The sequence below is a fragment of the Melospiza melodia genome, chromosome W (assembly GCF_035770615.1).
Source record: "Melospiza melodia melodia isolate bMelMel2 chromosome W, bMelMel2.pri, whole genome shotgun sequence".
NCBI lineage: Eukaryota > Metazoa > Chordata > Aves > Passeriformes > Passerellidae > Melospiza > Melospiza melodia.
This window is the reverse complement of record NC_086225.1, coordinates 12,565,463-12,637,551: the sequence shown is the minus strand read 5'-3', so window position 1 is coordinate 12,637,551 and position 72,089 is coordinate 12,565,463.

Here is a 72,089-nt window from a genome sequence, read left to right as displayed (position 1 = left end):
TCTAGGGCATCTCTCCCAGGGAGCTCTGTTCCCCTTAATTTCCTTCCGGCCCCCTTACTGTGGCCTGACTGGGACCTCACCTCCTTATAGGAGTGAGTCTTTGCCCGGTGGTTTTCTTTAGCAATAGCAACTGCCATTATTTTAGCTTTTGTCTTTTCTTTCTCCTCATCCCTCCTTATATATACACTTTGGGCTTCTTTTAACAGGTCATTTAATCCTCTGTCTTGCCAGTCTTGCAACCTCTCTGTCTTTCTTCTTATGTCTGGCCAAGCATGTGTGACAAAGGTCACCTTTAACAGGAGTTGTCCAATTTCTGTATCAGTGTCCGTTCCTGAATACTGTCTCATATTTATTTTTAACTTCTCTAGCCAATCACTTGGAGTTTCCTCCTTCTTTTGATGTTCAGAAAAAGCCTTACGGGCATTTTGATTTTGAGGAGCGACCTCTCTAATTCCCTTAATAATTAATGCTCTATACTCTTCCATATTTTCCCTTCCCCTGGGGGTATTGTGGTCCCACATTGGGCGCTGTGATGGCATCTTCTCCTCCCCAGGGGATCCATTCACATGTTCCCTCTCCCATATCTGTATCCCTGCTGCCCAGATAATTTGCATCTCTTAGTGTGTAAACAAAAGTCTTAGTATAGACTGCATTTCGTCCCATATATACATGTTGGGCCCTAGGAACTGGTCTACTTGTTCTGCTAATCCAGTAGGGTCTTCTAGTAGGCCTTTTAATTCATTTTTAAAGGACCTTACATCAGAGGAATTAAGTGGGACAGTTACAAACCCAATTCTCCCTTGTACTAATATGCAGAAAGACTCTAAAACTCAAAGACAAAGGGAGTTACTAAGTAAGTATGTATTTTTTCGGCCAGGCGCATGTGGGATATTCTGCAAAGGCATGTGCATCTACCTGTTCTCAGCATTCTTTTTTATCCTCTAAAATGTGCCATTAGGTTTTGCAATACATTTATGCGTATTAATTTCCTGGCTTTACCTTGTCCTGCTTCGTATGCTAATTAACTTATCAGTCCCTTGCACCTGTGTACTTGTTTCTGGTGATTGTATTGGGGGTCGCATGGGATGAAGGAAATGGTCTTCATCAAAGTTGACCCTCTCACCCTGTGGTCTTGTGCATGCTTACTGATCCTTTGGTCACAGTCCAAACCATGAGGTTGGTCTAATCTGGTTTGGGGGTCCAAGGAGCCTTTTATCTTGGTGACCTTGTAACTTTGTCCTGTTTTGGTGACCATCATCCTTCCCTTATCACACATCCTTGCATTCTTTCATATTGCTCTTGCACGTCCACCCTGTCTTTCCTTTACAGGCAGTTAGCACAGAAAAATGCATCAAATACTAAGCAATATATCATCTAAATATCTATTTCTAATCAATACCATTCTAATTCCTAACCCCGTGTCTCAGTACCCCTCCCAATGGAACTTCCCGGTGGGGGTATAGTGATATTGCTTGGTCCTCTTTTGTCAACTCTTCCCCTGGTATTCTAGCTGGGTCCATTTGGGTGTGGAGGGGGTGCATTGGGTACTGGTGGATATGGAGGAGGGAGACAATCTAAGGGGTCCCAGTTATTGGTTTCTGTTATTTTAAAGGTGTTTACTTCTCCTTGAGAGGCTTTCCCCACCCAGCAGGAAGCATAGTCTTTCTCTTCTTGGCTGACTGCTTCTTAAGCATTCACATAAATATTCAAAGCTTGGAACAGCTCCCTCTCAAAGGAGCCATGCATAGGCCAGAATGAATGATCTGATCTTATCTCCTCTTTCGACCATTCTATCATACAATAATGCATAATTTTGATCTTACTTTTATTCTTTGTGTCAGAGCTATGCTCCCACTGTGCCAATTTTATCCCCAGGGGGCTATGGGGAGCTATATCCATCGGTGCTTTCTCTTTGCTTGCTTTATGCCCCATTCTTTATTCAGTTGTCCCAGCACCTCCCACACCACACCGGTGGCCTTTCTTCTTTCCAAGTGAATCTAACTACACATTCTTTACAGGTTTTCTCCCAATAGTCCTCAGATATCGTCCAAATCCTGGGAACTAAATAGCATTTTCCACACACTACTTTAATGTCGTGACTTAGCTTCTGCTTCCCTCCAGGCTTTTCCTAACCTTGGGCTACCTACTTCTTTGTGTCCTGCAAAAATTAAGGAATTTATTGCCTGAAATCTGATTCCCAATTCTGCCCTACGACACTCCCGACACCAGGCACTCCTGCGAGAGGCAGCACAGTTCCACCTCTTATGACAGGTTTTACACTCACACAAGATTCAAGGCTCACACCCAGGTCCACAACTAAAACACAAAAGTGCACTCATACAAACAACATAAAATTTTTATTATAAAACAATACAACAAGTGCTTCATAAAATAAACAAAAAGGGCCAGGGGACTTCTTCACCTTTTTAATGCCTTTGTTAAAAGTGATCAGCTCAGGATTGGGCGGCTCGACGGTCTGCAGCGTCTGCAGCGTCCGTCGTCTCTCCCAAGGCGACTCAGAGGAGGAGGTTATGCGCAGCTCTGTCCACTAGGGGCAGAGCTGGGGGAAATCCAGTCCTCGTGGGAGCCTTTAGGGCGTGACGTCCCCGTCAGATGTTACCCCTCCCACTCTGTCAACTTGCTCTCACCACCGGGGTCACCTCCCATGGTCAGGGCGAGAGGGTCCGAAGGTGTTCCGCATCTCTGCAGGCTCAGCACTTGGTTCCTCACGTCCAGACATCACTCCAGTCTCTCAACTCTTAGGTGGCTCGTTGTTTTTGGGGTTTCTCCATGAGTTTGAGATGGGGGTCCCACAAAGCATTCTGGTCTTGTGAGTCACTTTGCATAACCCCCCCCACCTTCTCAGGTGTCTTCCCTATTCTGAGAAAGGTAAAACTTAGCTTCGGGCAAGGTCCCCACCCAGGAGAAGGGCTATTACCTCGCCCCAGCCAGGGCCTTTACTAATACAAAAACAACCATTAACGACAACGACCCGTGATTACAATAACAAAGGCAGCAGCCCAGCAGTAGTGGTAACTTTTTAAAACAAAAAAAATATTAACCAAATTTTTGTTCATAACACTTCACCTTTCTCTGGCCGCCCTGGTTGCCCGGGGAACAGAACTGCGAATCCAGGCTCCTCACTCACCTTGGTACTAATAGTACATCTCCTTCATCCAGCAGTTATACTTGTCAGTCACAAAAAACGAGGGACATAGACATACACCTTGCACACATTTACAGAATAATAAGGTACTCTTGTTGTTGAGTTAGGTTCTAATATTCCTTTACAAATGCTTATTAGTTACGCAATGCCCTACTTCCCAAAAATTGTCTTAAACCCTTCTAAGATTCCCCAAACTTAAACCCTTTCTCTCACCACCCAAATACTTATAAAACCCCAGCCATGTAACAACACATAGACAAACTTAAAAAGGCCCCACTGCAAAGCTTTCACATTTTGCTTTGCTATCAAGTGGACCTAATCAGCTTCTTCAGTGTGTTTGGCTCAGCAATTTAACACTTCCATCAGCCTAACCATTCATGCCTCAAGGGTATATTGGGTGTGAAAAAACACCATTCACTTCTGTTAACATTTTAGAAGTTTAATAGTAATTAAAATAGTAATAAAAATTAGGACAATAAGAGACAACAAAAAGCAAAGAATTATGGATGTCTGGGGGCCTGGCACTCCACCAAAAGGCACACTTTGCTAACAAAGGATTGACCCTTAAAAGCAATAGCCTATTGCATATTCACATATCTCATACACGATTCAAACATTCCTTTCAAACTAAGGTGTTGCTGCTTAATTTTAGCTTCTCCCCGCATCTTGTAAATCAATCTTCTTGGTTCCTCGAAGTCTGAGCTTTCCTGATAAGAAGGCAATAATTCTTCTCTTAGGATCTTGATGTCTTTTGCTGTTATCTCTATCCAGATAGGATAATGAGAAGAATTTCTTGATTATCTTTTCCCTTCCTTGAGCTAGTTACAAAAAGTATCTTACATCACATAGCTTCTATTTTGATATTATGCTATAGCCTAAAAATATATTTACGACACTACTTAAAAGATATTAATACAGCATAACTTTCCAACATAACACATATAGTATTCATTTTAATATTTGCAAAGAGCCAATCATATAATGTTATGAACAAAAACTCGGTTAATATTTTTTTTATGAGAAAAAGTTTCAAAAAGGCAGCCAGACCACTGGCCCTGCCCAAGTTCTGTGTGTTTTGTTATTGTAATCACGGGTCGTTGTCGTTAATGGTTGTTTTTGTATTAGTAAAAGCCCTGGCTGGGGCGAGGTAATGGCCCTTCTCCTGGGTGGGGACCTTGCCCGAAGCTAAGTTTTACCTTTCTCAGAATAGGGAAGAAACCTGAGAAGGTGGGGGGGGTTATGCAAAGTGACTCGCAAGACCAGAATGCTTTGTGGGACCCCCATCTCCAAACTCATGGAGAAACCCCAAAAACAACGAGCCACCTAAGAGTTGAGAGACTGGAGTGATGTCTGGACGTGAGGAACCAAGTGCTGAGCCTGCAGAGATGCGGGAAACCTTCATCGTTCCTCACCCTGTCCTCGAGATCCCCCGAGCCAGGTCTGGGGGGGTCTGGAGACCCGGACCGAGGCAACATCTTATGGGATCAAGCCCTGAAGGCTCCCAAGAGGATCTGATCCCCAGCTCTGCCCCTGGTGGACAAAGCTGCGCATATCCTCCTCCTCTGAGTTGCCCTGGGAGACGACGGACGCTGCAGACCCGTCGAGCCGCCCAATCCTGAGCTGATCACTTTTTAATAAAGGCATTACACAGGAGAAGAAGTCTCCTGGCCCTGTTTATTTCATATAATATGCATTTTTCACATTGGGGCTTTAGATTTTCTGTATTTCTGCCTTTTTGCAGACTCTGTACCAACTCAACCCTCAATATAGCCAAGATTCCTACAGGCAGTCATATATGGGTTGAATGCAGTAGTACCTCAGAATTAGGATTCCTGCAGTCTAGATTACAGGCAATTCTAGTCTCCTTTGTTTCCTTAATTCCCATTTTAACCCCAAGGTAGCAAATCCTTCCCCATTCCGGGCTATCACTCAGTCTCCAACATTCGCATCGTCTCATCACCAGCTGGGCTCCTCACGGAGAGACAAAAACACGGTTAGAAGGACTCCACACTCGCTTAGCAGATCAGAGTCTCTTCTGTCTGTGTCTCACACACTCGCACACACACTCCCGTATTTTTCGCGATCCCTTTGTTTTGCGATATAATCACGTGTGTAGGTTCTTCGTGCACCGGTTTAGGAGTTGCTGCAGTTTCCTAGGGAGTTTTACTCCCCTTTCACTCTCTCGTAGCAGCAGGAAAAGCCTGGGCAGGCCACTAATTTTAGGTGGGGTGCCTCCTGCCCGGGACCCCCAGAGCCACAGAGACTTTAGGTATATCTCGGTGGAACCTCCAAATTGTGAAAAGCAGAGTTAACTTCTTTGAATTTTTAAAAGTTTAATAATAATAGGATAAAAGAAGGACAATATTCCCAGCACTGGGGTGCTTTTGGTGAACGGCCAAAGATCATCAAAAAAACTTAAGATGTTCTTTATATATGGCTACATCTCTGGGGTTACATGCATATTCATTCACTTATACATTTTTTAAACATTCCTGAGAGCTTTTGATGTTGCAGGGTGTGGTGGTTTGACCAGGAAGAAGTGGGAATTCTGGGATGCTGTGGTCAAACCAATGGGTGCTCAGATTTTTATATTGGGGGCAACCATGACACAGGGGTTCTTCGTGTTTAGGTTTCCCATCCTGACTTATCTGTATGACATCCTGAGATCAAGTCAATAAATTTTAATCTTTCCTGTGATTTAAACCCTGTTGTTTCACACTTTTCTGATAAGAGGAGTTAACAAGCTCTTCCCCAGTCTCCTCTGGTGCTCTGTCTTGCGTCACTGCTGTCTTATCAATTGGACAGGTCAGTCAGTGGATGGCCTTACACTGTTCTTCTTAGTTACACAAAAGCCTTTCCACATCTATGGTTTTGCTAAAGTCTATAGTACAAAATGTTCATCACACCACTTTTCCCATAAGCAATACATAGATATTATATTCATTATGCTGCTATTTCCATGAGCGATACAGTACATACATGTCCTGGTTTTGCATAGGACTCATTTACAGAAGTGATGCAAAGCTTCCAACCACTGGAAAGCTGTACATGCCTCTGTGAAAAACACATATTAAAGATGAAAGAAACCTGGGAACTTCCTCTTTTCCTTCCAGCCTGGAAACAGGTAACAAGGCCTGGCCCGGCCTCTGTCTCAGCTGGGCTGGGCCAAGCAGGCTCTGCCACGGGGCTGGGCCCCTTTTTGGGGAGTCCACCGGGCCCTGTCCCGGCTGGGCTGGACCCCAGCAGCTGCCAGGAAGGAAGGTGGGGAGGCTGCAGGGCCCTGGGCAAGGCAGGGCTGGGCCATGGCTGTTAACATCTTGCCACCAGGTCCCCTTCTCCCAGAGCGGCCTCTGCATGGGATCATGCAGCTGAGACCAGAGGCAGCCCTGCAGGCTGTGCAGAGAGTGGCCCTGCTGAGACAGTGTGGAAATTTTCCAGAGTAGAAATCCATTTCAGATTTAGGTAAAATTTACCTCTTTGAATTAAGTCTGTAGCTTGCAAACATAGCTGTTTGGTCTGACTGCCTGTTCTCGCAAAAAACCTATGCTCAAAGAAACTGCTTCAGCTGAAGAACAGAGATAAGAAGGGCCCCTTGAACTTTGAAACAGATGAAGAGACTGCAGGAGACAGGGCAGGGTGACCCAGGAGTTCTTTCTGTACTTTCTAATAAAAAACTAGCTGCAAGGGTAACTAACTGCAAGTGTAACTAGCTGCAGTGTAATGGGTTAAAACTTTAAGTTTGTTCATCAAAACTGACAAAGCTATTCCAGTAAGACTGTTGCACCTCTAGTTTGTTTAAGTAAATTTCCAGACTTTAAAGGATAAGGAAGGTGAACCCAAAAGGACAATAGGTTTCACAAACATTTGTTTATCTGTTTAGTAAACTGTTAATATGGGTGGGGGGGGTTTGCTATGATTGATAACATAGTATCAGCTTATCCACTCAGTAAACCTAGGATTCCAGGAACTCAGCAGATTGAGCCTAAAAATTACAGGAATCAGACAAAGGAAAATTACCAACCTTCATCTTCAGACCCCGGGAGGTGGACTATGACCACCTAAACACAAAAGAAGAATATGCAGAGTACTACACATCAACCCGGAAGAAGGACTGTATAAGAACTCCACGGAAAATCAGGAGAGTGTGGACAGTGGCGGAGCAGAGACTCCCCTGTCGCCCAGCGCTGATTTGCTTATTGCCTTGCCCCCTGTAATCAATAAATTCTCAATTGATTTTACTTGGCATATTGTCGGCTCAATTTATAACATGCAGCTGTAACGGCAAACTCAGTAAAATGAATATGTATGAACCTATTGTGAAATTCTATGCATACGGATTAGTAAGGGAGATAAAAAAGAATCGAGAGTTCTTAGGGGTGTGCAGGTCCTTTAGGGGGTCAACAACCCCCACATGCATCCAGCACTATAATAAACATACCAGCTTTACAATTTTTCCAAAGTTGTGGAGTTTTTTTCTTTCAACAAATCACTGCGGCTAGAATTGAACACAGCAAAAACCAAAGACCAGCCATGCAGCTGATCCTGACACAGCCCCTGCTGCAGCACTTGCCCCAAGATTCCAGCCAGGGTCACGTGCCCATTGGCAATCCCCGGGTGAGATGTTAACTCTTGCAGTGCTTCAATTCTCCCTTGAGTGAGAGAAAATAAGAAAATGCAGGCAATGTAGAGGAGCAACATGAAGACACCAAGGTCAGTGAAGAAGTCAAGTCCCAGATGGGAGGGATGAGGAGATGCCCTAATCTTGAGGCTGAAATCCTCTTGTGAAGCTATGGAGAAAGATGTAATTGATACATCAGACTCTGTTTCTCTGTAACACATGAAAGCATAGGGAGGTGAAGGATTCAAATTGATATCGAGCGAAGACCTCCATGCCAAAGTAAGCAGATGATAAAGTAGTTGTAGTCTACGAGAAGTCTGAACAGAGGGAGAGAGAGAAGAGTGAAGACCCTGTGCTCCCAGGGAGAGAAGAAGACCTCTGTTCCCAGACATGAAGATTATTTTAGAGATAGATAATGAGAACCTATTACAGCGACCTGATGAGGTCTTCAGGGTGAGAGAGAGACGGAATCTTGTTTGATGATCAGAAGGCTGGATTTATTGATATATAATACATTATTACTATACTAAAAAGAATAAGGAGAGAAGTTGCAGAGGCTGCTAAGCTAAGAATAGCATAGAAAAGAATGAATAACAAAGTTCTGTGTCCAGCAGAAAGCAAGGACAAACTCTTCTGTGAGTGGTCAGCAAATCCAAACACTCACAGAAAACCAATCACTGCTGCACCTGTTGCAATCCACACCAGCCGATAACAATTGTTTACATTCTTCTTCTGGGGCCTCTGCTTCCCAGAAGATGAACAAATCCCAAAGAAAGGATTTCTATGAAAAAATGTCTGCGACAAGAACCTTTGCCTTTGAACAGCTTATCTTTAAAACAGTACCCCATAAGTTGACATGGCCCATAAACACAACTGTGGGAAAAGCTTGTGGAAAATGGGAGGGATTTCATGATTGTAGATTTCCTTGGGTGGCTGCTATTCATGGGGAGACCCATGAGATAACTGTTTTCTTGTGGAGAAGTCTCCATAACATTAACAAGAGAGACTTCTCTCACTAAGTGAACTGAAAAAAGACTATTCTAGAGGTGGTAAACTGACTGAAATTTTAAGTTTTGTTTCTTTACATTGTCATTGGGAAAGAAAAGGTTGTGGGGGAGAAGTGTTATGAAGGTTTTGTTCTGAATCTTATTACTCTTTCTTTTAGTTGCTGTCAATAAACTTTTCTTTATATCCTTTTAAAGTTTTGAGCCTGCTTTGCCTTTCTTCTGGTCCTACCTCTCAGCTGAAAATGGGTGAGTGCGTCCTAGTGAGTACACTGCTGATTGGCCAGCACTGAACCCACCACAGTACTTAAGCAGATAGATTATATTACATTAACAAGCAGCTAAAAAGAGTTATAATTTGTACCATATCTAAATACTTATGATCAATAACAACATGCAAAAGCTAATACATAAATGCGAAAGCCAGTATTATCCAGTAATTTTTAAAAAAACTTTAGAAGTTCACGCTTGTGCAGACCCTTGACTATCTCAGGAGCCAAGCTGTCTGGGCTCTGCAAAGAACCTGTTGCTTGAAGTTAGTAGAGACATTAAGACCCATTTCAAAGACGATAACACCCATACATACCTTCATCTGTCACCCTGGTTTTTTTAAGTTCTTCTAAGCCTTCTGATGTTTACATTCTTGTAACGAACTTTCTCACACACTTTCCTGTAAATACTTATTGTTTTACATCCTTTTCTGGAGGAGGAGAAATTTGATGGACTGTTGGTTTGTCCAGTGTCATTGGAGAGGTGGCACTGTCATTGTCCCATCCACTGTCACTTTTGGAAATCTATACACGTTGGAGTCAGAATTAAACTTTCCCTCTTTTTGCCTTGGAGATTCCAGTGTCTGCACCGTTTTATTTTGTGTCCTAGAGCAACATTCACCCTTCAAATTATTTGTAAGGACATTAGCAAACATTTTTCCTCGTATTTTGTTTGGAAAAGCAGGTTCTGATACCTGCAGGGTGTAGTGTGTTTCTCATGGAGTTAGCCTCCTTCTGTATGAGGTCCGAGTTCTCTCTGTGCTTCCTTGTGGAAGGCAGTATAGTTTTGTGGGATTACGGTCCCCTTGTACTGTTGCGTGGAAGTGCTGAGTTCAAGTCTCAGCGATAAGTGCTTTGAATTTTTAAGAATATGTGCGTGTATGAGGATTGCCTGTGTGTGCGTTAATTTGAGTTTTGCCACCACATAAAATCACTGTGGGGATGCCCATGAAATAAAGTTCATTTGCTGAAAGTGTTGAAACATAACTTTTGAGTGTTTGTTGGGTTTTAGTGTGTGCCTTTGAGTATTGTTTTGGAGGGGTGTGTGTGTGTGTGTGTGTGTATGTGGCTGCCCAGGAAGAGCAGCTGCTGTTCCAGGCAGCCAGGAGAGTAGCCTTAGAAATGCAAATTAAGGCTGCTGAGGGGAAGGTGTGGCCCATGTATGCCATTCAATCCCAAACTATGCCTGCTTGCAAAGACAAAATTTGCATACCACAAGGCAAACCAAATATTGGTGATATTCCACTCTGCAACAGAATTGGTAGAATTTTGGCAGAAAATATTATAAAAATTTCCAAAGGAGTAGGTAGGGGGAGAATTTATCCCACTCCCCACTCCAATATGTGCTGTCATTGTGCAAGTTTGTTTTGATATAATTAACAACTTTAAATGTTCAAGTGTATCCGCATCTAATAAAAAGCTAAGTGTGCGAAGTGTGTATCCAGACGTGAGGCAAGGAGCCACTCAAGCCACAAAAGCAGGAAGAACTGCTGACTACTCACACAACTGTGAGATCTACAGCCAGACAGTCCTCTATTATGTGAATAAAACTAACTCCAGACAAAGAGGAACAAAAAGAAACCATATTGGAAAATATAGTAAACAGAAAATCTGTTAAAAGCTGTAACAAAATGCTAAATTCCAAAATGAAACACATTAAATTGTTTACTTTTTTATATTTCCAGAACAATATTACCAACAGTGTTGTTCCTGGATCAGTCAGCTATCCTAGCAGAACCTTTTGTGAGAAACGACTGCTCCCATAAAATTTAGAAGGTTTATTAAACCTTAACAAATACAACCAAGGACTGAATAAGAAACAAGGACAGCACGCTGATAGTTGGTGACCTGGCTGCCACAAGTTCGTCTACAAAATGGCTGCTCTGCCTTTTATGTTCCTGGGGGGTTGCATTAGGCAACTCAAACCCCTGTCAAAGTCTGTCAGTCAACTCTTTTTCACCGTCCATTGGTGGAGACTACTTTCTTGCAACTTGATTGGAGGTGAGGTGTTGTTGTGGCTCACCCCCCTAGAAACAAGCTTTCCCCATTCCCAACTGCCCCATGCAAGGGGCGCATGTACACACCTTTCCTCCACATCTCCGACAACCCAGGCTGTCCAGTGGCAACAATATGGGGGGGGAAGGGAGTATGGGGAGAACAGAGGACATCTAAACAACAAACCACAATAACATAACTATACATCAATAAAGCTTTTCTTAACATACTGTATTTGTTTTGGGTTAGGGTAAATTTGGGAGAAAATTTTTCAAGAGGTTTTTTTAGAAAGTAGATTTAAGTGGTGCTTTTTCAAATTGGTTTGGGAAAATAGTTTTTTGGATAAAAGTGAAAAAAAATGCTTATTTAATAGGTAAATTATTTATTACTATTAAAAATGAATAATATTAGATAATAAAATTTTTGTCTGCTTTGAAGAGATGATAAATTTAGAAAGTTCTTTGGTGGGTTGTAGTTTGGTTTATTTAGTCTTTTCTTAGTCTTTTTGGTGTTGGAAATGTTGGAGCTCAGGCCTGGCCTGGTGGGCTGTAGGTGTGAGTTGTTGATGTTTTTTTGGGTGTTCAGTTTAGAGTAGGTTCTAATAATGTTAAAGAAAAAAACCTATAGCTTAGGGAATTTTTTTGTTTTAGTTAGTTAAAAACTAACTAAAAGTAAAGGACAGCTCTGTTTTGTTGTTTGTTTGTCTGTTTGCAGACAACATAGTTTAGGAGCAGGAATGTGGAGGAGTGAGTGTAGTTTTTGAAAATAATTTGTGTGCTTTTTTGGCTTTTGCTTTTAGAATTAGTTTTAAAAGTGTAAAATTTATTTTTGGGCTAAATAGACGAATGGGTTTATGAGCATCCTAAAGTCACTTTTGGACATTTTACTCCTTATTCCTATATCATCAGCTTATTACTAAAACTAATATATATTTTAACTTTATAAACACATATATATGAATATATAGTATATAGCTATATATAGATAATGGTGGTAACATTCAGCAAATAGTGATATTTATATATACTTCTTAATTACATTGTTTTGAGGTACACATTGTGGTGTTCTATCTTTTTGCATTATTGACTGTGTGTAATTTGGTCTTTGAGTAAAGAAAATTTTATGAATGGGTTTAGTCTGTATTTGAGGCAGAATTGATTTAAATTGGTTTTGTAACAAATTTTTTATATGTATTATTGGGACTGTTTCTGTTTATTGTATGTAGGGGCTTAGATTGGGCAGGGTTTGCTTGGTTGGTGGAATTTTGAGTGTTGACTAACAAGGTGGCTTTGGCTAGATGTTGCTATCAATTTTTGAAAGATTTTTTTATTTACTGTTTGTAAGGTGATTTTTAGTTGTTTGTTGTACTTTTCTACTTTGTTTGTCGTTGGTGTATGGAAGGAGTTATGGTATATTTATTTAATGTTATGGTTTTTAGATTAGGTGTTGATAAGGTTGTTTTTGAAATGAGTTTTAGTGCCTGACTTAATTTTTTTAGGGGCACTATGTTTTTAAAGGATTTGCTTTTTAAGGCTTAGGATGGTGTTACAGGCTGTAGTGTGAGATATAGGGTAGATCTTTAGCTATTTTGTGGTGGATTTTATTATTGTGAGTATATAGTGTTTATTTTGGCATGTTTGGGGTAGTGTGATGCAGTTAATTTGCTAGGCTTCTTCACATTTATATTTGGACTTCTGTTTACTGTATTATAGGGGCTTTATTTGCTTGGCTGGTTTGATGGTAGTACATGTCTTATAGTTATGGATAACTTGGGAAATATTGTTTATGGTTAGGTCTATTTTTTGGTTTTGTGCCTACTTATAGGTGGCATCTTTGATGACTTGAGGCATCATGAGCTTATTTAGCTAGGAATAATTTTTTGTGTTGCTAATTTAAGTCTATTTTTGACACTTCTATCTTTGTAGCCTGATCTATTTGTTGATTGTTTTGGTGTTTTTTATTGGTTTTATTTTTGGGGACATGGGCATTTATATGGTGGACTTTTATAGGTAGTTTTTTTACTTTGGTAGTGATGTTTTTCTACTTATTAGTGTTACTTGTTTTGGGTTTTTTTTTGTTTATGAGATTAAAGTGGCTTTTTTGGGCTAATTTATAATTATCTTTTATATTTTAGGGCTATTTAGTTTTTTAATATGGGTGTGTTGTGTGATGCGGGTAATTTATTTGTTTTATGTGGTATTGGTGGCACGGTGGGTAGAGGGAACTTTTGCTTTGAATATTTATTTTAGCACTGGTAGTCGGAGTGCCATGAGGAGTTGTGTTTTAGCGTTGATTACTTTTGAGGTGGCTTGGATTATTTTATAGGCTGTTAATTTTTTTTTTTTTTTGTTGGAGTATGGTTGGCTTTAGACTTTCTGTAACTTGGGCTTTAGAATTTGAGTGGTTGGCTTTGAGTCTCATTGGGTACTTTTTGTTAAAGGTTTTAGGACAAATTATGGCTCTTGGTTGTAGAGTATGTTTTTTACATTTGGTTTTGTCTTGACTGGGTTAAGGGCTATCACATGAGCAATATTTTGCTTAATATGGATAAAGTCTTGTTGCTGTTCAGGGCCCCACTGGAAAGTGTTCTTTTTGCAGGTGATTAGGAAGAGAAGGCTTATAATCTGACTATACTTAGGAATATGCATTTTCTAAAAGCGTATGGTGCTTAGGAAAGCTTGTGGTGTTTTTTGGTTGGTTGGTGGAGACATTGCTGTGATCTTGTTGATGATATTAGTGGGAATTTGATGTTGTCCATTTTGCTATTTTACTTTTAGGAATTGGATTTTTTGAGTAGGTCTTTTAACTTTGCTTTTTTGATGGCAAAATTGATTTTTAGGAGAATCTGGATGATTTTCTTTTTTTTCTTAAACACTTGTTGCTGTGTTCTCTTACACATTGATGTCATTGATGTGTTGTAGATGTTTTAGAGCCTTACTTTTTTTTAGTGTAGTTTGGATTAGTTTATGGCCTTTTGTGGGCCAGCTTTGGGGTTTCTGGTCCGTCCATGGGCCAGGGCCCCCCAGGGCCTTTCTCTGGCTCTGCTCTGCTGCTGTTGCTCTTTTCGATCACAAAAAAAAAAAAAAAAAAATTAATTAAAGAGAGTTGAAGAGCTGGCAGCAGCTCTGAAGCATTGAAGGGCCAAAAAAGGACATTCCAGAAGTTGTTTCAAATTGTTCAAAATTGTTTGAAGTTGTTTGATGACTATCAATGGTTTTTTGATAACTATTGATGGACTTTTCTGCAGCAAGCCTGTTTCAGGACCAAAAAGGACTTTCAGATATGTCCAAGAGGAACATCTTCAGTCCATGGACTTTTTCCTGAAGCTCAGCTGCTTGGACTGGAACTTTCTTTGCGTTGTTTTTGCATTTTCTTATATTGTAAGATTGTTTTAGTGATTTGATAGAATTGTATGTTCTACAGGTGAAGAAATTCCCTGTTCATTCCACACCAGCACTTGAGTGAGGTTTTGATTGGCAACAGATAACCTGCCAAGTGTTTGTTCTTTCCTCTGCATGTGCCCAGCAGAGAAAATTACAAACACTTTTCTTTTTAATTAAACTAAATTTAAAAGCTGACATGTCACAGACATATTTTCATAAAAATCCTTTCTTTAGGATTTTTCCCCTTTCTGAGAAGCTGTGGCCTCAGCAACAAAATGTAAACAATGGTTATCTGCTGCTGTGAAATGCAACAGGTGCGTCCGTGATTGGTCTTGGGTGAATGTTTGGATTTACTGACCACTCATGGCAGAGCTGTTCTTGCTTTCTGCCTGGACACAGAACTTTGTTATTCATTCCTTTTCTATTCTTAGGTAGCCAGCTTCTGAGAATTTTTCTCTCTATTCCTATTAGCATAGTAATAATGTAATATATAGCATAAAATAACAAATCAAGCCTTCTGAACATGAGGTCAACACTCTCGTCTCCTCTTCACCCTGAAGGACCCTTGCAAGCCCTGTAACACTTCAATGTGAAGGCAAATTGAGGCTTCCATTTTGCTGCTAAAGGAATGGAGAAAAATGCATTGGCAATGTTAATAGTGGCGTACTACTTTGTTGCCTTGGGTTCCAGCTTGTATTGGAGCTCTAATATGTTTGGCACAGCAGCACTTATTGGTGGAATTACTTTATTTAAGGCACGATAATTTATAGTCAATCTCTATTTTTTTTTTAGATTTGTGTATAGGCTAAAATGGGCTGTTAAAGGGTGAGTGGGTTTTGCTGACTACTTTTTGGCTCTCTAGCTTATGAATTATTTTGTGGATGGGGATTATGCATTTTGAGTTGTTTTGTATTGTTGGTGGTATATTGTTGAAGTGGTAATTGGTATATGTTGTTTTTTTACTTTTAGGAGTCTTATTGTAGGTGGGTTTTTTTGATAGTTTAGATAAGGTTTTTAATTGCTTAACGCCTCCTGTTTCTATAGTCATTATTTTAAAGGTTTATTCAAGTTATTTTGGGTATTTGAATATTGGTTTTGGAAGAAGTTTATGTTTAAAATGTATGGAGCATTTGGGTTAGCTGCAGTAGGGTGTTTTTTCTATTTATTTTTAGTCAGGCTTACATTAGCTTCTACTAAAGTAAAATTCTGTGGTCCCTCTGTTATGCTAGCAATAGAAACAGATTTTGTCTCTATATGTCTTCACGGGATTAATGTGCACTGTGCACTAGTGTTAATTAAGGCTTCATATTTGTGTGGTTCTGATGTGCTAGGCTAACAAATTTATATAGTCTAAAAACCATGGTTTTCCCTAGCCTCTACCTGGCTAGAGGCAAGGCCCTTCTAAGCTTAGTTATCTTTTTTGGGGGTGTATATGTTTTGGAGGTTTCTTTAAGGGGATTGAACATGTTGTCATCATTATCATATTTGGCAATTTGGTTATGGGCTATTGGAGTTGCTTTTTTTTGGTGGAACTTCTTTTTTGAGTTTTGTTATCTTTTAATTTAAGCATTTGTTGTCTTAGAGTAGTAGTAGAATTTTTTATCTCATCTTTTAATGTATTTTTTATTACTATGCAGGAAGAACCGTAGTTTAGTTCATAGGGTGTACTTTTTTTTGTCTGGGGGATGTTTATGTTTGGTATTAGAAGTTTTGATTTGTATTGTTGAAATTTGGACAAGGTCTTTAATTTCTTCTTTGAGTTTTTTGTGATTTTCTTTTATCTTCTAATTTCTGCATGTGTTTTTAAAGCTGTGATTCTTGTATGTGTTGGGCAATGTACAGTATTTGTATATGTTTGGAGCTTCTTTGCTATAATAAGCACTGACTCTTCTTTGTCACTTAGCTTTATTATTGCTAAAGTAGAAGCATATTCGTGTGGCTTGAGTTCTATAAATTTTCTCTACATCACAGATGTATATGGTACTAAATTTGGATTTATAGTGTTTAGGTTATCTGAGAAGACAATCTCTGCTATTGCTATTTTTCTTAATCTTTGAATTATTTGTTCTATGGATTTTTATTGGGTTTGCTGTATAAAGAGATCATCTGCACACAGATATCTTTGTGCTACATTTTTAAGGATTCGTGCCCAGAGATTGTGAGAGTCAGTCTTTTTGATCATTCTTTGGTTGATAATTGTATTATGTGATAGGGATTTAAAATGCTTTGCATTAGTACTGTTCAGAATTGTAGCCTCTCTTGTAGCATCTCAAAAATAGACTAACTATAGATTTATTCAGTTGTTGAGTGCAATTTATTTTTAGGCTATGAAGGTCTTTTAAGGAAAAGGACTTAATAGTGACTTTTGGTTTTGTGTTAGTTTTTGGCTTTGAGGGTCTTTTTTTGGGATTATCATTATCGTCTATTAGCTGATTGGTTTTAAATGTGTGTTTTTCACCTCTAATGGTAGGAGCAATAGCTATTGGTTGAGGCTGATTGTTTGGTTTAGTTGTAGGCTTAGGTTAATGGTTTTAGCTACAACTTGAGTAGCTGGGGTGTTGGCTGTAGTCTGAGTGATTGGGGTAACTGCTGATTTATTTCCTTGCCTTTTTGCTTTTATCTGCTGCCTTATGGTATTTAGCAGTGTGCAATAAGCATAGGCTAGGGCTCTGCTTATTGTAATGATTTTTTTCTCTTTAGAGTTATTACAGTAGTTCTTTTTTAGATATTTTTCTACTTTGCTTGGGTTTTGAATTTGTTCATGTGAAAATTCTCAGGTTGGGAGATCAGAAAAATTTTTTAGGGTTTGACTCTATTATTCTCTATACTGCTCAGAATTTTCTGTGCTTGGGTCTACTTCTGGGTTAGGGGTCTTAGTAGTTTTTTTGGACATATTAGCCTTCACTCTAGACAAGTTACAGGCTATATAAAAGAAGCTTACTAGATGAAATATTAGGAATATGGTATTTTTGGCATTTAGGGGAAATTGAATATTCTTAAAAAGTGACTTAGATTTAAAGGAGAAGAAGGAAAGGAAAGGCTGAAAAACTTCATCTCTTGCTCTTCTAACAAATTAGGTGCAATTACTAATAAACCTCTAAAATATGCTATTGGAACTAAGACGTAGGATAGGATGAAGAAATTATAAACTATATTTATTTGAATAGACTTCAGTACCTCTGTAAACTATCAATTATTATTACTGAACCCAGCACAATAGCTATTCTAATTTATCCCCTTCTACTGTAAAAACTATGTGTTAGGGATAATATTTGAGCTATTTTTGGATAAGAAAATAATTTTTGTGATTAGAAAGGTATTAAAACCTTAAAAAAGCCTAGGGACTAGAAACACATGATGGCCTCTGCCCCAAGAGACATTAAGAATTCAAGCAACATGGCTATTGATTGCTTTATCTTAGTATAGAGTAGGCACAATTAAAATGCAGTTAATATAGGGGTTTTTTACTTTCTTGGGCCCTACGTTGGGTGCCAAAAGATGTATTTGTTTTGGGTTAGGGTAAATTTGGGAGAAAACTTTTGAAGAGGCTTTTTTAGAAAGTAGATTAAAGTGGTGCTTTTTAAAATTGGTTTGGGAAAATATTTTTTTGGAGAAAAGTGAAAAAAAAAGTTTATTTAATAAGTAAAGCATTTACTAGCATTTTAAAAAATGAATAATATTAAAAAATAAAATTTTGTCGGCTTTGAAGAGATGACAAATTCAGAAAGTCTCTTTGGTGGGTTGTAGTTTGGCTTACTTAGTCTTTTATCACTCTCTTGTGTTGGAAATGTTGCAGTTCAGGCCCGGCCTGATGGGCTATAGGTGTGAGTTGTTGGTGCTTTTCTAGGTGTTCTGTTTAGAGTAGGTTTAAATAGTCTTAAGGAAAAAAACCAAAAACCTGTAGTCTAGGGGACTTTTTTGCCTCAGCTAGCTAAAAACTAACTAAAAGTAAAAGAGAGATCTGCTTTGTTGTCTGTCTGTTCCCAGACAACACAGTTTAGAAGCAGGAACGTGGAGGAATGAGTGCAGTTTCTGAAAACAAACTGCACACTTCTTTTCTCCCTCCCTTTTGCTTTTAGAACTAGTCTTAAAGGTGTGAAACTTATTTTTGAGCTAAACAGACAAATGGGGATATGAGCATCATAAAGTCACCTCAGGACATATACACACAATATTCATCCTTTAATTGCGAGACCCAATCGTCCCATTACTTATCTATAACACTTGTAATAATATTAACAGCAAGGTATGGCTTCAGATGACAGAAGGGTAAGTGAGCAAGAAAGAAAGGAATGGTGCCCTTTTTGTCTACTAAAGGACCACTCTAACACACATCCCTAGAACAAAGGCTACATTAATAATTGACTTATGGACTTAAATCTAAATTGGCAAAATTGGGATATAACCATATGTAAATCAGACAAAAATCATTTTATCTTAAAAATGAAAATGTTTCAAAAGGATGGCTGGTTACTCTAACAAGGTTCTGTCAGGAAAATTAATCCACAAAAACCCAGAGATTTGTGTCCAAGAAGGAGACAGAGGAGTCCTGTTACTTTATTCGAATAAAGGGAGAGGTCATGGGCATTTTCCATGGGGTCTCAAACTTTTAGAGGACGCAGCCTCCTTTTTATCCTGATTTCCCGGCCGCATGTCCCTCTCTCTTTCCCCACTGGCTGAGGTACTTGAGAGGTACAGACTTTCCAAACCAACTAATAGACCCTCTTTATAATGTGCAACACCCCTTCCCTTTTTCTTTTTCCTTGTGACTGTTATTTTTCTTTAAATCTAGAGATTTAGCAGAGTCTTGAGTAACAGTCTGTGACAATTAGTGGAATTCCTATGGAATTTATGGTATCCCCCATTGCTTCTTTCGCCTCTCTCTATCTGGCCTTATCTACCATCAGACCCACCGTTTGTTTGTAAAGACACCTCTTTCTCATTCCTTTCAATCCCTCCTTTTCTTATTTTCTCAGTAATTTTCTTTACAAACCTTAGTTATCATTGACTAAACTTTCTGTTCTTCAGTCTTTTCTTGATTTTGCAATTCTTTGCATTAACATAATTTTCTGTCTTTTTGTAGCCTTTTGTGGATCTGTAGGCATGGCTACTACCTGTATCCCCTTGATCACATGTTCAATAAGTTGCACTAAGCAAGGGATCATACATGGTAAAAAGATGAGAGTTGCTACAGCACATAAGAGGAAAAAAAGCAGTTTTTTAACCCATAGTCCACCAGGTAACCACGAAAACATGTCCTATTCCCATCCTTTATGTCGCCCTGTTCTTCTAAGTTCTTCTAAGCCTTCTGATGTTTACATTCTTGTAAAGAACTTGCTGACATGCTTTTTTGTAAATACTTCTTGTTTTGCATTCTTTTCTGGAGGAGGAGAAATTTGATGGACTGTTGGTTTGTCCAGTGTCATTGGAGAGGTAGCACTGTCACCCTCCAATCCACTGTCACTTTTGAAAATGTATAAATGTTGGAGTCAGAAATTAAACCTTTTTTTACCTTGGAGAGTCCAGTGTCTGCGTCTTTTTATTTCATGTCCTATAGCGACATCTGGTGACTGCCTCAGTGTACTGCAGCCTAGGCTTGAGGCACAGGGTCTGGTGACTGCTGTGTGTTGGACAGCCGTGGGTGCGGTCGTATAGTTTTACCCTCCCCGTCCCTGTTTTGGCGCAGTGATTGTGAGCCGTTTGGCACTTTGCCTGCAGCTCTTGTGGTAGTGGCAACCCCTGTGGTTTTAATGGAGGATTCCTTGGGTTTGGACCTCTGGAAGGGTCTCATGGAGCGGAAACAGGCTTCTGTTTCCTGGAGCTATTTTGAAAGATTATTTCTGTGGGCCAGAGAGCAAGGGATTTTTTTCAAACCTTGCGGAAGCGTTCTCCAAGGAGGCATGGTCTCTTGTGGGAGAAGGCCTCATGGAAGCCCTCTTTGATGATTGTACTATAGACATGGGATCACTGCTGGTGCAGTGGAAAAAGTTTGACTCGGTTTGCCAGGGTTTGGATTTTGTAGCTCTCGGAGTTCCCAGGGGGACCCTTCCGTCTTGGACATGGACTAGGGGGAATTCGAATTTCTGCGCGAAGCAGAACCCTCCCCTCCCCCCAGGACCGTGAGTTGGGAGGCGGTTCCATCTCGGATGGTGATGTTTGTTCCCCCGGGGTGGATTGGGATCCCGGCCAGCTGGTTCCGAGCAGCCAGCGAGTGGGCGGAGCCCCGCAGGCTTCTGGGGGCTCTGTGGAGTCGGCTAGGCCAACCCCGCCCAGCACCGCGGAGGCAGCGGGGCGGGGGGGGAATCGCCCTACTTTTGTGCCTTCTCGGTGCTTGGGGGCTGCGGGGAATCCCTGGCTCAGCCTCCACCTCTGCTTGAGTCTGATTCGGTGACAATACTGTGTCCGAATTGTGGCGTTTCCACTAAATACCCCTGGGTGCAGCAGGAGAGGATTCATCAGCTTCAGCGTCAGTCTCGTCTTCAGGGGGGTGGCTTCAACCGTCTCTGAGTTTGCGCAGCCTGCTGGGCATGCGCAGGCGGTGGAAGCCGCCGGAGGCGGGGCGTTGGTTGGTGTTCCGTCAGGCCCCCCCCCACGGTGGGTGGGCAGCTCGCCCTCCTCCGCTCGGCGGGGGTGGTGTCCTCTGTGGGGTTTCGTGTCACAGGCAGGACTCTCATCGGGGCAGTTCGTGTCGCCACGTGGTGACGTAGCTCCGCGGGTCGCGTCTCTCTCTGTGCCCCACCCTTCCTCCGCGCAGGTCTCATTCCAATCCGCACCGGGTTTGCGAGCCCTGCCGGGATCTGCGTCCGCCACGGCGCCCTCTGCCCGTGCTGCAGTGGACAGCACTGCTGGGCTGCTGGTGGGCACAGGCTCTGTTAAGGCTGGTTCGGCCCCGCCGCCCCTGCCTCCTGCGGATGCCGGGGCTGCAGCGCGAGAGGACCTTGAGGTGTTCACTTTTAGCGCAAATGCTGACGCTACCGGCGAGAGATCAGTGGTTTCCTGGGGCCATGGACCCTCCTCGTCGGCCATGTGGACACTCCCCCCATGTCAGGTGACCGTGAGTCCGAGGGAACATGGGCGATTCTGGCGAGAAGTCAAAGCTAAGGTCGAGGAAATGGTTGATTGCGCCTTCGAGCAGCGTCTGCTGAATTGCGGAGAAGGCTCCTCTGGCCCTGCTGATGCTGCAGGGGACGCGGTGTCAGGTGGTGTTGAGCTGCCTCCCAGTCAAGCATCTGCCTCTGTCTCTGTGGGGCCCACGGGACGGGACTTGGCAGATGCTGCAACCTTACCAGGGGGTTCCCAGGCTTTCCCTGTATTTAGGGATGCTACTCATAACACCCATCAACCTGTATCGAATAAGGCTGTGAAGGAACTCCATGATACGGTTGTGCAACATGGTCTGGGGTCTGCTGAAGTCATGCAGTGTTGTAGTGCATTTTTATACTTTGTAATACTTTGAAGTGGTTTTGGTTTGTATCCCCATATTTTTCCCAAATGGTTTATCCCAAACTGCACCCCTCTCCCTTTACCTGTGTTATCCCTCTCCCAGGATAAGATCATCCCCAAACCCCCACCCTGGCTCTCTGTCAATCACTCAGCATCCCATCCCTCCATCTAGAAGTTTCAGTCCAGGTCATCAAGTGATTAGCCAGAGGCAAAGGGTCAGCCCCCCAAGCCTTGCCCCATACGCTGTCCTATATGTCTATCTCCCAGTACTCATCTCTTAATGTCACTTATTGGTTGGTAAAATGTTATCTCCCGGTGCTCTCGGCAGGAGGCCCCCTGAGGTGCAGGGAGCTCCTTTGGGACTTCTAGAATAAAACCTTGGACTAACCCCTGCTAAGAGTCAGCCCTTTGTCTTCTACCGATGTCTCTGGTGTCTCCTCTGCTGCAAAGGCAACTAGCCTAGGTGCCCTCAGTACCTCGGGGCACAGGAGAGTGTCTCCCCACAGTCGGCCATGTCGGGGCTGCCCCCCCCCCCCCCGCTGTCTGCCGACTCGGGACTGGCCAAGGGTTACTGAGAGGCTCACAGAGGGACCGAGACAATGCAGCTGCTTCGAGTGCTTGCTGCTGATGTGCTAACACCTTAGGACATCCATGCTATGGCACGTATTCTTTTTCCACCTGTGGAATTCGACATTTTTGAGTCTAAATGGGCTCAGTTGGCAGCCGGGGCAGTGGAACGGAATGTTATGCTGGGTACGCAGGATCCCAGGCGTGTGATTGGCACTGATGTGCTGTTGGGCACAGGCAATTATGCTGGTCCTCAGGGGCAAGCTGGCTTCGATCCCCTGATCCCCTTGTGCTTGACCAGTGCCAGACAATAGGCATGGCAGTGTTGGTTCAGACCATAGAACAGGCTGCTCCAAAGGACATGTTTGAGACTCTTGTCCGGGGGGCTGATGAGCCTTTCCTAAGATTTGCAGGGACGCTGACTGCCTCTGTGGAGAAGCTGGTGGCTGATCCTGAGACAAGGAAGCTTGTGATTACAAACCTTGCATAATGTAACTGCAATGAAGATTGTAGGAAAATCATAGAGGCTCTTCCTGGTGATGCTACTGTTTCCCAGATGGCGGAGACCTGTGCAAATATAGGCCCCTCAGGTCATAAGATGACTGCCTTGGCTACTGCTGTGCAGCCGGTCTGGGCAGTCCTGCAGGGCAGGCAGCGACAGCAGGGAAATGCTCAGGCCAGCAAAAAACAGGGAAAGAAAGCACAGAAGGTCAAAACTCCCTTGTTTTTGTGTGGTCAGTGTGGAAGGCCAAACCATATGACAAATGTCTGTTAGGCGACTGTTCATGTTAATGGCCAAGCATCGCCGGGCTCAGGAAACTGGAAGCAGAGCGCAAAGGGGAGACGCGCCCAGACACAAGCTTCTCTCCAGGCCTCAGAGCTGATGGAGGTTTGCTTAGCCAGCTTGCAGCCAGCACCCGTGGCTCAGCAGGTGATGTCTGTGCAGCAGCAACAGTTGTCTTAGAATCTTGCAAAATACACAAGGTTTCCCTGGATGCTTTTGGTCCCTTGGGTGAGGGCATGAGTACTTTCCTTATGGGGAGATCTAGTGCCACCCTTCAGGGCATCATTGTACACCTGGGACTCTTTGATGTAGATGTTATGGGACAGATTTGTTGCATGGTCTCCACATCAACCCCCCCCCGTCACTATCCCAAAAAGGACGTGGATAGCTCAACTTGTGACTTTTAAGTCTTCTGTTCACAGGACAGCTGACCGGTCATGTGGAGATGGCGGCTTTGGATCCACTGGGCCGCCTCATGTTCACTGGACTGCTGTCCTGACCAAAGAACGTCCCTGGTGCGATGCCGCCAGAGATCTGCCTTTGCGGGCTTCTTGACAGCGGCACAGATGGCACAGTTCTCTCCCTTGCCGCCTGGCCCCCGGAATGGCCCCTGAATCTGGTGGAGACACCTATCATGGGACTGGGAGGAAGGGCGCAATGCTATGTGAGCCAGCGGCCTGTGCTGGTCATGAACCCAGAGGGATAGATGGCCTTGATTTGGCCTCATGTCACTTCAACTCCTGCTAACCTCCAGGGAAGGGATGTTCTGTCTGTGTGGAGGGTGCGCATCGGGACAGATTTTTTATGAGGGCCACTGCAATGAAGGGCGCAGAGTGTCCTACTCCTCCTTTACGGTGGCCTGTGGACAAACCCATCTGGGAGAACCAGTGGCCCCTCCCTCAAGACAAATTAGTCGCCCTTCAAAATCTGGTGCAGGAGCAGTTGGACCAGAGTCATCTGGAGCCTTCAACCAGTTCCTGGAACACTCCTGTCTTCTGCATCAAGAAAAAATCTGGGAAATGGAGATTGTTACAACACCTCCGGAAGGTCAATGCTGTGATGGAAAGCATGGGAATATTGCAGGCGGGCATGCCATCGCCTGCCATGCTACCTGCAGACTGTCTGGTCCTCATCGTGGATTTGAAGGATTATTTTTTCATAATTCCTTTGCATCCTGATGACAGACTGAAATTTGCCTTCTCTGTGCCAGTGATTAACAATGCTGAGCCCGCACAATGATATCAATGGAGGACTTTGCCCCAAGGCATGCACAATTCTCTGGCCATATGCCAATGGTATGTGGCCCGTGCCTTGTCTGGAGTTCGCAAGCAGTTTCCTGATGCCAGTCTGTACCATTATATGGATGACATTTTGGTGGCTGCATCCACCCAGGATGAGCTGCTGAGGATTCAGGGTCAGTTGCTCGATGCTTTGCATTCTCATGGACTGCAGGTGGCTCCAGGAAAGGTTCAACAACAACCTCCTTGGAAGTATTTGGGGGTCAAAATTCTGGAACAGACAATCTGACACCAGGAGGTGCAATTTGTGCATTCAGTGAAGGCACTGAATGATGCCCAGAAATTGGTGGGTGTCATCATTTGGTTATGTCTGTCCTTGGGACTAACCTACACACAACTGTCTCCTCTGTATGATTTGTTGAAAGGAGACTCTGATCTAAAGTCGCCTTGCACATTAACCCCTGAGGCACGTGAGATGCTGGAGGTGGTTCAGCGAGCTGCTTCTGCTTGACAGGTTTATCGCATTGATCCCTCCATTGATGTCACTGTGTTCATTACCACTCCAGATTCGCATCCCACAGGCATCATTGGCCAATGGAGTGACAAATGGTCCAATTCCTTGCACATCTTGGAATGGATTTTCCTGCCCCATCAGCCGCAGAAGACAGCAACCCCATTGTCTGAGCTAATTGCTCGCTTGATAATCAAATGCCCGCAACGGTGTTTGCAATTGATGGGTGCGGATACCGCAAAGATCATACTTCTGGAACAGCGGGAGGATTTTGAGTGGAGATTTGCAAACAGTGTGTCCCTGCAAAGTGCTCTGGAACATTTTTAGGGCAGATCACTTATCATCTGCCCAGCCATAGACTACTGCATATGGTGAAATTCACACAAATCTCTTTGCGGCCCAAAACTAATCAGGAACCCTTGCAAGGACCCACCGTCTTCACTGATGGTTACAGGGAATACAGGAAAGGCCATTGTTACTTGGAGGGATGGATCTGAGTGGCAGGTCCTGGAAGGTCATGAGGATGGGTCAGCCCAATTGGTTGAACTGAAGGTTGCTGTCATGGCATTTGAGAAATTTTCCCAGGAATCCTCCAGTTTGGTCACAGATTCTGCCTATGTGGCCGACATCGCACAGTGGTTGGATCATTCAGTTTTGAAGGAGGTCAGTAATTCTGCCTTGTTTCATTTACTGAAGACTTTGTGGTGTGCCATTCAGGCCCAGGTTCATCCGTTCTATGCTCTGCATGTGAGGAGTCACACCAGTTTGCCTGGGTTTGTAGTGGAATGTAACACGAGGGCTGACAAGTTGGCTAACCCAGCGTGGGTAGCACCTCAGCCTGACACACTCACCTAGGCCAAGGCATCGCATGGGTTTTTCTGTAGCAGGCCCAGAGCCTGCAAGACTTCCCTGGCGGTCAGAAGCCTAAGATAGGAAATGCCAAGTCATGGTGACCGGACTAGAAGCCCCCCTCCTCTGCCTTCGGAGCCTTGCTTATCTCTCTGTAAGACTATAGGTCACTTTCCTTTAACCCTTGCTATTGGACAATTTCTGAAACCCCTGTACCCTATATAAAGAGCTGGTTTTGCCCAGCTCAGGCAGAAGAGCTGTCATTGGGAAACTTCGCAGAAGAATCGATAAAGACGCTCCTGTGGAATCCCATACAGCATTTCTCCTCTCTCTCCCTGTGTCTGCCTGCCTGCGACACCTAGCAAGCTGAAGAGCAGAAATCACAATGAGCTGATAATCACTAAAGAGCTGATATCACTTAAGCTTGCTAAGGTTGCCTGCGGCTAAAAACTGCTTGGGAGCTCAGACAGTCTGTCCCAAACAGGACTGCGCTATCCAGGCTCCGTGCAGCCTGTTGGGTACAGCCTGAACCCCAGAAAGGTGGAAATATTTTTCCATCAGAATGCACATACCTTGCAGAAGCAGTTTCAGCTGACACCGACTGAGGCTCGTGACATTGTCGAATTGTGTGATGACTGTCACGTGCTTGCTCTGCCTTTGCCAGCAGGGGTAAACCCCAGAGGCCTTAGGGCCTTGGAGCTTTGGCAGACCAATGTCACCCAGATTGCCGAGTTTGGCCAGCTCAAGTATGTACATGTCACTGTAGACACGTTCTCCTGTGCAATGTCGGCTTCTGCTCACACTGGAAGAAAGGCCTGTGATGTCCTTGCCCACTGGAGGAAGGCCTTTGCCATTCTGGGCATACCTTCTGCTGTGAAAATCAACAGTGTTCCTGCTTATGCATCACAGAAGGTGCGACAGTTCCTGCAGTTGTAGGTTATGTCGCACAGGTTTGGTATCCCTCATTCTCCGACTGGTCAAGCTATTGTGGAATGCACTCATGGTACTCTGAAGCGAGTTCTTCAAAAACAAAAACTGGGAATGCAGGGTGAAACCCTGCACAGTCGGTTGGCAAAAGCTTTGTACACCATCAATCATCTTACTGTGCCACAGAACTCAAATAATCCTGTCATTTTGAATCATCACCTTTCGTTGCAGGCTGCAGACAAGACACATCATCCTCGAGTGAAGGTTTGAGTGTGGAATTTAGTCATCAAACAGTGGGAAGGTCCCTATGACCTTATCGCTTTGGGGCATGGGTATGCGTGCGTATCCACAGATACTGGGGTACACTGGGTACCTTCAAAGTGTGTTTGCCTGACCTGCGACCGCAGAGACAGAATCTGGTCGATGGGCAAAATGGAAACTGTGAACAAACTGAAAGTTATCAAGTGGATGAATCATTGAGTGATGACTCAGATGCAGATGACACGAGTGATTACTCCGATGATTCCTCCACGAGTGGACGCTGAACATTTTTTATGTTTTCTTTTTTTACATTGTTCATTTTTATTTTTTCTTTTTAAATGGAAAAGGATGAGATGTCGCCCTGTTTTAAGTTCTTCTAAGCCTTCTGATATTTACATTCTTGTAACAAACTTTCTCACGTGCCTTTTTGTAAATGCTTCTTGTTTTGCATTCTTTTCTGGAGGAGGAGAAATTTGATGGACTGTTGGTTTGTCCAGTGTCATTGGAGAGGTGGCACTGTCACCTTCCAATCCACTGTCACTTTTGAAAATGTATAAATGTTGGAGTCAGAAATTAATCCTTCTTCTTTTACCTTGGAGATTCCAGTGTCCATGTCATTTTATTTCATGTCCTATAGCAACACCTTTCCATATTCGGACTGGTATATGAGCTAACTTTCTTATTTCTTTTGTTATTTGTTTCACCGCTTTTCCATGGTCATCTGTTTGTAAACAGCAGTTACAGTAATTTAATTTTCCACACCATCTCCCTTCCTTTGCTAATAGATAATCTAATACCATCTGATGTTGAAGTATGGCATTTCTCATCCTAGTGGATTGGTCAACAAGAAGGTCAAGAGCTGTAGCTGTCTGGTTGGTTATTATTTCAAATACAGCTTGTAACCTAATTATACAACTTAAATTATAAATGGGTTCTCTGGCACCTGATATTAGTTCATTAGGATTCCAAGTGGCTGGTCCTAAGTACTATATGATTTGCTCAGGTGGCCATTCATCTTTTCCCCACTCTTGGGTCCTCCCTACAGCCAGGGATGCATCAGTTGATTGCTTTTCTCTAATTAGATCATCATATACCTTGATAATTATTTGAATTTTTTTGAACTTGTGGTAGCAAAAAACCCCAACAGTCTAATATATCTTACATAACATATCCCTGACCAGTTTGGAGGTAACCTGCGACAGGCATGTTGGCCACCCATGGCCTGTCATCAGATCCTCATGGCCTTCTACAGACCCAACAATTGCTAAGGTTAAAGGGGTTTGCTACTTCTCCTAGGATTAAAAAATCGATTCTTTCACCTGTGACTCAAACCTGACACTATAAAGGTAAGATTATTAAGAAAAACATTCTAATGATGTAATCTAATTTTCTAATCTCATTTTCATGTTGTCTTCCGCTCCACTTGTGGTGAGTGAAGACACAGAAACAGTGTAAAATAAAGAAAACAATGACAGTGAGAATTAGCCCCCCCAGTGACTGGAGATCCGAAAGGAGGAATGCCCATACAGACTGTTTCATCAGTCTGTGGGTAGGCACACCAGGCTTCCCCCGATGTCAGTGCACTGGCTACTGCTCGGGTCCACTCCTGCAGGATGTCAGTTACAGCCTCCTTTCCTTCTCCTCCAGGTGTGATGTCCAAATCTCTGGGGCTTCAGAGACCTTGACCTGAGTGTGATGGGAGTAGTGGGTTTAGTGCTGACCAAATGCCCATGCACCCACTAGAATTATTTACTCATTTTCTACTGTGAGATAGGATTAGGAGGAGAGCAAAACAGGGTCAAATCTTTAAAGGGTATAAAGAAAACTTTATTAACAGAACTAAAGGAAAGAATAATCAGAATAAAACCTTCAGAACACTTCTCCTCCCCCAACACCCGCTTTTCTTTCCCACTGACAACATAAAGAGACAAAACCTGGGATTTTTAGTCAGCTTACCACCTCTAGAAGAGCCTTTCTTCAGTTCACTTAGGAGGAGGAGTGTCTCTTGCCATGCCATGGAGACTTCTCCAGAAGAAACAGTTCTCTTGTGGCTTTAATGTCACAGTGAATCAGCTGTCCGGGAGAAAGAAATCTGTTCGCCATATGAAAATCCCTCCCCTCAACTTACAGCTTTCCCCACAACTCTATTTGAGGGCTCATTCTTTGGCTAATGGGGTACACTTTTAAGCATGAGCTGCTCATAAGCAAGGGTTCTCTTCATCTATTTTTAAAATCATCTTCATCTCTGGGAACAGAGGTCTTCTTCTTTCCCTGGGGGCAAAGGGTCTTCACTCTTGTCTCTTTCTGTTCAAGATTCTCATTTGGATCACAGCTACTTTAACATCTGCTTTGCTTCAGCATGGATGCCCTTGCTCATGTCTACAGTTTGAACAGTCCATCCCCCATGCTCTTTCATTAATTACAGGGATATTCTAGTGTATCACAGTCCATCATCATGGCCTTACATAAAATTTTCAGCCCATGAATAAGGCATCTCCTCATTCTCCTCCCATCTGGGATTTGACTCCTACTTCACTGACCTTGGTGTCTCCATATAATTTTCTTTACATGTCTTCACCCTTCCTTTTCCTCTGACTTGGGAGAAGATTGATGCCTGTAAGTTTCATCTGTTTTGGAGAGTTTTACAGTGCTGAAAGAGTTAATCTTGCCCAGGCCTTGCATCAGGAATTTACCTCTTGCTGTTGGTCCAAGCAGCAGCCGGACCTGTTTACAATGGAGGACATTTTGGCGTCTGCGCTGAGGGAGGGGGTGAAGCAGCTGGGATCTCAGCAGCCAGGCTAGGCTCAGCGGCAACACAAAATGGCCAGGCAGAATCTCAGCAGCACGTGCCATGGCCCAGCCCAGCCCCTAGCTGCTCCTGGGGCCCAGTGGACCTCGGCTCCACTTGGGCTGGCGGTGGGGCAAGGCTTAATGTTGGCAAGATGGTAATAGCTGTGGCCCAGCCCAGCCTCGGCCAGGGCCCCGTGGCCTCCCCTCCCCCACCCAGCCACCGTGCCACCGTGCCGTCAGGGGGGAGGGAGAACTCTCTCTAAAAGGTGGAAGCAAGAGAACTTTTCCGAGGCTTGTTCATTTTAAAATGTGAATCTCACAGAGGCAGATCTAGCTTTCTTAGCAGTTTAACAATGTGCCAATTCTCAGAACCAGCCAGCAATTGGTTTTGCCCGGCACAGAGGAAGTTGCTAGCAGATTCTCTTAGAAAATTACTTCTGTGGCCGACTTCTCTCCTCACTAAAAATCAATTAATGCAAAACCAGCACAATAAGTCCACCTGTGTTCAGCTGTCTTGACAGTTGTTTCTGTGGTCAGTAACACTTGGAAAGGTCCATGCCATTTTGCCACCAGTGGTGCTTCTTTCTATTCCTAAAGTAGGACCCAATCTCTTGCTTGGATGTTATGAACAGCAAAGTCCAAAATCAGCATCTGTGCCAGCTGAGCTTCCTGTCAAAGAGATTTCACAAGAGACAATATCCTGGCCACATATTGCTTTAAATATACATCACTTATTTCCACCCTCCCTCCCAGGATGGGAATTACAAGGGTAGGGAAATCCAAACATCAGTTCAAAGGGAGATAATTGTGAGAAAGAACTGCTCACTTTGAAAATTTGAAAGGTTTATTAAACCTTGACAAAAATACAACAAAAGGACTACATAAGGAAAAATTCACAGCACTGGGAACTGCCCTCCTGGATACCACGTGGCCAGTTAATCTTCAAGATGGATGCTCAGTCTTTTATACCCCTGGGGGTTGCATCAGCCAACCCTGGCCCCTCCCAAAGTCTCTCAGTCAGCTCTTCTTTGCCGTTTATTGGTGGAGACTGCTTTCTTGTAACTTGATCGGAGGTCAGGTGTTGCCATGCCGCACCCCCTAAGCAACAAGTTTTTCCATTCCAAACTGCCCCATGCAAGGGACACATGTGCACGCCTTCTCTCTACCTGTCCTAGACAACCCAGGCTGTCTGATGGCAACAATACGGGGGGGGGGGGGAGAGGGGAGGGAACTATGGGGAGAACAGAGGACATCTAAACTACAATAACATAACTATGCATCACTAAAGCTTTTCTTAATATTCACACAATAGTCATCCCTTAATTGCAAGAGCCAATCATCTCATTATCTACCTATAACAAAATTGAGCTCCTCTGAGTTTGGCGCTTATTCTTGTTAAAGCCAGCTTCACAAGGTGTTGCTTTTATTTCTCCATTCATTCTTTCATCCCAGCCTGAGCTCTGGAGATGCCAGGGGGTATGGAGGTTCCATTGTATTCCTAAAGCAGTCATAACCCCTTGAAGAATTTTTCCTGTAAAGTGAGTTCCCCTATTTGAGTCTATTGCTTCCACAATTTCATATCTTGGAATTATTTGTTCAAAAAATACTTTAATAACTGATCCCATAGATGCTGAAACAGTTGGAAATGCTTCTGGCCACCCTGTTAGCTGACATACTATTACCAGAAGATATTTAAACTTTGCCACTCAGGACATTTCATTAAAATCTACCTGGCATCTTTGGAAGGGACATACAGCCCAAAGCCTCCCTCCCCTGGCAATTTTCTTTGTAACCCTCCTATTGGTTTTAGCACAAATCAAACAACACTCAGTACTTCACTTTGCCAGAGTAAAAAGACCCACAGTTGACATACATTTTGAGGAAGATTTCTGCCAATCCACGAGAGCCTCAATGGCTTCCTTCATGGAGTTGTTTTAATATCTGTAAGGCCAGAGCTTTTGGTATCCACTGCTTACCATCTGTAGTGGTACAGAGGACCAGGGAACAGAAGTCTTCTTTTTCTTCTCCTGGGGGCACAGGACTACTCTTCTCTCCTTCTCTGTTCAAACTTCTCATAGGATCACAATTACTTTAACATCGGCTTACTTTGGCATGGATGCCTTTGCTCAATATCAAATTAAACCCTTCATCTCCCCATGGTTTCATGTGTTACAGGGAAACAGAGTCTTTTCTCCACAGCTCTACAAAAGGATTTCAGCCTCAAGATCAAGGCATCTCCTCATACCTACTATCTGGGACTTGACTTCTTCACTGACCTTGATGTCTTCATGTTGTTCCTTTACACGCTTGCATTTTGTTCCTTTCTCTCACTTGAGGGAGGATTGAAGCACTGAAAGAGTTAACATCTCACCCGGGACCTGCAGATGGTCACTGGCAGCTGGGGCTGTGTCAGGATCAGCTGCATGACTGGTCTTTGGTGTTCTCTGCATTCAGTTCCAGCCTCAGGGCCACTCTGCATGGGCTGCAGGGCTGTCTCTGGTCTCATCTGCATGATCATGTCTGGAGGCTGCACTGGGAGGGGGGGATGGGACCTGGTGGCATTATAAGAACAGCTGCAGTCCGGCTCTGCCTCTGCCAGGGCCCCTGCAGTCTCCCCGCCTTCCTGCCTGGCAGCTGCCGGGCCCAGCCCAGCTGGGACAGGGCCCAGTGTGTTCCCCAGAGAGCATCCTGGCCCTACGGCAGAGCCTGCCCTGGCTCGGCCAAGCTGAGAGAGGAGCCGGGCCGGCCTTGTTACCTGTTTCCAGGCCAGAAGGAAAAGAGGAAGTTCCCAGGTTTCTTTCATCTTTAACATGTGTTTTTCACAGAGGCATGTACAGCTTTCCAGCGTTTGGAAGCTTTGCATCACTTCCGTAAATGCATCCCATGCAAAACCATGACACCATGCCTTGTAAACCAATTATCCCCTCTTTCGTCTGCCCCACTCTTTTAAATTATCTCAAGTTCCTTTGGTGGAAAAGACAGTTTCTCTGGCAGTGGTGGGATTACTGGGAGCAAACGGAGTATCTTTGAGAATTCTGGCAACAATGCAGCTTTCTGAGCTTCTTCAGCAGCCAGTTGGTTACCTATTGCCTCCTCTGAGCACCCTGCCTGGTATCCTCTAATGTGTATTATTGCCACACCTTTTGGCAAATTCATCACCTCCAATAGGTGTGAAATTAGCCTTTCATGAGCTAATGTTTCTCCTCTGCAGGTCAATAAACTTTTTTTTCCCCATAATTTCCCAAATGCATGTATCACCCCACATGCATATTCATAATCAGTAAAAATATTCACTATTTTGTCTTGAAATAATTCACAGGCTCTTAAAATCACATGCAGCTCTGCTGTCTTAGCTGACCATGTGGGCGGCAACCTCCCCCCTTCCTTTAACTGAGACAGAGTAGAGATCCATTCTGAATTAGGTGAAGTGTCTAGGAGAGGTGAAAAGTCTGTGAGGCCAAAGCTGAAGGAAAAGCCGCATTCCAGAGACAACAAGGAGACAGAGAAAGAAAAACAGAAATGACCACAAGGTCAATTTGCACCCGACCTAGGAATTCCTTTGATAAAGAAGTACTGGCGATAAATGTCACACGGAATGAATATGTATGAACCTATTGTGAAACTGTATGCATATGCATTTGGAAGGGGGATAAAAGGAGCCCTGAGGTCTTCAGGGGTACGCATGCCTTTTGGGGAGGCTTGCGTCCGCCACGCGCATCGCATCGTAATAAAAGAATACCGGGCTTTACAACTTTTATAAAGTTGTGAGGTTTCTTCTTTTCTATGCAGAACATTCTTGGCGAGCCAGCCAGGACAGAGAGATACCTTCCGTCTCCGTCTCTGTCCCTGCAGGGGCAGGGGGGGAACCGATGGACTCCTAGGCGCGCCCCAGGATTTTCCTGGAGGAGGCTCCGCTCGTCTCGACTTGCCTCCTGCTGGGACAGACAAGGACCTGCTGGCCTGTGGAGGAAGATATGGTATGTACTGAGGGGCCCCCGGGGGGGAAAAACGACAGCAAGGGAGTAAACCACCCAGAGATGTCTGGGTTCAGCTGATAGAGCAGCTGTATTAGAGACGGGGTTCATCGTTCTGATAGAGCAGAACTGCTAGTGGCTCTGGGGGTGAGCTGGGTGAACCCGTGTATGTGTGTATTGGGGTTCATTGTTCTGATAGGGCAGAGCTGAACCCGCGTGTGTTTTCTTTGTTTGTGTGTGTGAGTGGTGTCCGGACCCTGTGTTGCTGTATGTTGCATTGTGTGATCAGCGCGCTGTGTTTGTAATCGTGCAAGTGTATAAAGTGTATGGTGTATAAAAGAGAGTAGATCCATAGCGCTCTACTGTGTGTGGGGGGGGAGTTCCTACCCGCCGCTGGAGAGGCTGAGTAAACACCGACCGGGGTAGGCCGTGGGGGCGGGGAGCGCCCGACAGAGAAAATAGAGTAAACAGCGGAAAAGCGTGGGTGAGGACGTTTATTGAGTAAAGGTGGTAAATTGTGGTGTAGGTTGTGCACGCTTTCACCGTGGCTAGACGAACCCGAGGAGTTCCTCTGCCTCAGTGGTTTGGACTCGACCCTTGGGAGTTTGTGAATCCGGTGAATTATTGAATAGATAGAGGAGACAAACAAGTTCATTTAGAGCGGCTTTACCAGACTTCAGCTGGCACTCTAGTAAGTCTGGACTGGGAACAGTTTGCCGTAGAGGATTTAGAGCTCCCTGTAATAAATGGAATAGCTTGCCTTTGCGGGAAATTTCGAGTAGCCTTTGGTGCATCAAGAGGCTGGCACGCTGCATGGGTATTATTACAGTGCATAGTTTGTGAGAAACGCTGGTACTGCTGTTCTAACAAGGGACAGGGCACGTGCCCCAAGTGTAGATTAGAAGTTTCTGATCAAGCTGATTCAGAGTCTAAGATCTTAAAACTTGTGTGTGGGAAATCACATCTGATACCTGCCACCTGGAGTGTGTGGGAAGAGGACTGGGAAGCTACTGTGAAGTCCTGTGAAAAGAAGTTTGGGTGGAAGCGAGATAGGGCAAGAAGGAAATAATGGGAACTAACCAGAGCAAGGAAGTTCCACAGGTCAGCCCCTTAGGGTGCATCTTGGCCCACTGGAAGGAAGTCACTAGCCAGGGGGGCTCTGAGAATAAAAAGGATCTAATCCAGTATTGCACACGCTGGTGGCCCTTATACAGGTTAGAGGACGGAGCAAGGTGGCCACCCACTGGAACCCTAGACTATAATACCTTACTGCAGTTAATGTTGTTTTTAAGACAGGAAGGTAAATGGGATGAGGTTTCGTATGCTGATATGTTTTTTGTTTTAAGAAATCACCAAGAGTGGCAAAAGGACTGTGGGATTAAATCACCCTCAGACCCACTGGTCTTGGCCCTTGAAAAAGATAACAAGGCAAAGAGAAGGCAAATCAAACGCTGTTGTTCAGCATGCAGTATAGGACAACGGTGTATGAGATCAGATAAGGTCTATCGTTCTGAGGAGCAAGAACGGGACACATTTGAGTGGGTGAAAGCTCCTCCCCGAAGGAGGGAGGTTAGGGAGGTTGAGGCTGAAACTGAGGATGAGGAGGAAGGGAACTTCCCCAAAAAGGAGGAGGACTCAGGTGGGGAAGGCACATCTACTAGAACCCACCCCACCCGTGGGAGTCCAGTTGCATCTAGAACCAGGAGGCAAGTAGTGCTACAGGCCCCTCTGCGACAGGCAGTGGGACCAGAAGGGGCCAAATTAATGATTAAAGTGCCATTTACCACCCTTGATTTAGAAGCATGGGAAAGGATTGTGAGGAATTATCATGTTGACATGATACTCACTGCCAAACGCCTACGATATGTTATCAAACAACACAATCCAGACTGGGCTGACATCCAGCTACTACTAGATGCTTTCACTGAAACAGAAAAACAGCTGATCTTAAAGATAGCAGGGAATTAGGCAGAGGATTACTGTAAGGCCACACAGCTAGATGTAAAAGAACATTTCCCCCTCCAAGACCCAGAATGGGATCCTAATGTGTCAGCAGAGGTAAAGAAATTAGCTGAGTATCAAGAGTGGATAGCAACAGGGGTAGAAAGAGCTATTCCAAAAACCATAAACTGGTCTGCCTTATATTCCCTTAAGCAGGGGCCTTCTGAGACTCCATCTGAATTTCTAGAGCGTTTAAAGGATACTGTGCGTCGTCATACATCATTAGATCCGGAGTCTGAGATAGGGACAAATCAACTAGTTAATTCATTTTTGGGGCAGTCTGCTGGAGATATCAGACGTAAACTTCAGAAAATTCGGGGACCAGATGGGAGGAATCTTGAAGCCTTGTTAGAGGAAGCCTGGAGAGTATTTAGTAACCAGGAGGAAGGATATAAACAAGGAATGAAAAGGTTGGTGGCAGTGGTACAGGAGGAAAGGCAGAGGAAATACAACCAGGGACCACCGAGACAAGGACCACCTCGGCTGGGCAGGAACCAGTGTGCAATCTGCAAAAGAACTGGTCACTGGAAAGATCAATGCCCAGAATGAAGAAGGAGTGACCAACAGATGGCTGCACACGTACAAAACAACTGAGGAGGACCGGAGGATTCTGCCCCAGCGGATACACTGGTTATAACAATGAGGCTGGGGGAAGAAGGGAAAAGGGTGGAATTTTTGGTTGACACGGGAGCTACATATTCAGTTTTAAATAAAGCTTTAGTACCTGTGGAAAATGATTATGTTGTAGTGCAGGGGGCAACTGGCCAGTCTGAAAGGGCATATTTTTGTAAACCTTTGAGGTATAAATTGGGAAAACAATGGGGTATTCATAAATTCTTGTACATGCCTAATTCACCAAAGGCACTTTTAGGCAGAGATTTATTGGAACAATTACAAGCAACCATTACATTTAAAAATGGGGAAATTACTCTGGAGGTGAATGATCAAAAGTACATAGAGGTATTAAGTTTAACCCTGACAGCTATTGGCATTAAGGAAGAAATTGATGAAGAAATACTAGGTCAGGTATTTCCCGGGGTGTGGGCCTCTGATGTGCCAGGGAGGGTGAAAAATGCCTCCCCCATAGTAATTAAGCTCAAGGAGGGAGCGCAACCAGTGATAATCAAGCAGTACCCCCTAAAGAAAGAGGATAGGGAAGGAATCAGCCCAATAATCGCAAATTTTCTGCGGTTAGGATTACTGAAAGAATGCCAATCTGATTTCAATACTCCCATTTTACCTGTTCAGAAATCTGATGGGTCATACCGGATAGTACAGGATTTGAGAGCTGTCAATAAAATAACAGAAGATCTGTATCCGGTGGTAGCCAATCCATACACTTTATTAACTTGCCTAACACCTGAGCTAACCTGGTTTACTGTTTTAGATCTGAAGGATGCCTTCTTTTGCCTCCCCATCCATGAAGCCAGCCAGAAAATCATTGCATTCGAATGGAAAAGCCCTAAAAGTGGGCGCAAAACCCAGCTCACATGGACCAGACTACTCCAAGGCTGGAAAAATTCCCCTACTTTGTTCAGGGAGCAACTTGCAATGGATCTGGAGTCCTGGGGAGCTCCACAGGAAGGAGGGAGGCTTTTGCAGTATGTGGATGACCTTCTAGTGGCCACTCGGACAAGGGAAGCATGTGTGGCCTGGATGGTAAGCCTTTTGAATTTCCTGGGACTCCAAGGATACAGAGTATCAAAGAAAAAGGCACAGGTAGTGAAACAGAAAGTTATCTACCTGGGGTACGAGGTGAGTGCTGGGCAACAGACTTTAGGGCAGACTCGCAAGGAGGCCATATGCTAAACCCCGAAACTCCAGACAATAAAAGAACTCTGAACCTTCTTAGGCATGGCAGGATGGTGCTGGCTGTGGGTTTATAATTATGGACTGCTTGTCAGACCCCTCTATGCTCTTATTGCCGATGGAAACAGAGATCTCCAGTGGACAAAAGAAGCCACACGGGCCTTTCACCAGCTAAAGGATGCTCTCATGTCAGCTCCAGCTTTGGGACTTCCAGATGTGAGTAAATCATTCTTCCTATTTTTCCATGAGAAACAGGGAATTGCCCTGGGAATACTGGCTCAGGACTTGGGTCCATACTGGAGGGCAGTTGCTTACCTCTCTAAGCAGCTAGATGCAACAGCCAAAGGATGGCCAGGTTGCCTCAGAGCTGTAGCAGCAGTCGTGCTGAATATTCAAGAGGCATGCAAGTTTGCCCTGGGACAAAAATTGACTGTGCTAGTGTCCCACACAGTATCCGCAGTACTGGAAGTAAAGGGTGGCCACTGGCTTTCACCACAAAGGTTTCTGAAATACCAGGCCATCATGGTAGGGCAAGATGATGTAGAGATCGTGGTGACTAATATTGTCAACCCAACTTCCTTTCTCAGTGGAAATCAAGGAGAAGCAGTACACCATGATTGCCTGGAGACCATTGAAGCTACCTACTCCAGCCGCACAGACCTAAAGGACACTCCTCTGGACGATGCAGAGACCTGGTTCACTGATGGGAGCAGCTATGTTGCCAATGGGAAGCAACATGCTGGGTATGCAGTGACCACCTGCAGAGAGGTAATCGAGTCAGGACCCCTACCAACAGGGACCTCTGCGCAGAAGGCTGAGATAATTGCCCTGACCCATGCCCTGGAAAGGGCAAAAGGGAGGAGAATAAACATCTACACAGACTCGAGGTATGCATTTGGAGTTGTACATGCACATGGGGCCATCTGGAAGGAGAGGGGACTGCTGACCTCACAGGGAAAGAACATCAAACATGCACAAGAGATAATCCAGCTGCTGGAAGCAGTTCAGCTGCCTGAAAAGGTAGCAATTATGCACATTAAGCCACACCAAAAAGTGAGCTCAGAATTGGAAGAAGGAAATGAGGTGGCAGATAGAGAGGCAAAAGAAGCAGCAAAAGGTGAGGTAACTACGGAAGGAGTCCTTATTCCAGATGGACAAATCTCCCTTGAAGGTAAGCCAGAATATAACAAGAGAGATAGGAAATTAATTGAAGATCAAAAAGGGATGTATAACCAAGAAGGGTGGGCGTGGGCTACCATTGAAAAGAGACTGGTAATCCCTTCCCATTTATTGTGGTCACTAGGAAGGGAAGAACACCAGAAAACGCACTGGGGAATAAATGCCCTATACACATACCTGATTGAAAGAATTGTTGCTTGGAATTTATATGCCACTATTACTCAGGTGACCCGACAGTGTGATCTTTGCCTCCAGACTAACCCCAAAAATACCCCCAGACTGAAACTCGGTCAGATTAGGAGAGGCCATGGGCCTGGACAACAGTGGCAAATTGACTTTTCAGAACTCCCGAGGAAAGGGGGGTATCGGTATTTGCTGGTATTGACAGATACATTTTCAGGGTGGCCAGAAGCATTCCCCACCAGAACTGTCAAAGCTAGAGAAGTGACCAGAGTATTATTACAAGAAATAGTGCCATGCTTCGGAGTTCCAGCCACAATATCCTCAGATAGAGGATCACATTTCATTTCCAAAATAGTGCAACAGATTAGTAGCCACCTGGGCATAGATTGGGAACTTCACACCCCATACCGCCCCCAATCAAGCAGCCAGGTGAAGAAAAGGAATCATTTGATTAAACAGCAAATCATAAGACTGGGGCAGGAAGCTAATCTACCCTGGCCCCAAGCTCTTCCACTAGCACTACTGCGAATTCGAACGAAACCTCGAGCTAAAGAAAAGTTGAGCCCTTTTGAAATACTCTATGGAAGACCATATGGAATACAAAAGGGAATGGCCACCCACATTGGAGAGGTAACACTAGCCACCTACATGGTGGCCTTAAACAAACAGCTCAGAGAAATTGAGAAACATGTGACTGGAACTCAGAGCCGGGAGTTAGATGGGCCAGTACATAACATACAACCTGGAGATTATGTATATGTTAAGTCTCTTACAGAAAAGACCTTGGAACCACAGTGGGAGGGACCGTTCCAAGTGCTTCTCACCACCTTCACTGCAATCAAAATCAAGGAGCAGAACGCCTGGATTCATCACTCTTGGGTGAAGAAGGCCCAGAAACCCCTTGAGGAGTGACGCCAGGAGACAATGAACTGAGATTAAAACTTACTCGGGCAAAATGAGTATATTGCGGTCGGGAGTAGCTCATATTTTAGTTTCTAGAATTGTTTTGTGTGTAATCATAACTGAAGTTTTAGAACGTGAGAGTACCTCTATTCAAAGCAATGCTGAATGGCCTTGGTCCCAGGCATTTAATCTGTATACTGGATCCATGGGAAAACCTTCTGAGACAAAGGATTTAAACCTATCCACTGTAGTAATTCATGGAGATCAGGTATATGAGGAGCAGGAATGGCAGGAACAGAAACTGTGGACACTTCAAGGGATCAGAGGAGAAGAAATCAAGGTAAGGTGCCGGATGATAAATGTGATAGCTTATGAGAGACCAAATGAAATTAGTGTCTCAACCTCTCCTGGTGTATATGAACACCAGAAAATCTGTGATAGCCTAAATGAATCAGACTTCTGGTGTAATTTCACCTTAAGACAGCCTGTAGAAATAACTTGCCTTTGGGCACAGGATGATATCGGGCTTTCATTTAAATTCAAAGTAGACACTACACCTTTTACCACAGCAGGACCCTATACAGCCCATACCAAGACTCAAATAGTTCAGGCTAAACCCAAACTTGAACCTGAGGTGTATGGAATAGGCCCCTACGTAGTAAGGAATGTGGGTGAACAACAACTATTATTCAATCCAGAATGGTCTCTCAAACATGTGGAGTTGATAATGCAAATTAACATCTCAAAAATCCAACCAGCCTGCTCCCCCTTCCTAAAACCTTCCTTTGAGGGCTGGACAACATGGTTACAAAGACAGGCATACCTCAGGAGCAGAACAAGAAAGGATCTAACTGGCTTATTAGGGACAGGATTAGGAGTTTTAAATGGAATTGATTCAGAAATACTGATGAATAAACTGGCCACTGCAGCAGGTAGCCTAACAAAATTGAAGCAACCTTTACAGTCATCTCTATTGGCATTAGGAACTACCCAGTGGCAGAGTTCAAATGTACTGCCAAAGTGGGAAACGGCCGGGACCAAGACCACAAGTTAATAGTAGAAGCACTTAGTACAGTTCAAGATAATGTGTCTTTAGCTTTCAGTTGTATACAAGCCCAGTTATGGGTGCAGGCAACAGCAGCTCTGATCATACGGGAAGGGAGTGAAGGTAATTTTCCACCTAAATTCGGAAGATTGTGTGGGATAATGCAATTGATTTTGAAAGGAAGTTTCAATCCTGGTGGACTATGGTAAATTTCACCTATGATCCTGTTTCTCATGTGGCAACTGCCTTTGTGCTTACCATAGGTAATGCCACTGTTCATGTTATCCATCCCATCATTGCCCTAGGATTAAACCATGAAAAAACAATATCCTTCAGAACATAGAATGTGGGCACAGAAGATGAATGGAAAGTGGCAGACAGTAAACTTAGAATCCTGCATTACTAGAGAACACATGGGATTCATTTGTGAAAGCAATACTATTAATGCTCAGGATGTGTGTTTGGACACTGAACAGAGTATTTGTCGCTTCGAAATTCATCCAGTCACTGACCAGAAAACTGTGCTCGTATATACTGGAAAAGGGTGTGTATGTCTGAGAACTGCCTGTGCTGCTGTAAAAATTGATAGCAATGATGTTATTCTGTCTAGTAGAAATCATTCTAATTTCTGTATTTGTAATTTTGTTAAGATTATCGGGTGTGATTTTTCGTACTTGGCCCCAGTGACATCCCACCAGCTGATTAAAGCTAACTACATGATGTATCACAGACTACCACCTACCCCTATTGGGATGAACGTTACATTAGTAAAACAATTAATTAAGCACCAAGGCCTATTGGAGATCTTGAAGGAAATCCAAGAAAGTGGAAAGAAAACCTTAATTACTGTCCAACATGATACAAAGGATATAACCAGGGTTCTACAAAGAATAAAACAAAATATGGATCATCACTGGTGGGATGTGATCTTTGGGTGGTCACCAACTGCAAATGGAATCTTTAATAAGTTGTGCCACCCCATTGTAGTTTTACTAATATTAGTTGGGATAAGCTTAGGATTATCTATTATATTGTTAATTTGGAACTGGAGAATGCTACAACGAATAGCTGTACTAACCTCTTTGTCAAACGTACATGGTGAAGCATTAAGAGACCCTTATTGTCATGAGGGTTTTCATTAAGTAAAAGAATTTACTTATTTCCTAGGAAAGGGGGGAATGAGACAGAGTAGAGATCCATTCTGAATTAGGTGAAGTGTCTAGGAGAGGTGAAAAGTCTGTGAGGCCAAAGCTGAAGGAAAAGCCGCATTCCAGAGACAACAAGGAGACAGAGAAAGAAAAAAAGAAATGACCACAAGGTCAATTTGCACCCGACCTAGGAATTCCTTTGATAAAGAAGAACTGGTGATAAATGTCACGCGGAATGAATATGTATGAACCTATTGTGAAACTGTATGCATATGCATTTGGAAGGGGGATAAAAGGAGACCTGAGCTCTTCAGGGGTAAGCATGCCTTTTGGGGAGGCTTGCGTCCGGCACGCATGGTAATAAAAGAATACCGGGCTTTACAACTTTTATAAAGTTGTGAGGTTTCTTCTTTTCTCCGCAAAACATAACTCCCTTCCATTAATAATAGCATATCCTGTAAATCGCTTTCCTTCTATCACCCTTGAAGGTCCATTAGGAAACACATTTTCTCTCACAGGACAGGGAGTGTCTCGTGACCCTAGCGAGGGTCTGGAGATCTCTCTCTTGAATGCATTCATGGATTTCTTCCCGGCACCCCTCTTCAGGACTGATCAGACAGGAGGCTGGGTTAAACCCTTCCCTACTTTTCAATTCAAAGTCCTGTTTCATTAAATAAGATTCATACTGTAATAACCAAGTGCTGGTCATCCACATAGAGGCTCTTTAAGTTAGCAAAGCTTTAACCTGATGTGAAACTAACAATCAAATATCTTCCTGTTGTCAGGTTTTGGGTCTCAGTTACCATCAAGGCTGTGGCTGCACAGTTCTGCAAACAATGAGGCCAGCCTCTGGCCACTGTGTCTAACAGCTTAGAAAAATAACCAACAGGCTGCCCTGTTTCCCCCATGTTCTTGTGCCAAAATTCCTTTAGCATGGCCCTGTTTAACATCCACATATAATTAAAATTCCTTTTTCTGAATCTGAAAGAGCTAAGACTGGGGCATTAACCAATTGATCTTTAAATTTTCTAAAGCTTTGCCCTCCTTCTGGTGTCCATACCACAACATTAGGACTGTCTTGGGTTAAAAAGTCATATAAGGGACTGGCCAAACCAGAAAAATCTTTAATTCATTTTCTGCACTGCCCCACCAACCCTAAAAACTGTCGTAACTCCTTCTTTGTCTGGGGCAATGGTATTTGTAAAATTCCTTGTATTATTTCTGGATCAATACACCATAACCCTCCAGTCAATATGTGTCCCAAATACTTAATCTTTTTCTCTACCAACTGCACCTTCTTTTCAGATACTCACTGAAATAAACAGGGCAGGAAACTTTTTCTGCTTTTAATGCCTTTATTAGAAGTGATCAGCTCAGGATTGGGCAGCTCGACAGGTCTGCAGTCTTCCATCGTCTCTCCCAGGGCAACGAGGAGGAGGAGGATATGCACAGCTTTATCCACTAGGGGCAGAGCTGGGGATCAGGTCCTCGTGGGGGCTTTTAGAGCGTGGTGATCCCATCCGATGTTACTTTTCCCGGCCCCGTCCCGCCCGGTCTCGGCGCTGGGGACGACTCTTATGGTCAGGGCAAGAGGGACTCCGAAGGTGTTCCGCATCTCTGCAGGCTCAGCACTTGGCTCCTCACGTCCAGACATCACTCCAGTCTCTCAACTCTTAGGTGGCTCGTTGTTTTTGGGGTTTTCTCCGTGCATTTGGAATAGGGGTCCCACACAGCATGCTGGTCCTTGGAGTATTTTGCATATCCCTCCCCTCCAAAGTCTTTTCTCCTCACTGTTCGGGAGGTACCGCACCCTTTACTGTCCGAGAGAAGAGCTATTAACTCGCCCCAGCCAGGGCTTTTACCGATACAAAAACAACTATTAATAACAACGACCCGTAATTACCATAACACAGGCAGCAGCCCAGCAGTAGTGGTAACTTTTTTCTCACAGAAAAAAATCAACTGAATTTTTGTTCATAACAGTCCCCCCTCTTTTTCTTTGATCGAGCTTAAATTTTAAGCTCACATCAACTTACAATTTTTTTTTTTGTTTTGAATCGACTATAAATTTCTTGTGCACTTTGGTAATCATGGTTACTTAACTTTGTTACTTTCCTTGGTTTCTTCAGGTTGGTCTGCATGGCAAATACTATTTTACTGAAAGAGATAAATAAGCACAGTAAAAAGAGCAATCCTCCAAGTACACACACAGTGAGAAAAACTACCTTTTCCCATACATCCTTTTTGAAAATCTCCAGGTTCTCCCACCAACTGGAATCAAGTGTAGGAGTTTGTTCTTAATTATTTACACATGCTAATCTTTTTATTTCATTTGAAATGTTCCTAATAATTGAATTCTTTATTTTTAATACTGCCTGGAGCCAGATGACTGTGTTTAACATAGATATTGGGATCCGAAGTTGGCTTTTACAATCTTGGATTTTCTCAATTTCTATTTAACTTTGCCTGTTCTGTTTAATTTCCCCCAAATCATTACATATAGGAACTCCCAAACTTGATCCAGTTTCTTTGGGTAATAAGAAGAAAATTGGTTTTATCACTCTAGCGATGCAGCTGCCAGACCAGTCTCCTGACAATTTGGTGTGTGCTGTGGTATCAGAGATCAAACCTAGGGGTTTAGAGCTCCCTTGAAATGTGTTCTAAAAGGAGTTTATCTCTTTTTCAGTACACTCATAACATTCATAAACTTCTTGGTGAGTACACTTGTCTCTTTTTTTTTCAACAGACTCTAATTTGTTTGGATCTCTTGGGATCCACTGGGTGGCTGAATACTCCACTGCTAAATACTTGCTACAAACAATTTTTCTTACCATTTTCACCATTTCTTTTCTTTTTACTAGATCTGCTGAGCTTGTTTCAGCAGCATCACATTCAAAACACAACCAGGCTTCCCCTATAGGGCACTCTCCTAGGAGTGGCTGCCTAAAAGTGGCAGTATTGTATGCTATCCAATACACTCTCTTATATTTCTGATAAAGGACCAATTGGAAGAGGTTAACATAATCAGGGTTAGAACTGATGTGAACTCTCGACAAGGAGCTCACTTCCTTCTCATAGAGGGGTTGGTAGCACTCACTGCATGGCTCTGCTGGGCTCCCCAGAGCACCACCAGCAATCAGAGCCATCATTACTACCCTTCCCAAGAGTCCGGTATGGGTCATCTTGCACAGCCTGCCCACCCGGCCTTGCCTCTTGGGGAATTTTACTGAGAAGAAGCCTCCAAGCTCTTTAGAGTCCCTTCCACCCGCTTCTCTGGTTAAATCTCTCTTGGTCTGTTCCCTACCAATTTTGGTTTCTCCTAGGGGAGTGCTCTGTAGAGGATTAACCTGGAGTCTTTAGAATTAAATTGGGGAATTAACCAGAATTACTTATTTACAGTCTTAAACTTTTTACCAACATAGTTTACACAGAACAGTTTTGAAACCTTTTAAACAATATTAGAACTCTTGATACCAATTTTTTCCCACACAGTTCAGTCTTTTTGACTCTTCCTTTTGAGAGTCAACTTTAAATCCTTTGGTCCTTTTACCACAGTATACTCAGGTGAATTAACTTGTGATGTGGATGAATCTTGTCCAGTGCCCGGAGGTGAGAGTGGTGTGGACTCTGGCCCAATGCCAGAGGGAAAAACTGGGAGTCTGGCCCAATGCCAGAAGGAGAATGGGGTGGAGTCCGGTCCAATGCCAGAGGGAGAATGTCACACACATCTTTTCATAAAAATCCTTTCTTTTAGGATTTGTCCTTTCTGGGAAGCTGAGGCCCCAGAAGAAAAATGTAAACAATTGTTATCGGCTGGTGAGGAATGCAACAGGTGCATCTGTGATTGGTCTTCTGTGAGTGTTTGGATTTGCTGACCACTCACAGGAGATCTTGCTTGCTTTCTGCCGGGACACAGAACTTTGTTATTCATTCTATTCTATTCTATTCTATTCTATTCTATTCTATTCTATTCTATTCTATTCTATTCTGTTCTATTCTATTCTATTCTATTCTATTCTTAGCTTAGCAGCTTCTGCAACTTTTCTCTCTATTCCTTTTAGTATAGTCATAATGTATTATATATCATATATTATTAAATCCAGCCTTCTGATCATGAAGCAAGATTCTCGTCTATCTCTCTCACCCTGAGGAACCCTCAAAAGTCATGTAACAGGAGAATGGGATGGAGTCTGGTCCAATGCCAGAATGCCTGAGGGAAAAAAACTGATGTTGAATCCTGGTCCAATGCCAGGGGGTGAGAGTGATGTGGGTCCAACCTTTTTCTTTTGGTCTGCACAGTCGAATTAGTAATGAAGAGTACCTGAGAGGGGCTTTCAAATATAGGCATTAATGGTCTGCTATTTTATGACTTATCAAAACTCAGTTTCTCTGTTAAATGTTATTGGTTAATTTCTCTTTTTCCCTAACTTGTATGTTTCTCTCATCAACTTCTGCATCCTCTGTATTTTGCAAGGAGTTGTATTTCTGTTAGCTAACGTAACCCTCAAAGTGCTTTTATTCTCCTGTTTTTCTGTGTATTTAACTTACTGGTTTTCTGTTCTATTTTCAAGATGTTATCTATTTATCTCTTGCTTCTGTTTCTTACTTTCACTTACAGCTTAAATACTACTTTTCTTTCAACCCCTTACACTTAAATTTTTTTTTTCTCCCACTATTCTTCTACACAATACACTTCCCTCTAAGGAGATGTGGTAAAACTTGTAATGCACAATCTACATTACCTCTATTCTGTTTCGTCTACATTCACTCTCTTTTATTTCTCATTCACTTTCACGCATTCCTTCACACCCTCAAGACACAAACTGGATCATCATTTCTAGTTAATCACGGGTCCCTGTGGCTCCCCTTACCTTGGGGTTGGCCCACAGGTCTCAGTATCTCTGGGCCTCTTGTAAGGGCCCTGACTCTGGTTGCCTCTGGTGCACATTCACCTGTGAGGCTGTCTGCACGTCACTCACGCTCTTACAGCTACGGCTCTCTCACACATCTGGGGAGCACTAGTCTCATTTGCAGGTCACATACACACTCTTCAGCCACAGCCCCCACCTGCCCAGGGACACAAGCCTGGTTTGCAGGTCACACACACACACACACTTCAGCCACAGCCCCTACCTGCCCGGGGGACACAAGCCTGGTTTGCAGGTCACACACACCTCTTTCCACTGCCCCCTTCCCACCTGCCCGGGAAGTTGAGGCTGACTTTGCTTGTGACTCACTCTCACACACACAACAAGACAACAATAAGGTACCTTTTACTTTCACATCACGTATTACAAGTTCAGTCTTACTGGCCAGTTTTGGTGCTATTGGATATCATTTCTACCTAGCTGTTTTTTGTCTAACTTCAGATGTTTTTTCACTATACTATACTTTTTAGTACTTTGTTGAGACAGGACTTATCTGCTCCTGTATCTACTCAAAAATTTTAATTCTTCATTTAGGGGTCCCACCTCAAAGTTTACCACGGGCTTTTCTAGATGTTGCATCGGGTCCCCTACAGTGTAAAGCCCCTGACCCTCTAATCGTCACCTCTAAGGATCTTCCCTATATTATCTTGTTCCCTGGCTATTGCTTCATTGAGACTGAGCTTTCTACAAAACTTCCTGACTGTCCCGCCTCTCCACAGTAATAGCAATGTCGTTCTCTCAAAGGGACTTGATGTGTCTCCATCCCTCTTGTACCTGACAGTACTGGTCTATACTTGCCTCCTCCTGGTGGTGGACCCGCCCGCCCGCCCGCCCCACACTTTCTCTAGCTACTGCAACCATGATCTTAGCCTTGGCCTTTGCTTTTTCTTCCTCCCTCCTTAAATACACGTTCAGTGCCTCTCTTAATAACTCATTAATGTCCTTTTCTTGCCAATCTTCAATTTTTTCCAGTTTTCTCCATACATTTGGCCAAGATTTCGTAACAAATTGGACCTTTAGTAGCACTTGACCTTCTGGGGTGTCTGGGTCTATTCTAGAGTACAACTGGAAGTTCCGCTTTAGGCGATTAAGCAAGGCAGCAGGAGCTTCATCCTTCCCTTGCACACCCTCAAATGCCAATTTGGTATTAGTTCCTTTGGGAACTAACTCTTTGATCTCCCGTATTATCAAAGGCCTATATTCCATAATGGCCTTCCTCCCCTCCTCCTGATTAGGGTTCCAGCTGGGATCCATTTGTGGCAATTTTTGTTCACCTGATGGCACCTGGTCTCCTGGATGGTTATCTTTCTCCCAAATTCTTATGTTAGCTGCTCTAATCATCTGGACCTCTTCTGGGGAAAATAATATACTCAGGATGGAATTCATCTCCCCCCAAGTGTAGATATTTGGACCTAAAAATTGATCCACTTGGTTGACTATGCCCACTGGGTCCTCAACTCAATGCTCCAACTCTTTCTTGAATCCTTTCACCTCAGAAGCAGTTAGGGGAGCATTCACAAAGCCAACATCTCCCGCTACTCCTCCCATAGGAACCTCTCTGAGGGGAAAGAGTTTCTCTGCCTTGGAGGTCTTGGATCTGGTGCTACAGTACGGCCCATCTTCAGATGCCAAACTACTTTGAGGGATATCTGGGTTACCCTGAACTTCCTGCCCATCAGCAGGTGTATTTGCTGATAGCTGTTTACTGGGCAAGGAGGCATTTGTGTCCCAACTAGGAGGAGGTAAAGGGAAAGCAATAGGAGGGGGAGAAGAGCCTGAGTGGATATTAAGTGGAGCTGGGGAAGGGGTGGAGAATGCAGCAGGTGTAGTAGATACTTGTGGTGATGCAGAAGGAACTGGAGGAGCTGAAGGGGGTGGTGAGAGAGTGGTTACTGGGGGAGATACTGGGTTTATCATAGGGGAAGCTGAAGAGGTAGAAGGAGGAATTTGTGCAGGTGGTAATGAGATGGCAGCCGGGGGAAGAACCAGACCTGCCATTTGAGGTGCTTGAGGAAGAGAATTATAAGGTGGAGGGGCAGAAGATGGCAAATAATCCAGGGGGTCCCATCTTTTACTAATTCCATCATCTCCTCCTTCATTCCCCTCTTTCTTCCTCTGTACCTTACAAATTCGCACCCCTTCATCCCCAATAGCGCTCTTTAACCAGCAAGATACATACAATAATTGCTCAGGATCAGTATCTCTTCGAGCTGTCAGATAATGATTTAGTTGTTGGCACATCCACTTATCCTTTGTCCCACACCAACGCCATCCTTCTTGCACCTCTAATTCCGGCCAGACTTCTACACAGTATTGGATCATTTTCATTTTATCTAATCCCTCTGTGGCCTCTATAGAATCCCATTTTACTAACAGTTCTCCTAAGGGACTATTGGGAGGTATATTCCTCAGGCTCTTGCCGGTCTTTTTACTATTACACTCCCTCATTTTTCAGGCCTCAACAGTAAAAAATCCCAAAGGTGCCTCTACTGACAGGTAATTTCAAAAAAAACCTTCTTTGAGGAGCTTCATCCTCCTCCACTGAACTTCAAATTTTTGCCTGATACTCAGGACTTTATACTGAAACAACTGCCCGATCTCTTGATTGCTTGACTTTCTTAACATCAGGTCTTACATCCATCAGGGCTTGAACACACAAAACCTTGGCGTAAGAAGCCGGGTCGTGCCTGACTCCCCTCTCTCAGGAAAAACAGCTGCCTGATTTTTAGTTTGCCTTACCTGCCAATTTTTAGGCCTCACCATATCAGGACTTAAAAACAAACCTCAGCTTCCTTCGCTGGGATTTGTGCCTGATCCCTTTGTCAGGACTTACTTTGCCTGCAGGGCTTGTGAGCTTGCCCAAATCCTTCTTGGGACTTACAATCTGCCTGACTTCCCTCTGTCAGGACTTTTTGGGGGTGCGTGCCACTTATACAACTATTCCCTCCGCAAGCCCGGAGGGGAGGGGCCCTCTTTCCCCCTTAGGAGACGACTCACTCACGCTAATTGCACTCACTTACCCCTGTTCCCGGCCAGCTTCCTCGTGGAAGTCTGAAAACGCGGTGCTGAGGGGACCACTCTCACTTCGAAGGTCCGGCTGCCGGCCTTCGTCTCATTCACACACACTAGCTCGTCTCCCACTCCTGCCACCAGATTTCTCACCAGTCCGGTGCTCCGGTGCTCCTCTGTGTGGCTGATCCTGAGCCAATCTCTCTGGTCCTAATAGCCAGCTGTCCTGGAGGTCCAAGATGGCCAGTCCTGGTGTCCTCTTCCGGCGTGGCTATCCCGAACGAGCGCCCCAGCTGAAATAAACAGGGCAGGAGAATTTTTCTCCTTTTAATGCCTTTATTAGAAGTGATCAGCTCAGGATTGGACAGGTGCTCGACAGGTCTGCAGTCTCCCATCATCTCTCCCAGGGCGACGAGGAGGAGGATATGCGCAGCTTTGTCCACTAGGGGCAGAGCTGGGGGGTCTGGTCCTCGTGGGAGCCTTTAGGGAGTGGTGACCCCTTAGATGTTGTTGTTCGCTGCTTTGCTCCGTCCTCTCACGGTTTTGGGACGACTCCCGTGCTCAGGGTGAGAGGGACTACGAAGGTGTTCAGCATTTCTGCAGGCTCAGCACTCCGTTCCTCACATCCAGACATCACTCCAATCTCTCAACTCTTAGTTGGCTCGTTGTTTGGGGGTCTTTTTTAGCAAGCTAGAAGCAGTAGCTTCTCATGGCATGCTGATCTTGTGGTTATTTTGCATGTCTCCCCCCCTCCTAAGTCTCTTCTCCTCACTGTTTGGGGAGGTCCCCACCCTTCACTGTCCCAGAGAAGAGCCATTAACTCAGCCCCAGCTAGGCTTTTACTGATACAAAAACACCTATTAACGACAAAGACCCATAATTACCATAACACACAAGCAGCACCCCAGCAGCAACAGTGGTAACCTTTTTCTCCCAAAAAAATTGGCAGATTTTTGTTTATAACACTCTATGTCCCTTTTTAGCAAGAAAATTAAGCAGCTTCACAGTAGCTTCTTCAACCACCTTTTCCTGTTCCCCTGATAAAAGCAAATCACCAACATACTGCAACAACCTAACTCCCAAGAGTGGAGTAAACTCTTTTAATATTTCCTGCAAGGTTTGCCCAAACAAAACCAGTGATTCTGTATATCCCTGCAGGAGGACTGTCCATGTCAATTGTTGTTTAGCCATCTACCCTCCTTTTTACTTCTGCTCCCACTCAAAGGCAAAATGCCGTTTACTGTCCTTGGTAATCAGACACCTCCAGAAAGCATCCTTCAAATACAGTACTGAATAATGCTGATGTGAAGAAGGGATTTGATTCAGGATTGTTATGAACAAAAATTCGGTTAATATTTTTTTGTGAGAAAAAAGTTACAAAGAGGCAGCCAGATCACTGGCCCTGCCCAAGTTCTTCGTGTTTTGTTATTGTAATCACGGGTCGTTGTCGTTAATGGTTGTTTTTGTATTAGTAAAAGCCCTGGCTGGGGCGAGTTAATGGCCCTTCTCCTGAGACTGTAACGGGTGGGGACCTTCCCGAGGCTAAGTTGTACCTTTCTCATAGTGAAGACACCTGAGAAGGTGGGGGGGGGTTATGCAAAGTGACTCCAAGACCACAATGCAGCATGGGTCCCCCAATGTACTGAGAAGACCCCAAAAACAACGTGCCAAATAAGAGTTGAGAGACTGGAGTGATGTCTGGACGTGAGGAGCCAAGTGCTGAGCCTGCAGAGACGCGGAACACCTTCGGACCCTCTCGCCCTGACCATGGGAGTTGACCCCGGCGGTGAGAGCAGGCTGACTGAGAGGGAGGGGTACCATCTGACAGGGATCAGCAGGCCCTAAAGGCTCCCACGAGGATCTGATCCCCAGCTCTGCCCCTTGTGGACAAAGCTGTGCATATCCTCCTTCTCTGAGTCGCCTTGGGAGAGACGACGGGACGCTGCAGACCTGCCGAGCTATCCAATCCTGAGCTGATCACTTTGAATAAAGGCATTAAAAAAGAGAAGTCGTCTTCTGGCCCTGTTTATTTCAAGGATGATATAGGGATCTGGAATGGTGGGATGCCTTGCTTTGACAATTTCATTTATTATTCTTAGTTCTTGCACCATTCTGTAGGTTTTATCCTGTTTCTTAACCAGCAGGATAGGAGTGTTATAGGGAGGCTTACATGGCTCTAAAAGACCTCCCTTTAACAGGGACTCAGTGACAGACTGTAACCTCTTCCTTCCTCCCCTTGAAATAGGGTATTGCTTTTTAGACGCCACTTGTCCTGGTTGCTTCAAAGTAATTTGGTTTGAGAAACAAGGCTCACTCTTGAATTTTTTAAAAGTTTAATAAGGGATAAAAGGGACCTTTACAGCACTGGGTGCATAGCCTTAGCTGGGGGCACACAGTTAACGATAACAATTTTTCTTATATATATTTTCATTGTATTGGTTAAATACATATTCATGAGGATTATACATACTCAAATAGTCATTTGAGCTTACATGTTCTGCGAATTCTTTTGGTTTGACCTTTGACTCATTTTCTTAAAGTATATGCCATAGTGCAGATGAAATTTATATTTCTTCACAAGGCCTCTGCTCTGTGGTTTGACAGTTCTTGATAACCGGAGGGTCAGTGGTAAATTTCTCTTTTGTATTCTTTCTTTCAATGCTTATTTTTCTGGTTCTTTTCATATAGATAAGATACTCCACAAGTACATTAAATCATTAGCTGTAGGCGACGGGGGTCACGCACGGTAGGGATGGACGGAGAGATCTCTTTGAAGCCAAGTCATGAAACTATTGGTTTATTACAAAGGGCGTGGGTGAAGGGCCCTGTTGCGAGCTGCTGGCAGCTCGGAGCAGGGCCGAGAGAAAAGAGGCTTAAAGTGTAAGAGAGTTAAAGACAAAAGTTTAAGAGCAGAGAGCATGTAAAAAGTAGGGGGTGAAGGAGTGCAGAGGGAAGACAAAGAGACAAAGAAAGAAAAGGGCGCGAAGAGGAGCACGAGAGCAGGCAAAGAGATAAGGGAGAAGAGAGATAAGAGAGCAGGAAAAGAGAGCAAAAAGAGAGAGCAAAAATAGAGCAAAAAAAGAGAGCGGAAGCTCCCGTTACAACACAATAAATCGTCTTCAGTGTTGAAAATGCAGATTCTCATTAACCAATCTACTACAGCATGCATATCTTATAACATTTCTACACAACCTATAGGAATCACTACATTACCACACTATGTTTACGTGTTAAACCCTAAATCTTATTCTTTGGGCCTTATCTGCCAAGCTGCAAGGCTTGCTCTGAATCTTAGGTCTGCCTGCTTGCAGAGGGAATTGTTCCCTCCAGGGGGGATTACATTCAACTGGTCACAACTAAGGTATCTCAAAGATTGCTTTCATTTCAATCTCGCATATAGTTTCTATATTCTCAAAATCTTTTGCTAGGCAGTCATATTTAAAAGGCTTTCTTGTTTCATCCTGCCCAACAATTAGCTATTTTACAAAATTATCTGAGTTATTCTCACCATTGTCAGCTAGTTACACAAATAAAGGCATTAGCTACTTTAACATTACAGTGTCTATCTTAATATTTTGTGAAAGCCTAAGCTATAATGTATGTTTATCACAATAATATATAAGCTAAACCAGGCCAGGGCATTGGCCACAAAAGCTGACAAATTATACTATATTAAAGCAGTTAAAAGTGATTACTAAATGGTACTATATCAAAATCATTATTATTAATAATAATTTGCAAAGGCCAATACATAATAGCAAAAGCCATCAACTACATAGTTGTTTATAACATTTGGAGAGGCTTTATATCTAATTTTCTGTATTTTTCTGGTGCTGCCCACACTTCTGGGGTTTTTTCAACTTATGCCTTCTCAGACATTTTACACAGTTACCACAGTGTTAGCTTCCGTATAATTTTTCATAATACTAATTTGCATTCCCACTTTATCTATTAAATCCCTTCCCAGTAAATTACAAACACAATTAGGAACAAACAGGAATTCATGCATTTCAAACCTATCCCCCACATCTACTAGAAGCAGTTGAATAAAATGCACTCACTCATGTTTTCTACTCATCCCTTGAATAATCAATGAACTTTTTGACAATTTTCCTCCCTTAGGGATAAAATTCAAGGTGGCTCAAGTGGCCCCTGTGTCTATCAGGAAAAACTCTTCCTTTTGATCTGGACCCACCTTAAAAGTTATCAAGGGCTCCAGCGTGGTGGGTCCCTGGTATAATGGGAGCCCCTGACACCCCTAATGATTCATCTCCTTTATCCTCTGGACTTCCTCCTCCTGAGGATCCAGCTCTCTATGTGGATATTCCTGCTTCCAGTGTCCCTCTGACCTGCAGATAGCACACTGATTCTTTCCCAACCGCTGTTTGGGTTGGCTCTCCCCTGCTGAGGAGGGAATGCCTCTGCCATTTCCTTGTGGCCGACCCCATCCCTTCTATTCTGAGGGACCCCTTGGGTCCTGCAGTTTATCCCTCTTGGGCCGTAAAAATTCTATCAACTTTGCCTTTGCTTTTGCTTTTTCTTTATCCCTTCTTACAAATACTTGCTGTATCTTTTTAACAAGTTCATCCAAGGACTTATTCTGTCCTTTCTCTAGTCCCTCCTGCTACTGCCTGTGGGTACTCATTTTCCCACAGCTCAAAACCATTTGTTTTACAGTGAACCAAGCAAAATACTTAAAAGAAAATCTTAATCCTTCCACATACAATCTGCATTTCTCAGATATGTCTTCCTCCTTCTCCTTGTGTGCACTGTCTTTCTCACACACCAGAGCTGGTCCCTGTCCTGCTGCAGTGTTCAAATGGCTCCTTCCCATCCTGCTGCTCCTGGTGGGTATGGCTGGCAGCATCACAGGCAGCCGGGCCGCCTCACAGCCTCATGGGGGCTGGCAACCACTGCCGCCCCTGCCCAGGGGTGGCGGGGTCAGGCACTGCCTGGTGCTGAGACCCAGCTGTCCCATAGCCCCCACAGGCCCCCAGCCCCTGCTCCTGGTCCTGCACTTCCACACCCGCTCCTGCCGCTCCTTGCCTAAACCATATCTCTCTACACTCTCTTTCAACTAATCTTTTCTCAACATATCAACACTATTTGTCCATCTCCTGTTGTCAAGACTCCTCCTTGACTCTCCTTATTGCCCTCCTGGGCATGGATTGTCAAGACTCTTTCTCAACTTTCCCTTATTGCCCTCTTTGGGCATCCATGTCTTTACTTCTGGGAGAACGTGTAAATGAACTCCACATTCTTCCAAGGGATTGTCAGGAAAATTAATCCACAAAACCCAGAGATTTATGTCCAAGAAGGAGACAGAGGAGTCCTGTTACTTTATTTGAATAAAGGGAGAAGCCATGGGGCATTCACCTGGGATCTCTCAAATTTTTGGAGGATGAAGCCGCCTTTTTATCCTAATTTTCCAGCTGCATGGCCGTCTCTTTCCCCATTGGCTGAGGTACTTGAGAGATACAGACTTCCCAAATCGACTAATAGACCCCCTTTCTAATGTTCACCCCTCCCTTTTTCTTTTTCTTCGTGTCTCTGTTCTTTTTCTCTAAATCTAGAGATTTAGCAGAGTCTTGAGTGAGTAACAGTCTGTGTCAATCAGTGGCATTCCTATGGAATTTATGGTACCACCAATTGCTTCTTTCATCTCCCTGTATCTGGCCTTATCTATCATCACGCCCACAGTTTGTTTGTAAAGACACTTCCTTCTCATTACTTTCAGTGCTAAGGCCGAGTAAGTTCTACTAGTGATTGTCACATTTCTGTTGTTGTTCCTATGTTTATATTCATGTATGTTTATATAAGATTATATATTTTTCTTACTGGTTTCCATAATGGATGGGAAAGGTTCCTACCTCAGTTTAGTTTTGGGAACTCATATAGTTATGGAAACTAATTTATGTACCTCTTCCTATCTCCTCAGGGCAAAGTATGAAATTACCAAGGGAAGTATGTGCAGTAATGGTAAGAGATGTGTTATTGCGCAGAAGTGGCAGCTGGAAAGTTGTCTTCAGCTGCAAAAGTGACTAGAAGAAAGATTTTGGATTGGAGAATCACTGAAAGTTTTGGCTAAGTTGAAAAAGTTTATAATCAAACATCAGGACCCTGAAAATTATATGCTGAGGAGATTTGAATTAGTTCTGGGGATCTGACTGAAGCCCAAAGCTGGGCAAGAAAATAAAACTCTATAGTCAGATGGCTACAGAGCAGGTATTTGTTTATTCAGCGCCAGGACAGAGGGGCATCTCTCCGCCAAAAACTCACTCAGTCTTCTTTAGCCTTCAGTTACATTTTAAAAGTCCTTCCACACAATGTCACAATTGCAACATATTAGCATACTCATATTTGCATAAAGCTGTGTCATGGTTTTGCAACAGTTTGTTGCTTTTGTACATGCATCAGTTCCTTCTGTGGTGGTCGTCAGCCTTCTGGTGGTCTTTTGACAAAGGCTTCTGTATTCTTCCTCACGTTTGAACCTTTTACCTCTATCTTCAGCACATGTCTGGTGCTTCTTGTTTTTCAGTCTAACCTGTTTTTAGCTAATTTTGCACTTTGCGAGTTCCATTAAAATTTGCTACCTTGCTCTTGATGGTGCTTGTTATCTCGTTGGCTTTGCTATCTTACATTCTTTGCTATCTTGCTTGTTTTACCTGCACATCTTGTTACAATGTTACTTGTGGTTAACCTTTTGCTACTGTCCTGGTTTGAAAAGAAAGTGAGTTTTTTGGGAGTTTGGTGGTCAAACCAATAGGTGCTCAGATTTGAATATTGGCACCTGGTGTGGCCTCTGAGGACATGCATATGCCTCTGAGAACACAGGGGGTTAAAAGCAGAGAACTCCCAGGGGGAAGCTCTCTTGGTTCTGGTGGGTGAAAGAGGTCAGACCTCCCCTGCCCACCTGCTGGCTGGGTGGGGGAGGGGAAGCCATGTGGCCAGATGAGGTAGGCTGGGGCCTTGGACTGGACAGAGAAGGGGAGTGAAGGTCCATGCAGGATGGAAGGGTGGAGGAACACTGAGACCCATTGGGCAGCCCCCCCCCCCGCCCCTCCTCCCGAGAGAGAGAGAGAGAGAGAGAGACCGCCTGTGCCTGTGCTTGTGCCACCTTGAAATTTGATATCATATGCTGGCAGCACGGCCAGTCGAGAAGAAGAGGGGGTGCTGCAAGAAGGTGCACGGCAGGGCAGTTGTGGGAGTTCTGAACAGGCAGAGTCTGAGATTTTTAACCCTTTTCTTGGATGATGGAAACCTTACAAATGCTGATCGTCCTGGAACTGAATGAGGAGAGAGAGATGAAAAAGGAGGAAATGGGCAGGTGTGATTCAACATTTGTGCAAGTGAAAGATGTCTGAAAGAAGTTGAGAAGAATCCTAGCTGGGAGGAGATGGCGGAGTGGCCTTTGGCTGGACTTTTCTTGTATAGCCATGGACAGAACCATTTTTTCCCTATGACACAGAGACTGCATCTAGGGGGAGGCAGTGGCTTGGAGTCAAGAGAGTGCAGTGATGTTATGTGAAGGAGTGAGTGAACAGAGATGACGGGTGAGGAAGGTGGTAGTGCCCTCGATCTTCAGTAAAGAAGATCTCTGCAAGACCCCTCGGCCCCAGGGGGTGAATTTGGGAGGGACAGATGTCCCGAAAGTGAGAGACTGTGCTTTTTTTTTTTGAACTGGGCAAAGTATCCTTAAAAGGGGAACCCTAGAAGCAGCCCTGGTCCATGCGCAGTGGTGAGAGCACTGTACATGGAAGGAAGATGTCACGATGGCACATGTTCTCCGGGCGGTGCCACATGTGAGATGGAAACACAAGAGGTTTCAACTGTGTTTCCTGGGGAAGCCTATGGTACAAAAGGGACTACTCTCTTCTTGATGAACTGAGAATTGATCATCTGAAGGGTGATGATGGACTGAGAGTTGGTGATCTGAGAGGTGGTAACTGAATTGAGAATCCAAGGTTTTGTCCGACTGTGATATATTGGAAATTGGGTGGGGGGGGGGAGGAGGAATGTTTTTGGAAGGTTTTCATTCTGAGTTCTGTGTGTGTTTCTTTTTACATATAGTTGTAAGTTAATAAAGTTTTTTTTTTTTTTCTTTATTCCTAAGTTGGAGCCTGCTTTACTCTATTCCTGGTCACATCTCACAGAAGACACTAGGTGTTATAAACAAAAATCTGCCAATTTTTTTTTTTGTGAGAAAAAGGCTACCACTGTTGCTGCTGGGGTGCTGCTTGTGTGTTATGGTAATTATGGGTCTTTGTCATTAATAGGTGTTTTTGTATCAGTAAAAGCCTAGCTGGGGCTGAGTTAATGGCTCTTCTCTGGGACAGTGAAGGGTGGGGACCTCCCCAAACAGTGAGGAGAAGAGACTTAGGAGGGGGGGAGACATGCAAAATAACCACAAGATCAGCATGCCATGAGAAGCTACTGCTTCTAGCTTGCTAAAAAAGACCCCCAAACAACGAGTCAACTAAGAGTTGAGAGATTGGAGTGATGTCTGGATGTGAAGAATGGAGTGCCTAGCCTGCAGAGATGCTGAACACCTTCGTAGTCCCTCTCACCCTGAGCACGGGAGATGCTGGGACTGGGAAGAGGGGGCGAGGCTGCGGGGGTGATATCAAGGGGTCACCACGCCCTAAAGGCTCCCACTAGGACCAGACCCCCCCAGCTCTGCCCCTAGTGGACAAAGCTGCGCATATCCTCCTCCTCCTCCTCGTCGCCCTGGGAGAGACGACAGAAGACTGCAGACCCATCGAGCAGCTGCCCAATCCTGAGCTGATCACTTTTAATAAAGGCATTAAAAGGAGAAAAAGTCTCCTGCCCTGTTTATTTCACTAGGGGAAATATATTTCCATGGAGGCACTGGCATTGCACCAGCATCAAACCATGACAGTTACATACCACTTAGGATTCACTCCCTGAAACCTGGCTGATGGGTGGAATAGGAGTAGTAACTTTGGGCATGTATATTTGTCTAACATCTGAGAATGCTAGACCCCACAGAAGGAAAACACTGCCTTCAAAAATCACCACAAATCATGGACCGATCTGCTGAGCTCTTGGCACTGCAGCTGAAAGATGCTTTTGAATTTGAAATAGCAGTTACTGTATATATGAATTTCAGTATGCTTTCCTCTTTCCTTTCTGCTCTGTTTACTAGTGAGAGGAAAGATGCGTGCTTATGTCTTTACAAATAATTTGATGGGTGAAGGTATGGGTGTTAATGTCTTTGAAATGGGTCTTAATGTTTCTACTGACTTTGAGCAGCAGGCTTGTTACTGGACCCAGACAGTTTGGCTCCTGAAATAGACAAGGGTCTGCACAAACCTGAACTTCTGAACTTGGGGGTAAAAGAGTAGGTTCAAGGGAGAATATGTGGAAAGCAGTTTGGGAAGGCTACACCTTCCTAGTACTTCAGCCAATGGGGAAAGGACAACACGTAGTAGGGAGTTTATGATAAAAGGAGGTTGTGCCCTGTTGTTACAGAGCACAACACAGTACAAAAGTATACGACTCCATCAAAAGGGTGCAAAAGAGAGATTCATTAGAGCAACGTTGCTTTTATACTTCTTCAAAATATTTACACCCATCCAACACACATACAGTGCCCATTGGCCATAAGAGAGAAACAAAGTTCCCAGTAGGTGACCAGGGAGCCATGTCACTCTGTGAGCCAGGCAGAGTTCATATCTCTTAACTTTCTCTCCTTTCTCTGGTCTCCATGGTAACAATCTTGGTCTTCCTTCAGGAGAGATATGGGGCTTTTCCTTATCTTCAGGAGGCCCTGATAGCTCACAAGGACAGCACAGAATGTCTTTCCTACAGCGCCCTCCGAAATGTCGAGAGAGAAAAGCCTGAGGGCATGTGCCCTGGTGGACTCTCCCTTTATTCAAATAAAGTTGCAGGACTCCTCTGTCTCCTTTTTGGACATAAACCTCTGGTGTTTGTGGATTTTCTTGGCTCTAGAAATCCCACCAAAAGGGGGAAAGGGACCCTGATTACACAAGGGGAAACCAACATAAGGGCAGCCCTGGTCGCTGTCTTGTGAAAGGAGTTGATCAATAGTTAACTTGTGCTTACATGAGTTAGCTATCAAGATTCAGCAAATATTAATCATAAGCCTAAGAAGCAGGATCTCCGTTCTCGGCCTGTTGTCTCTGCCCGGTTAGGCGTAGAATGGCCTTGGGACAACCCGCGCTCCAAAGGACGAGTGCACTCTTCAGATTTTTTGGTCTTCAATATTGTTTATTATTTCTTATCTACAAAGTCGTCTCCCAGCCTGACAGAGGTCTGACCAGCAAGACAGCCATGGGCACACTGACCTCCCACTGGGAGGTCGTCTATTTTTATACTAAAAATGACGTATATTTACCTTTACCTTCCAATACCTTTTACCCTTATTAACAAGTGCACATTTAATGTGAACCAATCCCAAAGTCCCAGCATCACCACCAAAGATGGATGACAAGAAGAAGAGGAGAAGGACAAGACACACCCTAATTCCTCCATCTTGTCTCCTAAAAACCCCCTTGTACCAAAATCCCAAAACCTGTATTTTCACCCTGTGAATAATCAATTCCTTCACCACTTATCCCCAAGTGATTCTCTTGTCCTCATACAGGTGTCACATCCCATGCAGGGTCAAAATCCAACCACCAAGCACTTCTGGCAACATTCCAGGATTTCCGAGCCCCCCCAAGGGTTATCTCGGCAATTCTGGACATCAGGAGTGATGTGCTGAGTTCCCACAGCAGGATGCACCTTAGCCTTTTCAAGATAAGAGAAACAGAATGCACCTTGCCAAGATTAAGAGAAACAAAACCTATTGTCAGCAGAAAATGCTGAACCAGCCAGCGGAGGACTGTGCATGCCTCAAGAAAAAAAGGTGAAAAGGGCATGTTATAGATACATATTATAATATTGGCATTTCAGAAACATTAAAAGGGATTTTATATGTGTAATGTTTAAAGTAACATGTTAATTAAGCTTAGACATAGCTGATATAAGTATACTTGTGTTTAAATGCTTACTTAAATAGAATAACATCCAATGAGCATATAAATAAGACATCTGCTACAGATATGCCAACTATCAGCACTCACCATCTGAAGACAGTGTAGACCAAAGCCCAAAAACTAGAGGTGATAAAAATAAAGGCACAACCCAAAAATACACATACTCTAAAACAGCAGATCCAAAGAAGAGATATGCAAAACAATCCTTAAAACATGTAAACTAGTTTAAAGAAAAGTTTAGTATACATAAGAGTCTATGTATATGCAACAGGCTTGTTATAGATACATATTATAATATTGGCTTTTCGCAAATATTAAAATAGATTTTATATGTGTGATGTTAGAGTAACTTTGTTATAAAGATATAGTTTGTATTTCTACTGTTAATTAAGCTTAGACATAATAGTGAAATAGCTATGCTTGTGTTAAAATGCCTGGTGGGATGGGATAACATCCAATGAACACAGGATGAGGACACCTGCTACAGATATGCCAACTATCAGCACTCACCATCTGAAGAAAGCATGGACCAAGGCCCAAACTGGAAGTGATAAGGAGAAGGAACCAAAACCACAGCCAAGAAACACACATGCTCTAAAAAGGTGGACCTGAGAAGGAGCCATGTAAAATAGTTCCTGGAAAATGTAAAGTAGTTTATGGATATGCATAAGAGTCTATGAATATGCAACAGGCTGATGTAAGGGAAAAGATATATAAGGGGTATCCCCAAAGGTAAGTGTGATCTTGGCTGAGTGCCAAGATGCACCCAACCATAAGAACCTTTGCTTTATGGTCTTTGTCTCCTATTGTCCTTTAATAAACTTTTATGAGTTTCACAGGAGTGTGCACATGTTTTTCACAAGGCTGCTGTAATAGAAAAAGTATTTAAAGAGCATCCCCAAATTGTGTAGTCTTGACTGAGTGCCAAGATATACCCAGCCATAATAAACTTTGCTCTATAGTCCTTATATTCTATTGTCTTTAATTAAACTTTTTAAATTTTCACAAGAAAGTAAATGTGTTTTTCACAGGCAGAGTGAAGAAGACTGCTGGCCTCTATCAGAACGACCCCTGAGGAAGACTTGGAGCCTTACTCGGTGGGACCACCAGAATACACTTCACTTGGCATCACATATGCTAATGATATTAATGATTTCCGTGAAGTAATTTGCATAACCACTCCTATCCCAAGGAATGCAATGAATATGCATGAACTTAACAATAAATTGTGCTGTGTAAAAGTGCTGAGTGTACGTGTTAGGAGGAGCCATCCCCCACGTACCCGGAACTGAATAAAGCAAATACCCACCTCACTGAGTCAGTCTCTGAGGTGACTTTTAGCTCAGAGTTGGAGTGAAACACTTGAGCAATGGGATGGTTGCCAAAAACTGGAGAGATTGATGTGTCTGAGACACTTCAGGATGCCTGTGTGGGTGTGTGGGGGGGGGGGTCAGGCCTTGCCCTAGTGAGATAGTGAACTGCTCCTTACCCCACCCCCCAGAGGTAGCATCCCAGCCCTGCAGATGTGACACTCAGAGACACAGCAGAGGGTGTGCTCCATTCTCCCCATACCTAGCTCCAGAGAAAGCAAGGAAACAGAAATCCCACTGGGGAGGGAAGGAGGGAAGGCCCAGGAAGGCCAAGGGAATTAAAATACCTCTTAGAATTTCTATATGGGTGCTTTTCTATATATTTAATTTCTTTCCCTCTCCTCCTTCTTCTTCAAAAATTTTAATTAGTGTTATAGATGAGTAATGCAATGGTTGATTTTCACAATTAAGGGGCAAATATTAAGTATATATTAAGAGAAATTTTGTAAATGTATAGTTATGTTTCCCCTCTCCCTTGCATTGTTATCACGGGATAGCCTTAGTTGGGGCATTTGGGAGGGTTGCCTTGTTACTATGGCAGCAGTTCACCTCCAATCAAGATGTAAGAAAGTGATGTCCACCACTGGACAGCAAAGAAGGAGTCTATTGACTAGACTTTGGGAGGGGTCAGAAGTATAAAAGGGGGAACATCCATTTTGTAGATGAGCACATGGTGATGAAATCCTTTATTCCCAGCACTGTATTTTTCCGTATTCAGTCTTCTGTTGTATTTTGATAAGGTTTTAATAAACCTTTTAACTTTTTTTAAAGTGAGTATAATTTCTCAGAAATTAGGGTTTGTCCAGGATATACACCTTGCCTCCGCGGCCCTAGGAGTTTTCAAAAGAGAGACACACCCTGCCACAAGTTTGGCAGTTTGATCGGACTCTCCCAGCACCACCGGTGGTCGCAGGTAAAAACCCCGAGTACAACAAGAGATTGAATAATAAAAAAAGAAGTAAGGGAAGATGAGTACCATCCTCATAACAATTTTGGCCAGATTGTTCTTCTGTAATCTGGGTGCCCAAATGTCAGCTTCAAACAAGTAATACACTGTCCTGGTTTAGGGTAAATTTGGGAGAAAACCTCCAGAAAGCAAACCCACATGAACCCTCCCCCCAACCAGTTAAGGAAGGATTTCCTCGGAGACAAGTGGAAAGAACCTGTTTATTTAACAGGCAAAGCACTCCCCAGCACACAAAATGAACAATACCAGATGACAAAACTCATTCACTGCTCTGAAAAAGATGTCAAATTCAGAAAGTCTCTCCGGTGGGTGGTTGCTCTGTTATCAGTCCCTCTGGCACTGGGAAAGGCTGCAGAGTAAGCCCCAGCAGGCTACAAAATGTAAGCTCTCAGTGTTTCCTTGGGTCCCAGTTGGGAGCAGGTTCGAATGCTCCAAGAAAAGGGAAAAGAAAAACAGTCCAGGAAAAGCTTGGACTGCCTCAGCTAGCTAAACTAACTAAAAAGCAAAAGGGGCGCGGTGTTCTGCCCTGTCCGTGCCCAGACAACAACAGTGGAGTTCTGTGCTCCAGCAGTCTGTGGGGGAGGGTACAGCTCATAACGAAACTCTGTGCTCCTTCTTCTCCCCACCTCATAAAAAGGACAGATGATTGGGCATACAAGCATCATAATGTCACCCTAGGACATTCCACCCCTTGTCCTCATATCATCAACTTACTACCAAACATCATGCATTTTATTCACGGAAAGCTTCCATCTGTTCCTCCCCCCCCAAAGATTACAAGCAATACCTATCATTCCCCCATTGTGTCCCCACACTGAACCACTGAATCCAGACCCCAGACTACAGAGCTGCAGGATTCCCCACTTTCATTTTACTCACTCAAAACTCTATCTTTCACTTGTTCAGACCTTCGTCACTTACATATTTCCTACTATTTCATGTCTGTATGGTTTAATGTACAGACAATGGCGATAACGTCCAGCAAACAGCGATATTTGCATGAGTTTCACCCTACAATCAGATCTCCCTGAGGTACACATCATGTTGTTCCATCTCTCTGCATTATCCACCATGTGCAATCTGGTCCCTGAGCAAAGACAACCCCACGAATAGGTTTGATCCACACCGTCTTCCCCAACAAACCTCTGACATGTACCACTGGAACTTTATCTCTGTCTACTATATTCAGGGACTCAGACTGGGCAGGACCTGCTCGATTGGTGGAACCTCGGGTGTTAACTAACCAGGTGGCCTTTGCTAAATGCTGCTCCCAATTTTTGAAAGATCCCCCACCCAAGGCTTTCAACTGGGTTTTTAACAGTCCATTGTACCTCTCCACTTTTTCAGCAGCTGGTGCATGGTAGGGAATATGGTACACCCACTTAATGCTGTGTTCCCTAGCCCGGGTGTTGATAAGGCTGTTCTTGAAATGAGTCCCATTGTCTGACTCAATCCTCTCAGGGGTACCATGCCTCCAAAGGACCTGCTTTTCAAGACCCAGGATGGTGTTACGGGCAGTAGCATCTGACACAGGGTAGGTTTCCAACTATACCTTGGTGGCTTCTACCATTGTGAGCACATAGCTGGCATGTCTGGGGCAGTGTGATGTAGTCAATCTGTCAGTCCTCCCCATACTTGTACTTGGACCACCACCCACCATACTACAGGGGCTTCATTCACTTGGCCTGTTTGATGGCAGCCCACGTCTCACAGTCATGGATGACCTGAGAAATACTGTCCACAGTTAAATCCATCCCTCGGTCTCGTGCCCACTTATAGGTGGCATCTCTGCCCTGATGGCCTGAGGCATCATGGGCCCATCGAGCTAGGAATAACTCTCCCTTGTGTTCCCAATCTAGGTCTATCTTGGACACCCCTATCTTTGCAGCCTGGTCTACCTGCTCATTGTTTTGGTGCTCCTCATTAGCTCTACTCTTGGGGACATGGACATCTACGCGACAAACTCTCACAGGTAGCCTCCCTACCCTGGTAGCAATGTCTTTCCACTCTTCAGCAGCCAAAATTGGTTTTCCTCTATGCTGCCAGTTAGCCTCTTTCCACCTCTCCAGCCATCCCCACAGAGCAGTGGCTACCATCCATGAATCAGTATAAGGGTAGAGCTTTGGCCATTTCTCTCTTTCTGCAATGTCCAGGGCCAGCTGAACAGCTTTGAGTTCAGCAAGTTGACTTGATCCACCTTCTCCTTCGGTAGCTTGTGCAACCTGTCGTGTGGAGCTCCATACAGCTGCTTTCCACTTCCGGATCATCCCTACGATGTGACAGGAACCGTCAGTGAAAAGAGCGTAGTGTGTTTCCTCTGCTGGCAGTTGGTTGTATGGTGGAGCCTCTTCTGTTCGTGTCACCGGTTCTTGTTCTTCATCTGTGACACCAATATTTTTACCTTTGGGCCAATTTGTAATTACTTCCAAAGTCCCAGGGCGATTCAGTTCACCAATACAGGCATGCTGTGTGATAAGAGCAATCCACGTGCTCCATGTAGCACTGGTGGCATGATGGGTTGAGGGAACCTTTCCTCTGAACATCCATCCCAGCACCAGTAGTCAGGGTGCCAGGAGGAGTTGTGCTTCCGTACCAATCACCTCTGAGGCGGCTTGGACTCCTTCATAGGCAGCCAAGATTTCCTTCTGTCCTAGGTTGATGTTATGATGCTTGTATCCCCAGTCATCTGTTCTGTTTATGCTGGATATTATGTTCTGTGCCTTCAAGACTGGCTCTCAAAAGTGAAGTTTTGTTTTGTTATCAGCCTGCTCACTCCCCCACAGTTGGCAGGACACAGACAGCACAGTACATAGTGCTGCTTTTGCTTTTTGCTCTTGCTTTCGCTTTTGCTCTTGCTCCTGCTTTTGCTCTTGCTTCTGCTTTTGCTCTTGCTTTTGCTTTTGATTGTTAGTTAGTTTAGCAAGGCAGTCCGAATTTTCCCTGGACTGTTCTTCTTTCCCTTTTATTGGAGCCACTCGAATCTGCTCCAGACTGGGACCAGGGAAACACCAAGAGTTTGTACTTTGTGGCTTGCATCAGCCAGTCGCAGCACCAGAGGGACTGATAACAGAGCGACCACCCACCAGAGAGACTCTCTGAATTTGTCATCTCATCAGAGCAGTGAATGAGTTTTGCCATCTGGTATTGTTCATTTTGTGTGCTGGGGAGTGCTCTTTGCCTGTTAAATAAACAGGTTCTTTCCACTTGTCTCTGAGGAATCCTTCCCAAACCAGTTAGGGGGAGGGGCCGTGTGGGTTTGCAAATTCTCTGTTGGGGTGTAGTTAGCTTCAGGCCCTCTGTAGCTTTGACTCCAAAATCCCAGTGGTCGGGCTCAAGTCTCCCCAGGCACCTTCTGCCAAAGGCTCCAGGACAAACCATGGTTCCCAGCTGCAGAGTAGGTCATGTTCTTCACATCCAGTCCTGTCCTGACTGGGCCTAGGGCTATCGCATGAGTGATCTGCTTAATCTGGGCAAAAGCTTGTTGCTGCTCAGGGCCCCAATGGAAATATTTTTCTTGCGGGTGACCAGGTAAAGGGGGCTCAAGGTCTGACTGTACTCAGGAATATGCATTCTCCAAGAACTTATGGCATCTAGGAAAGCTTGTGTCTCCTTTCTATTGGTTGGTGGAGACATAGCTGTGATCTTGTTGATGATATCCGTAGGAATCTGACACCGTCCATCTTCCCACTTCACTCCCAGGAACTGGATCTCACAAATTAGTCTCATTACTTTGCTCTTTTTGATGGTGAAACCAGCTTCCAGGAGGATTTGGATTATTTTCTCTTTCTCAAACACTTCTGCGGCTGTGTTCCCCCATACAATGATGTCATCAATATACTGTAGATGTTCAGGAGCTTCACCCTTTTCTAGTGCAGTCTGGATCAGTCCATAGCAGATGGTAGGACTGTGCTTCCATCCCTGGGGCAGTCGGTTCCAAGTATACTGCACTCCCCTCCATGTGAAGGGTAACTGAGGCCTGCATTTTGCTGCCAGAGGAATGGAGAAAAATGCATTGGCAATATCGACAGTGGCATACCACTTCTCTGCCTTGGATTCAAGCTTGTACTGGAGCTCTAACATGTCCGGCACAGCAGCACTCAGTGGTGGAATCACTTCATTCAATGCACTGTAGCATCCCATGAACTCTCCCGCCTTGGCCAATTCCCAAGCCCTCAGCCCTGGAAACAATTTACCATAGATTAGGTCCTCCTGAGGTGAAAAGGACAGACTCCCAAATGGACTTCTGTGTCACAACTTCCTCTGGCTTCTCCTTCCCCTGTCTTCTCTCTGGCTTGGCATCCCTGGTGACCACTCCCCTTCCCCTGGAGACCATTCCCCTCTGCCTAGCCCTAAGCTTGGCCTCCCACCCCTTCCCCTTCTTAAGCTGCCTGCTCCACGTGGTCCCCCTCTTTTCCTCGCTGGGTTCCCTCTAGCCACATGTGATATACCATGCTAGAATTAAACCTTGCAGAAAGAGCCTTTCTTGCCTCTATCGCTGAGCCAGTTGTGGTGAGTGTTGAGTGGGGGTTTGACTGTGTTGCCTGAATGTTAACTCAACTTGCTTTTCAATGGGAGAGGTTTGTTGGGAACAGATAATAGGCAGCAGCACCCACCATTCTAACACCCGCATTTTTTAATGCATGGTAGTCTGCTGTCCATCTCCATTCTCCTTCAGATTTACACACAGGCCAAATGGGACTGTTGAAGGGTGAGTGGGTTTTGCAGACCACCCCTTGGCTCTCCAGATCTTGGATCATCTTATGAATGGTAGTCACAGTATCTCGAGTTGTTCTATACTGTCGGCAATGCACTGCAGAAGTGGCAATTGGTACCTGTTGCGCTTGTCCCTTCAGAAGTCCTACTGTAGATGGATTCTCAGACAGTCCAGGCAAGGTGTTCAATTGCTGGACACCCTCTGTCACTACAGTCGCTATCCCAAATGCCCACCTGAGTCCTATTGGGTCTATGAAATACCCACTTTGGAGGTAATCTATGCCCAAAATACATGGGGCTTTTGGGCCAGTCACAATAGGGTGTTTCTTCTACTCATTTCCAGTCAGGGTCACATCAGCTTCCACCAAAGTAAAATCCTGTGATCCCTCAGTCACACCAGTGATAGACACAGATTCTGTCCCCATGTCTCGATGGGATTAATGTGCACTGCGCACCGGTATAGACTAAAGCTTTATATTCTTGTGGTTCTGATGTGCCAGGCCAAGGAATCCACACAGTCCAGAAAACACAGTTTTCCCTAGCCTCTACCTGGCAAGAAGAAGGGTTCCTCTAAGCCTGGTTATCCTTCTTTCCTTGAGCATATATCTTGGAGGTTCCTTAGAGGGGATCATCATCATCATCATCATACCTGGCAGTTCAGCTATGGGCAAGTGGAGCTGCTTTCCTTTTGGTGGAACTTCCTCTCAGAGCCTTGCCTTCCTTCAATTCAGGCACCCGTTGTGTCAGAGCAGAAGTAGATTCTCCATCCCATCTCCTCATGTTTTATCTGTAATCACACAGGAAGAACCACAGCTCAGCTTGTGGGGTGTACCTTCTTGCCCCATCTGGGGAACTTCTGTGTTGGATACCAGAACCTCTGATCTGTACTGCTGAGATTTGGAGAAGGTCTTCTTTAATTTCCTCCCTGATTTTCTTATGCTTCTCCTCTATCTTGTCTTCTAATTTCTGCAGATGTGTTTCCACCTCTGCGATTCTGGCACATGTTCAGCCATGTACAGCATCTGCATATGCTCGGAGCTTCTTTGTCATATCAAGCATGGTGTTATCCCTGTCATCCTGCTTCATTATTGCTAAAGCAGAAGCATATTTGTGTGGTCCAAGTTGTACAAGTTTTTGCCACATCACAGATGTACATGGTACTAAGTCTGGATTCCTAGTTGTTATGTCATCTGAGAAGATAATCTCTGCCACTGCCATTTCTCTCAGTCATTGGATCCCTTGTTCTATAGTCTTCCACTGTGTTTGCTGCATATAGAGATGGTCTGCATACAGGTATCTTTGTGCTACACTTTCTAGGACCCATGCCCAGAGGCTGTGAGGGTTAGCCCCTCTCATCATTCCTTGGTCGATGACAGGATCATGTGACAGGGATCCCAAATGCTTCACTTCAGTGCTGTCCAGAATTGCAGCCTTGCCTGCAGCATCCCAAAGACGGACTAACCAACTAATTATGGATTCATCAAGTCATCGAGTGTAATCCTTCCTTAGGCCATGAAGGTCCTTCAGGGAAAAGGACTCAGTATTGGCTTCTGATCTTGTGCCTGTTGCTTTGACTCCTGATTTTATGTCAGGAAGCATTGAGGACCCTTCTCCTGCATCTGCATATTCATCATGATCATCATTATCCACTGGTCAACCAGTCACGTCTGTGCACTTTCCTCTTCTCCTGCTAGTAGCAACAGCCATTGGTTGAGGCTTACAGTCGGGTTTAGCTACTGGCTTCGTAACTAGGGTGTTGGCTGTAGCCTGAGTGACTGGGATAGCTGCTGATTTATCTCCCTGCCCACCTTCCTCTGTCTGCTGCCCTACAGTATCTAGCAGTGTGTGATAAGCATATGCCAGGGCCCAGCTCACTGCAATGATCTTTTTCTCCTTAGGGCCATCCTGGTACTTCTCTTTCAGGTATTTCCCCACCTCAGCTGGATTCTGAATTTGTTCATGGGGAAAGTCCCAGACTATAGGGTCAGAGAATTCCTTCAGGATTTGGCCCATATCCTCCCATTTCCCACACCACTCAGGATTTTCCACTCCTGCGTCTACTCCTGGGTCAGGGGTCTCATCAGATGGTCTAGAAATCTCAGCTCTCATTCTAGAGAAGCTGCAGACTGTATAGAGGAAGCTTACCAGATTAAGTACCAGAAAGATGGTCTCTTTAACATTCAGGGGAAACTGAACATTCTCCACTAGGGAGGTGACAGATTCAGAGGAGAGGAAGGAAAGCAAAGGCTGAAAAGCCTCATCCCCTGCTCCTCCTCTAACAAACTGGGTGCATAACCATAACCATGAATCATACATACCTGGAAACAGACTCTAGCACCTTTTTAAACCTCCTACAAATCATTACCACCAAGCCCAGCTCAAAGGCTATTCTAGTCAGTGCCCCTCTACCGTAAAAACTACATATTAGAAACAATACTGGAGCTATTTCTGGACAAGAAAATAAACTTAGAAACCATAGAGGCATTAAGACCTCAAAAAAACCTAGGGACCAGAAACACATGCAAGCCTCCACCCCAAGAGACATTATGAATTCAAACAGCATGGCTATTAACTGCTTTATACCAACACAAAGAAATTGCAACCAAAATGCAATCAGAACAGGGTTTTTTTCCACTCTCTTGAGCCACATGTTGGGTCCCAAAATTTGTCCTGGTTTAGGGCAAATTTGGGAGAAAACCTCCAAAAGGGGCCCCCCCAGAAAGCAAACCCACATGAACCCTCCCCCCCAACAGGTTAAGGAAAGATTTCCTGAGAGAGAAGTGGAAAGAACCTGTTTATTTAACAGGCAAAGCACTCCCCAGCACACAAAATGAACAATACCAGATGACAAAACTCATTCACTGCTCTGAAGAGATGACAAATTCAGAAAGTCTCTCCGGTGGGTGATCACTCTGTTATCAGTCCCTCTGGCACTGGGAAAGGCTGCAGAGTAGGCCCCGGCAGGCTACAAAGTGTAAGCTCTCAGTGTTTCCTTGGGTCCCAGTCTGGAGCAGGTTCGAATGGCTCCAAGAAAAGGGAAAGAAAAACAGTCCAGGAAAAGCTCAGACTACCTCAGCTGGCTAAACTAACTAACTAAAAAGCAAAAAGAGCGCGGTGTTCTGCCCCGTCCGTGCCCAGACAACAACAGTGTAGTCTGTGTTCCAGCAGTCTGTGGGGGAGAGTGCAGCTGATAACGCAACTCTGTGCTCCTTCTTCTCCCTGCCTCATAAAAAGGACAGATGATTTGGCATACAAGCATCATAACGTCACCCTAGGAAATAGACGTTTGAAGCTTCTGGATAGTGGATGGATGGAAATAAAGGGCAGGATGCATAAGTTAGGAAAGACGAGACCCCGTGGAAAGCGGGACCCTGTGGTCAGTGGAACGCATGATATTGAAAAATTTGCCGGGACTGAGGAGCATCGGAGGGCACTGCGGGCACTGCGTTGAGAGCCCTCAGGTTTGAGGCAGGGGTCACCCATCGATGGAGCCCATGCTCGTGTTGGGGCAAGTGTTGTGGTGTGTTTGTTTTACTCTCCCTTTGCTTGATTTGTTCTCCCTTTGTTTGAAGTTGGAATGCTCTGTTTCCCCCCATGTTGTAATGGTTCTCCCCAGTTTCTCCCTCCTCTCCCAGTTAAGTGTCAATCGCTCTGGTCCCCATAGCACCCAACGTATCCAGTTGTACTCCTCCCCGGTTACCCTGACAACTCAATGTATCCTTTCCCCTACTCCTCCCCAGGGCCCTGCCAGTCACTCCCTGCTCACTCCCTTTTCTACAGAAGCTTCTCTCCAGGGTTTGAAGCGATTGGGCCAGGGACTGCGGCCCCCCTTTTTTGCTGTACCCATTGGTCTCCTGTGTATGTCAATCTCTTGTACCCCTTTCCCCCCTGGATTCCCATTGGTCTCTGTGCCGGTTCCACCCCTACCACCCACTCCCTTTATAACCACATGTATCAACCGTCAAACTCTCTTTGTTTTGTTGGCTTCGTCAAACTCTCTTTGTTTTGTTGGCTTCCCTGGATACCATTAAAGC